Consider the following 72,089-nt stretch of genomic DNA (forward strand, 5'->3'; position numbering starts at 1 on the left):
GATCTATTTTATGCACTTTAGGTGCCTGATCTCTTTATGGAAACAAATACAACTATTGTTTTTATGAATAGAATATTTCAATGAGGTATAGGTTTGAATTTGTATCCCCTTTGTCTGCAAAAGATAAGGACTGAATCTTATGTCTAAATTTTTAAATATTTTCTGCTACTTATTTTGTTTGTTTACATCTGGGTTTCTTGTGGTGGACTGGATTTATCATATTTTACTCACCTAGTTTCTAATTAATTTATCTCTGTGATATTATAGTCAGTTATATAGTAGTCAACAAAATCCTGTATGAATGGAATAATGGTTGAAATCAGATTTAGATTTTTTTTTATTTGGTGTGAAAGATGATCTAGATTCTTAGAAACATTGCGAGACACTTTCCGCTGAGTAAGAAGGTAACAGCAACGATGATCTATTTGAAAACCTTATCTAGTTATGGGGGTTTGCATAGGGTGCTACTCCTGTATATGCTATACATGTTATGGTAGTTATAAAAAAGCAATGTAAGTAATTTGTTGGCTGCATTGGAAATTTTATGGCGGGGGCAGTCGGAACGGGTGTCTCTGGAACACACTTATTCTTATCCTCACCATCGGACGATTCGCTATCACCACTGTCTGCCACGTAATCCTCATCCGACTCCTCCTCACCCTCAACCACCTCATCCACTGGAATGGCGATATGAATGGGCGGTGGTGCGAGAGGTCGGTCGTCCTGCACATAGGTCTAGTGTACAGAAGAACCACCGCCACTGTGCCCCACCTCTGCAGACAGTTCCATTACTTACTACACCATGATCCTCCCATGCATATTGAACATCACTCGCACATGCTCCTCCCCTTGAAGTCGGAATAGTCGAAATCGAAAGAGTCCATTACCCATGGGGGCCAGTAACCTATACGCCACCCTTCCAATTTCTCTCGCCGCTGTACCTCCGAGCTTGCTCAGTATCAAACTCTTCAAATCCGACAACGTATTCACACGTTGAGTGCGAAACAATATCGGATCCTCGCACTCAAATGTGACCCCATTGTTACCGTTAAACATGCGGCAGTTGGGATACACAAGCAAAACTGTATAAGGATTATTACTGGCCATGCCTTGTATTTGTGAGAAATATGATATGAAAAGTTTGTGAAGAATGCCAAAGGTTACACATCCTTTTATAGCTGATGGGACACAACTCATTGTATCTCGTTTACAGTGTAAACGAGATGAGTATTCCATGTATCTCGTTTACACTGTAAATGAGATATGACTAAGGAGCGCAAAACAGTAAATATTTTTAAAATTATTTATTTCGGTAATTAATATAATTTTTATTTATTTAAATAAAAAATCCCTAAAATTGCTAAGTCATGACTACACTCAACATAAGCACACCGAACTGATCCATATCCCTCTTTGAAATTTTTTTTTGCTTTTGACAATTCTTTATCAAATAATGACCCTCGTCTTACTAGGCTTTTTGCCAACTCCAAATTCTACAAGTATTATTTTCATATCATCATAAGTTATTTTTAAAGCAAGTTAATTATCAAGGAGTGAAAAAATTGAAAGTACTTGAGCAAAAAAATGTTGATAAAACATGATGGACAAAGTATTGGAGTCAAACATCATCAATATTTTACTTTCACACCATGATATCTCACTGTCTGATTCTCTATTTCCATATCTTTCAGCGTGTTATACACAATAATCTAAATCAAAACCAATTTTCTTTACAAAAAATTTCGAACAAGTAGAGATAATATTTTTTGCAAGGCATATACGAACGGTTGTGAATGGTATTGGAAATGAAAGTCGAAACGAAAACAACAAATTCTTCCTTGTGAAAAAACATGTCCAATGCAATAGTTATGCTTGTGCGAAAATGACATGACTAGCGAAGGAAGAGGTGGTGAGAGGTGGTTGGAGGGGAGGGGTAGGGAAGAAAATGGAGCAGTGATGGTGTTGAAGTTGGTAATGGTCGAACGAAAAGGGAGGGTGAAAAGGATGGTGGTGGTGGGTGGGGTTGCGGCGGCAGAGAAGGTAAAGGATAGGAGAAGGGAAGGGCGGTTAAATGGTTAATGTTATGATTAGAGAAGGAATGAAAAATGAGAGAAGTATTTATAAAATTATGAAAAAATTTAATAATTAGTCATTTTTGTTGAATGAAACTTAGACTAACTATTTAGGGAGTGGTGTTTAATAATTTACTAAATATATTTTATATTACTATTTCTAATGATAAAATATATATAATCTCAATCAAAGTAAGACAATAATATATAAAAGTTACCACTTACCATTTTATATCATGAAAAGGTTATTCGACGTTTTTTTTTTTAAAATCATCTATTATTAACTTTGTGTCAGAAATAACTGTTAATTCTTTTTCTATATAGATGACCAAATTGTCTACAAAAAATTCACCAGCCATCTTATTTCGAAATTTTGTCTTAACAATTATTATTGCTGAAAAAACTCTTTCTATTATTACTGTAGACACAGGTAGAGTCAAAACAAGACGTATTAATCTATCAACCATGTGATAAGTTCTTGATTTTTTTTGTTGCAAATTGTTACACAATTCAAAAAGTGTACCAACGCCTTTCAAATGATTTGGAATATCATGTTGATAATGTTTCAACTGAAATTTCAAAATATTTAGTTCATTAAAAGGAAAGTTAAGAGGATAAAAATTCTCTGCTAACTTGCTAATTTATTCAATGTTAAATGATTTGTAATTGTCCTTAGGATCCAAAGCACAACTCAAAGTCAAAAGCTCTATTCTTTGCTCATTAAATCTACTATTCAACTCTTGTATCTGAGAGTCAATTATTGCCAAGAATTCATTTATTCGATAATGATGCTCAATTGTCACGCTTGGTTGATGAGATCGACTTCTTCCAATATGTTTAAGAAGTAACTTTGATGTAGAAACAATATGCAGTGCATTAAGAATATCTTGAGATTATTGTTGCAGAGCTTGGCAAAGATCATTAGTGATTTTCATAATCTCTTTCATCAAGTGCAAAGTGAAAAAAATTCAAATGACAATAATATTTTACTAACACCATAAGCCTCACCTCTTTGTACATAAGTTGTTCCGTCTTCAATGATATTATTGAGAACAATGTTGGTAGCAGTGAACATTTTTACCAAACTGCAAATAGAATTAAAGTGAGAGCTCCATCGAGTATCCCCAACTCTTTGTAAAGTGCTTACTTGATCGCACCTTTGCCTGTTTCTAATTCATTTTGAGCAACCAAGTTTGCATTTTCAATTGCTTGAGCTTCTTGTAATTGATCATGTCTTTTGAAAAAACACTAACAATAGTGATAATAGATTTTAATTGAATAAAAAATTCATAAATTTGAAGCACCTCTCTTGAAGCTGCCACCAGTGCTAATTGTAACCTATGAGCAAAACAATGTACATAATATGCTTGTGGAGAATCTTTAAGAAACAAAGCTTGCAAACCATTCCATTCATCCCGCATGTTGCTAGCATCATCATACGCTTGACCTCTAATATTTTCAACTTGGAGATTATAATGAGAAATGATATAAATCACTTCTTTCTTTAAAGTTATTGCACAAGTATCAGTGACATGCACAAGATCAAAAAATCTCTCTTTAACAAAATTATCTAGAGTAACAAATCTCAAAACAATGGACATTTGCTCCTTTTTAGATTTATCTCTAGTTTCATCAACAATAATACAAAATTTGGCATCTCCAATCTTTTCTCTAATTGAATTTCTCACCTTAGTAGCAAGAATATGTAGAATTTCTTTTCGGACTTCATTTGAAGTATACTTAACATTTTTTGGAGCATTTTCTAAAACATTCTTTTTCACTCTTTCATTGTAAGATCCCAAAAATTTTAACATTTTCAAAAAGTTACCTCTATTGCTTGAACTTTGGCTTTCATCATGTCCTCTGTAGGCGTAACCTTAAAATGGCAACCATCTAATGCAATCTATAGATGCTCCTAGTCGAATTCAATTATTTTCAATCTCTTCTGATGTTTGCTTATGAAGAAGTCTGTCGATATGTTGTGATTGTTTCATCAAATCATCACATGATTTTAGCGCCTTATGATGGAATGAGTTGGGACCTTTGTCAATGTGATTCAAAAGAGCACATTCTTTTTCACTGTTTGCTTTCTTCCAATTCCTGAGACCATTCTCAATTAAAGCATTTGAACCCGTGTTGATTGAAGGTTCCTTAGCAAAAAGAAAGCATGGAAAACAATATATGGCATCATCTTCTATAGAATATTCTAACCAAGATGGGAACAATTTAAACCATGAAGCTTGAAAGCGACGATGATTTTTATCACCAGAAAATAGATAGTTATCAAGAATTGATTGATTTAGCCCAACATTAATATAAGCCAGACGGATTTCATCTCTTTGATTTGGAGGAAACTTCCAAATCATTGGTCGCATTCCAAGATCTCTTTCCAAATGAAAAACATCCAGTTGACTAGGAAGAAGTCGTAGACGCTTTGAACTATTCAATGGAGAACTTGAAGTAATGAAATTTGATGACCCCTCAAATATGGGAGTAGTAATAGTAGAATCATCTTCATTTCCTTGATATTTTCTTTTAAAAAATGTATGAATGATTTTGAACTTACCCATAATTCAAATGGCCAATTAAGTTTCTATAATTAAAAATATATTTAGCAAAAAGTGTAAATTACAATCTATAATCTTTATAAAATATAAAAATTATATTTCAATTCAAAATACGATATTAAAATTCAGAACAATAATACTAGCATTGTAGTATAAATAATATAAAATAGTAATTAAATAGTTAATTAATAAAAAAACTAAATATACAAACTAACATATAATAACATAAACTTAATTAACAAATAATAGTAAATTAAGTAAATAACCAAATATATAAAAAAACATAAAAAAAAATTAGGCAAGACTAACAGAAAAATAATAAAAAAATATTAAACAAAAAATTACAATGCTAAATGTATATAATTTATTCTTCTTATCCTTTCATCCTACAACATAACATTTACTAATCTTTAAGAAATTATAATACTAAATACAATTCATTTGCTCTATTTTGTATGACTATGTGTTTTTTTTGTAACACCTTAATTACCCTAAACCTTACTTCGCAATCGTAAAGCAAAGGTTAATCGAAGGTTACGACAATTCTAAAGCTTATACGTATTTATATATAGAAAGAAATAATAATTCTAGAAGTCCGACGAAGGATTAAGCTCAAAAACAGAATTTGAAAAGTGCAAAACGTTCACACGAAGCTACACTAAACGAGGCACGAGATATATGTACAGATATCACGACATATATAGATATATCAAAGTATAATAGCCATAAGAATCTAGCCGCCGCCCGCGGAGTTTAAGCCGGCTAGATTATAAAAACATACAGAGTTTAGAAAGTAAAATAGCTTATACAAACTTCCACTCAAAGTAAGCCTCTAGGCAAAATAAATACAAAAATGAGAGAAACTAAACAAAATAATCAAAAGACTTCAAAACATAGCCAGGATCCTCCACTCTTTCACCATCAAAGCAACTCACCAAGGTGGGTTGCGACCTGCATCTGAAAAATAATAACAGAGTTTAGAATGAGAACCGGAGGTTCTCAGTATGATAACAGTGCCCAGTGATGTAAGATATAAGACTCCGGGACGCTAGAGGCAATCCTAGAACTTCATATCCATCACAAGATGTAACCTTAAACATAAGTAAATTTAAAACCTTAACTTTAAAACCACAGTGAAAAAGGGTAATCCAACTTAAGAAATTTCTAAGCTAACAATTCTCCGCTGTCCCACAGCCTTTGCCAGCCTAACCGCCATGTGATCCCGTCGCCACCGCCTTCCGAACCTCCTCAATCCCAGAAGAAAACATCATTAATAACAATGCAAGGAAAGCACAAGTATAAGCATGTATATCAAGTAATTCAATAAGTAATTAGGCATATTATACAATTAGGCAAGCAATTCAAGTCGGCAAAGCAAGCAAACAGTTAAAAGATGCACATGATGTATGCCTGTCCTATTTGGCTGTGATATCACATTGTCGGTTCAATTACCAACCCGACACATCTCTATGGAGATGTCACCTTTCGGTCTCATATTGGGAACCCCCGAGATATCGTGTCCGGATCACAGTCCAGGATATCAGTGTCTGCACACTATAGTGATTCCAAAAGGATGTGAGCAGGATACTCTTGACACTGACCTCACATCTCAATGTAAGCAGGATAAACCAACCGTCCTTACGCCGCTGCCGCGACCTCGACAAGCGGGATTAACCAACCATCCTTACCAGGTGCATAGCATCTCAAAAATCTCAACTTTAAAAGTGTTACATCAGTGATTTTCAAAAATTATTTAGTTCAGTTCTCAGTAGTTCACCACTTTCACAATTTGTATTGTCAATCGTCAATACAATGCCTCGTCATCTTACTCAACCAAATCCGTCTTCAGTACTCCAGAAACCTAAAGTTCCGTCTTCTAAATTTATGTAAAAGTCCATTTATTTAAGTCACTAATTTTTCTCTACTAAGCTTAGGACCTAATTACTAGATAATACTCTTAAACAACAATTTAAAGAATGTTTGGAAAGCAAGAGAACCTTTAAAAACGAATAAAACAATTTTTAGGAAAAACAGGGGTTGTGCGTATGCATACCCCTACCGTACGTACACACACGGGTAAAAACGAGTGGTCGCGTACGCAACACCCTGCTCGTGTACGCGAGTTGTCCAACCTGAATAGGTTGCTCACGTCGCGCGTTATAGTTCGCGTATGCAAGGGTTGATTTTTGCTGGTTCGCGTACGCATGCAGTGCTCGCGTATGCGAGATGCCCAACCCAAATGGGTTGGTCGCGTTGCGTGCACCATGTCGCGTACGCAACCCATACCAGACTTGGAAATTTTTCAAATGTTGCAGAATTCGGTTTTTGGCACCAAACTTTAAACAGTCATAACTTCCTCTACAAAAATTTATTTTCTACAAACTTTATATCAATTTAAAGCTCTCAAAGCCATCTTTAATTTAAAATAAAGTTCATTCAATTTCAAATTTTGAGGCACAAGTTATGATCCGTCAAAGTTCACAAAAAACTAGTTTTTACCAAAAATATCAAGGTTCTCAACTTTCTAAAATTCATAACCAAAACCAATTCAAAACCACACCAGCCCAATTTATACCAGATTTTACTACTTGTGCCACAATTCACCACTCATATTATAAAATTCTCAACCCCCAATTATCAATGATTTTACACTAAAATCCCTTCTCATCTAACAAACTCATCAATAATCATTCTATCTCTACATAATCATTCTATCACTACCCATCATCAACATCAATCTCATTCATTCTCAATATCAATATTCAACATTATTTAACAATATCAACAACATCATTCATCCAAAACATCAAAGTCATCAATTCATCATACATCATCAATCAACCAAATTCAACAACCAATTCAATCCAAATCTATCCTATGGGTCACTAGCCTAAATATTCAGAAATATTATATATTACATAGAAAAAAAGGAAACCATACCTTGTTCGATTCCCAATATGCCAAAATTCTAAAATTGAATACAATTCAAGTTTCCAAACACAATCAAGTCACCAATACAACTCCAAATGCTCCCAAGTATCCAAGGCAATTCCAACAAGCTCCAATATTCAAACTAACATCATATATTTTATAGAAATCAAAACCTAATACTCATAATATATCAATTTACAAGGATTCTTGAGAAATCTTACCTTATCCACTGAAATTTGGGATAGAAACCAATAATCCCTCACTAATGGTTAGTACCTAAACAACCAAAACACAAATTTCACTCAAAACAAAAATCCACAATTTCGAAATTCTTAGGGAAGAGAAAAAGAGATGAAAATTCGAAATTTTACCAACAAAGGTTAGATATAACTAACGGGCTTGGCAAGAGCTTCGCGTAGCCACTGACGGCATGCGAATCGGAGCACCGTAGCTCGAGATATGATTGATTGAATGTGGATGTGAATAGTAACTTTTCGCTCTTCTTCTCCTCACTTCAGCTGCTGGTGTGTGTGTTGTTTAATGAAGAATGAGGCTGAATGACCTTCGTTTAGGCTTATATATGTTGGGGTAGGGCCCAAATTGGATCCAGTCCAACCCGTTAGCGTTTTTACCCCCATTTGGCCTAATTTCGGGTAAAACTTTTAAAATTAATGCCCGATTTTTAATTATAATATTTTCCTAAGATTTTCTACTGTTTTTAATTATTCTCGCACAGTACTAGACAGACTTAAGCCGGTACTGCCGGTTCATTTACCGGTTCGAGTTTTTATGCGATTTTTCGCAAAAAAATTACATTTTCTAGAGTCTTGTCTCTCACACAAACATCCTTTCAAACTTTATTCTCGAACGCCTCACATTCTTTCACCGTAAAAATGATATTTTTCTATGGTTTATTCGATTTTTTACAGTCATAATTTCAAACATGCAAATTCAAATCAATTTCATAATAAGAGTCAATTACCTTTTTTCGCAATGGCTCATTCTCATCAGAATATCTCCGCCACCATCAAAAGACTATTATAATATTTTTTATTTATATGTCTCTAATATCCAAGCCTCCATAACTTTTGTATGGTACTTCACTTAGTGATGGTTATAATTTTTTTATCTTTACTTTCTTTCCTGAAATATAAATGAAATTATAAAATAATTTTTTTTAGAAAAAAATTGATGAAATAAAAATGTACCAAGACAATTTATACTTAGCTACATACCTCATTAATTCTCTTGTCCCTTCTGGCCTTCTCCGCTATAAATAATATAGTTCTCTTATTTTATTTTATTTTACTTTTCTTAATAACCTCATTTTACGGCTTTATTTTCAAGGAAAAGACTTTTTCCCTTAAGGTCAAATTAAATAACTTTATCCTTTAACATATTTCTTGCCAAAGATAAGAATTAAGATAAGAAATCTAATCTTCACATTGAAATTAATAACACCTAATTTTAATTTGAACATTAGTTAATCTAGAAAGAAGAGTGTTAGATAGTCAATAATTTTTATGATTTATAACTATTAAACAGTTATTAATGATGTTTTTAATGGTATGAAATTTCATCTGTAGAATTACTCATTTTTCTTTTATTAATTACATGCTGATCAAAATTTAATAAAATTGTTGACCTCTTAGACATTTCCAGCTAAAAATACACTCCCTTAGTTCAACTGTATTCCCATGCATATATATATATGCACGACAACCTAAAGCAATGAGAACATGGATGCCCATTCATTCTTTGCTTTTTTTCAAACCAAGTTATTGCAAAGAATTTTCGAAGAAAAACGCAAGCAAAGTGGAAATTGAAGTCAATTGTCAAAAGAGCTTATCCCTTAGTAATAAATTTGTGAAATATTGTTATTATTAATTATTTTTTGTTTTTTTGTTATATAATATATATACGGAACCAATGAAATGAGAAACCTTGGCGTGAGAAAAGATCCTAGCTCTGTTGAAATAGTACAAAGCACATTGAAGCCAAAAGACTGTTGCCAATTACCTTTGACATGCCAGCCTGGCCATGCATTCATATGTGATATGTTACTTTTTTTTTGGTGTATTATTATGACCTTCTTATCTTCCTTATTGTCCACATTCACCCTTAATTAACTTCTAGCACTGCACTAGTATATATAGGTTGTATATATAGCTGAGCTAGCACCCAAGATTTGTTTTTATTAGTAGATACAAATATATAACTCTACAGGCATGTTAATAATTGAGATGAATGTGGTTTGTTTTAGGGTTATGTTACGTGTACATCAAAATTAGTCACCAAAATCAGTTATCATTATAAAATATATGCTGGAATATAAATATACATTAAAAATAAATTAAATCACATATATATTTATATACAAATATATTGGTCGCTGATTTTAATGGCTGATTCTCTTGTTTTAACAGTGAGAGAAAAATAACTTCTATTGTTTGATTATATATATTTAACTTACATTCTTTTTTTTTTCTGAATACTAATACTAATAGTATAAAAATTTTATATAATTATTTAATTATATTTATATATTAATTAAATTAATGTGATAATAATATACAATTGATTATTTATTAGTTAGAGACGATTTTATGTGTAGAATCGGGTCTATTAGGCATAGTGAGAGTTTCGATAATGGTTATGATACATAGTGAGAATTAGGTATTATATGAATTTAAATATTCGGTTAGACAATTTAAGTCTTGGCGTACATGCTTGATCCAATGTTAAGTTACTTGATACATAGTGATAATGCTTGATACCTGTCTTAATTACATTTTTTTTTTATGTAAATCGAATTCATTTAATTTTATTTAAACTAAATACATATATATGAATTGAATAAAATTGATTTGATTTATCACTTATATAGTATATATATGTAGATTTAATTTACTATTTAGTATTTATAAATGATAAATTGAATTAACATGATTTAATTTATATGTATTTAATTTAAATTGAATTAAGTTGATTTAATTTACATAAAGATATCATTAATACAGATGTATAATTAAATGATATTTAAGATATTTACGTAATTTTAAATTTTATTTATTTTATGTATGTAAATTATTTTTAAAAATAATTAAAACTTTAAAAAAAATTAAATATTTTCAAAAATTAATATTTTGATAATTTTAATTATTAATTTTAATTAATATATTATATATATTTTTATAATTAAAATTAACGATTAAAATTATTAATATATCTACAAAACTTGAAATTCTTCCAAAATTTCGAATTTTTTTTTTTTTAAAAACTAGTATAAAATCTTATCATTTCTACCAGCCTCAATTGAATTTGCTCTTCTCAGTGACGACAACACAGAAGTTCGGTTGGGCCCACATCCAATACGAAACAGTGACTGAACGATCCTCTTCAGTGTTTATGGACCCCACACACCCCCTTTTGACGGCTCAGAAATAAAGCCATTCTATCATTCTATGCATCACGTGCCCTCTAATTTAGATCTTCCATTGCATTATATCAATCAAACAGGATATTCCATTTTATTTTATTTATATTTTAATAAAATGATATTTAATATTTATCATTCTGAATATGACATGATATGATAATATATAATATTTACGTATATGCCAAATGAATTTAATTTGATGTATTTTTTTTTATTTTTTTTAAGTACTGTGAATTATTTGTATAACTTTAATTGATTTATTAAAATAAATATTATACTTGTCCTCTATTTATATTCACAAAATTTGCAATTCTCTTGTAAAAATATTGTTGTGCATATATTAATTTAGATTTTTTCTCCAAAAAAATATACAAATATACACATGAATTAATTATACGGTAGACAAAATTATATACAAATTATTTAATTAGTTAAGTACTTACATATAAATCTTATATATTTTGTTTGTCACATTTATTATTCCATCAGTCGAAATATATTTTTGTCAATAGACTTACATAAATGTCATATTTTCTTCAACTATGACATTGTGTAGCGAGTGACATAGTTATTAGGTGATAAGGTAGATATTAAATAATATATTTAATTTAAAATTGAAATAAACAAATTAAAAAAAGATGACTGAACCTTACCCCCGAAAAAAATGGCTACCAAAGACATGCATGTTTGAATAGAAATTGAAAGAGAAAGAGAAAGAAGTTAATGGCGAGCAATCCAAAAACAAAGAAGGTAAATTCAAGGACAAAAAGAAAAAAAGCAAGTTAGATTTTGACTCTCTTGCTAATTTAGAATATATAGTTCTACTAATAGAGTTACACTTCTTATTAACAGAATAATAAATATGATTATTAACGAAATATAAAATTTATAATACACTTAAATTATTATATAATTTATATATAATTTTATCTATCGTATTATCTTTTATGTGTATATTTGTCTATTTTTTTTTTTGCCTGAGTTAGCTCTTGTTGAGAAGAAAATGGAATTTATTTTTTACTAGGACTGATTGAATTATTACATATACCTGCAGATATTTTTCTCTTTGATCGATTTATTTGTGTGAAATTCGAAAGTAACAATTTTGGTATCTAGAAGTGGGATTCCAAAATTTGAAATCATATATATATAAAAAAAAAAGAATTTATTATACTGCAGCAACTTCAGGTGTAGTCCCCACCAAGGCACCAACAATCCCCCCCATTCATTTATTTATTTATTTTTGTACTTGATATCAAAAGAGACAAAAGTTATTCTGCATGTCCCTTGGCTTGCCATAGAATTTGGGGCTTTTTGTTTTACCCAAAGCGTCTTTACAAATTATTTTTACTATATATTTAAATTGAAGTTCACATGAAAAATAATTATGGTCCTATTACGTTAATAATTCAGATGTCAAGAAATTAACTGCATGAATCTAGACGTAAAGTTGGTACCAATAGCGGGTTTTGATATGGTGAATTTGGTAAGAGTCCAGCTAGTGAGACAATGGACTACTTGTACAATGTGTATAATGGGCTATTGAGGTAAAAATGAACATCTCCACTAGAGATAATAAACATTTTCTCAAAAGTTTAAACTGATTTTGGAGTTCACCAAGGATCGAACTCTTGACTTTTCGGATCTAACGTTCTAATACCATGTCATGATACCACTCATCCCAAAAACTTCAACTGATGAAAGAGGTAACACTAATAGTTATATCTCTAATACTCCCTAAACCTCCATTGTACACATTGTATATAAATATTCTATTGGTTCCTCATTCTTTCTCATTTGGTAAACAAATGTTCTTAAAATGTGTAGTCCAATTCTTTGCCAAGAATACATGTATAATTACTTAATTAATTTATAACTATGATTATGTGTTGCTTTCTTCTTTTCAAATGGCTAGATATGTTATTGTGTATGTTATTTTAAAGGTTTTCACTTTTTTTTGTTACGTTGCTGGGCTTTAAATTAAAACAAGAATTCAGACGAACACATCTTATACCTTTACATCTTTTTTATTTCTTTTTTTTTATTTACTTTTTTAATAAGGACTTTCACATTTGAAATATATTCAACATTTTATTTGCATGTTGAATTTAAAAGATTAGAAAGGTAACTAGGATGTAAAAATTGATTATCCATAATAATAGGGGCGAATTTTATATAGGATAAGATAAGGTGAGATGGATCGAATAGTGTAAAAATTCATGTATATCTACCCCATTATCATTCATATATGTTAGAGAACTATTAAAATGTTTTTTTTTTTTTTTTTGGATCCGACTCAACATAATGTGAGAAATATAATTATTTATTTACCTATTTTTATTAGTTTAATTTTATATCATAATATTTAAATTTTTATGATCAAAATGTTTAACATTTAATCTTTGTTGATTCCAAAAAAATTATAACAAAAACAAATAAAAGAATAAAAAAGCCTATATTTTAAAGAGAAGTGATTTAATTTTTAAAATCTGTATTTTTAATAAAATTGATATAGAATTAATAGATAATTGAATCCTAAAACATACCAGCCACAATCAAAACATAAGTCAAATTCAAATTCAGCTGAACCTATTTCATCTTGACCTATTGACACCCTTATGAATATGCCACTTTTTTATAACAATATGGACCAAAAATTATATATTAGTGGATTTCATCATGATTAATATCTATCTAATATATAATTCTATTCCTGGTCCTAGATCACGCTTTCGAAACAAAAGGATGAAAGTAATTGACAAATTAAATTAAAGTATTTTAAAAATATTAATAATATATATATGCATGCGCATCATATTTCAAATAATTTATTATGTATTATTCCTACGAGTACGACAAAGTACAACAAAGAATCTATGATCATTGATCTATCCCCTCCACTCTGAGAAGACACCCATCGCAAGTTTATTTATCAAACAGAAAATGAAATCTGTGCATAGAATCAATCTGGACCGTCCATATTGTGTTTCACTTTCATCACATCTTTTCTAGGCGTTGATTTGATGCTGCTGTCTCCTTCGTGGACCCAATTAGTGCAACTTGCCCTTGGCTTTATTATTATTTTCACTTCATTCTTTATTTTATTTTATTTATTTTCTTTAATTCGTTTCATTCTGCGCCGTTGGTTTCCCACCCCCTTCTCCTACCCAATTAATTTGTAGTTTTTTTTTTGGTTTAATTTTCATTTCTTCTGATGAAAATTAAAATGATAATAAATAAATAAATAAATAAATAAATAAATAATTAATTTGAGATAAATAAGAGATACAATATGTGGTAATGAAGATATTGTAATTTATTAAACAACATTTCAGCTCATCACCTTCATTAGTGATCACCATCATCAAATCAAATTATATAGTAATGTGTATATAATTGTAGTAATTGACTAAGTTAACATTGAAATATACTCCCACATGTCCAAATTGATCACTTGAATTATACTAAAATATTCATGTTCTCATTATTATGGATTACATGCACTTTTAGTTTTTTTTTTTTAATTTATTTTTGTGCGTTGGGTGAATGGTGATAGATTCATTATATTTTATTCCATTTCACATTTTACTATAGTTGGGCTCTAGATTTGTGTGAGGGCGGCTGAGCAATTTATTTATCCAGAGAAAAAGACAAATCCCTCCGACTTTTTTATTCGCAAATTTTTAAGTTTTTAAAAATTTAAAAATATATTTAAATTTTTTATTTTTTTAAAATTTGGACATATTAATTTCTGAATCTAATTTGTCTAATTTTAAAAATTTTTTTATGTGTGCATTCATATCAACTAGATCAATACAACGGGAGTTATTAATTTTTCTGTTGAGTCTGACAAACCTAAATAAACATAAAGAATCGATATGTCCATGTTTTGAAAAAGTCAAGAACTTAAATGTATTTTTAAATTTTTGAGAATTTAAATATCTGCGAATTAAAAGATCAAAAATCTATTTATCCTTTATTTATTTATTTATTAATTCTTAATGAAAATGTTTAAAATTTGAAATTTCATTTACACTCTAGAACTTATTTAATCTCTAAAAATAATTTCAAATGTATTAGATATACTGATATTTTAATAATTTTAACCGTTAATCTCAATTATAAAAAATATATATAATATATTAATTAAAATTAATAATTAAGATTATTAAAATATTAATATTTTAAATATATTTAAAAATGTTTTACACAGTGTCTCAAAAAAAAAAAAGTCAATTCCCGCTAAAATGAGTCAACGCGTTCTTGCATTAAAATTTTTCGGTAAAAGCCACTTGCACAATTTGGAAGCTTATGTTAGGAACTTAGGATAAATACTCAATTTAGCCAACTGTATTCAATTTTATAAAAGTAGAACTAATTAAACACACATTTAGCCACTAGTTGTCTAGTGATAGAGACTCAAATGCAAATGCAAATGAAAATGTGAATAAAGGTGCATTTCTTTTTTCACGTGAATTATAAAATCAAAATGTAGTTCTCACTAAAACAACGTTTTTTAATGAATTGCACAACTCTCATCTGTCCTCATAATTACTTCTTTACTTCTTTTCGTAGTTTTATAGTAATATGAAGTAATTAACTTTAATTTAGTAAATATTAAAAATAACAATGATAAAATCATAGTTATTTAATTATTATTATTAGAAATACAACTATTTATGTATTTTTTTCAATTAATTTATACTTTTAAAAAAAGTAATTTTATGATATGATATCAAAATTTTTATATTCAAAAAATCTATAATTTAATTATTGTTAACTCCAAAACAGAAAAAAATAAAACATAAAATAAATAAAAAAAGATTTATACAAAAATTTAAACAAATCTAAATGAGACTCTTACTTAAAAAAGTATTAAAAATATAACTATACTATTTATATGTCTTTTTTTATAAGCTTAAACTTTTGAAAAAAATAGTCACCAAAAATTTTTTTTGAAAAAAATGATCTCACGACAATTTTGTATTTAATATATTGAATATTATAATTTGTTAAAAATATTAATAATATTACAATTCTTAATTAAAATGAGTAAAACACTCAAATTAAAATAGTTGTATAATAGTATTCAATAAATATATTCAACATTTTATCATTGTGTATTTAAAAGACTAAAGAATTTATTATATAGACATATAATATTAAAACTTTATTAATTAACCCTTAATTTATATATGTGTCACCTTTACTGTGTGTATTTAATATTAAAAAATAGAAATAATATATATATATATATATATGTCTATCTAATTGATTTTAATTTATAAACACTAATAAACAATGTAATATTAGAAATCCGTAGGCTTACCATATTAGCACCATATTAGCAGGCTTGGTATATCAATGCAAGTTTGACGAATTTGTTTGTTTCCGAATTCACAGCATTTTTGTAAGGTTAATATGTTTCCAAGTAAAGGTGCAATTGTTGTAGTCTGAGAAAAGTTAACCTATTAATCTCCAATTATGAAGGAGAATACAAAATAATAAATAAATAAATAAATAAAATAATGGAAAAGGACATCAACAAATGTTGCGAAGCAACGCTGGATCTCTGAAGGGTCGGTGATGTATTCACCGTATTTTTTACAACTATATCGTCCTGGCCAATTAGATTTTAATTAAAATTAAATATTTTAAAAATAATACATATAGATAAAATATTTATAAATATTTAATTTATTTAAAATTATATATTTTTTAAAATGGTCAGAATTATTTGTTTCTTACTTAATTGTATTATTATATCAAAAAGTAAAATATGAAAGTGATTAGAGACAAATGACACGTGGCATGATTGTAACGGTCAGATCAGATCCTCTTACTCCTGTGAACAAAAGCCGCGTCAAAAAATCCTACCTTTTTAGTTTTTTATTTCCTTTTATTTTTTTATTTAAAAAAAAATACTTTTTACATTTTTTATATCAATTATTCTATATGTACATAAAAATATTACAATACAAAAGTAAAAAGAATTGTATTGTATATTGGTATTTGATTTACAAGAGTATATATACACTGGAGTACGAGAGTAATACATAATAAATTACATTAGATATAATAAAAAATAATCATTAAATAGTTATTTATATAAAATATATATTATTATATATATAATATACTTTAAAAATATATAAAATAATACATATAAATAGATGATAATTAATTTTTAATATACATAATATTTGTATTTATTAGATAAGTAGTCTCAATTAATAAAGAGTAAATAGTATAATAACTTATAATATTTTTAATAGTGATTTTGCATAAAGAATAGTAAAAAATTTTGTGGAAAAAGCCAAAATGCAGACAAAAAGCATCAAATAGTTCTAACAGTGTTATTTAAAAGTATATAGGAGCATGCAATTTGTTGGGGCAAAAAGTTCTTTTTCAATTTATATTTGTACAATACACCATTATAACATCTATTTAAAAAATAAATTCTATTACATTCCATCATATTTTCTGTTTAAAAAATATAATATTTTAAGAAAATTTTGTGTATAAAAAATTTCATATATCAACTTGTTCATATTTTTGGAACTTAAACGTCTGCCACTACAAGTAATTTATGTGTTGGTTCATCAACGAAAGTTATAGATTAATGTAAAGTTCTTTTAAATTTGTAGTCATTAAATTTATACTTGGTGGTTCAATTTATTCATGAGATTGCACGTTATGATGCCACTCAATTGCTCTGAAATGTTATTAAAAGTTCAATTTAATGGTAGAGTAATATAATCTTATACACCAAAAAATCTTAAGAACCAGTGCTCTTATGATATTATAATAAAAGCATATCATTGAACTTTTAAATTTATTAAATAAATAAAAATAGCTTACAATTTAATTTTTCCACTTTTAGTATTTGTATATCGATAATAATACTTTTAAGTTAATTATTAATTTGGTTTATGTTTACGGTCTCAAGAATAAAATTAAACATTTAGTTTGTAGATTATATCCATATTTAAAAAATAAATAAAATTTCATTAAAAAATATCTTAAAAAGATAGTATAAGAAAGTTAAAATAGAAAGTGTTAACTACTATTTTCATGCATTGAAAAACTTTTAAAAGAAGTATTCAAATTTTTTATTTGTAATATTCGTAAAAAGTACTTTTAGGACACTTATTAATAAATAGACTCAAATAAATAAAGGAATTTTTTCCTAAAGGTACTTATTCAAAATTTTTTAAGATAGACAGTAATAGAATTTTCAATACAATATTTCATTTCAAATAGCTTAAGTAGAAAAATCCTAGTTAAAATGTTGTAATTAATCTTTTCAGTATCTATAAAACAGTTTACATGATAAAGTTTCTGTTATAATAAAGGCAAATGATCACTTTTAATGAAATATTATAATGTGATATATTTCACTCATAGATGAAAATTTATCTACTTAAACTCTATATATTTGTTTTATTAGTTTTCTTTCAAAAGAAAAAAGGGAAGAAAAACTCAAGTTATATAGTTGTTTAGATTTATCAACTTGGTTCATTGTTATTAATGATAATAAGCTATTTCTTATTTTATTATCCTAAACTAACTGTGTTGGAATAACTTATTTTATTAATCCAGATTATCCATATTGAGTCACTAAAAATATATCATAATGCGAAAGCGTATCTTTACCTATAAAACTCAGAAATTAATGGAAGGATTTGGATCTTGTGGTTTTTTCGATCTTTCTCAACCAAAGCCTTTTGTATTCCTAGGCAGCTGAATTGCAACTCTTTTAATGGGGAAAGAGCAACAAAGGCGGCTTTGGTATATTTGAGACCGAAACCCTAAAGGCACTATTTATATTTGAGCATGACACCTATTAAACCCTAAAGCCCAAATAAAATAGTATCTAAAGTCCAAAAAATAATATATCTAAAATCCAAAAGATAATTATCTAAAGAACAAAAGATAATATATGATTTTATTCTCATTTAATTCCAAATCAAAAGTAATTATGACTTATTCAATTTAGCATTTATAACAATAAATGAGATCACCATTATATAAGTCATTTAATTTGAAATAGCGTAATTTTGTCATTTTATTCTTTCTTGACAAAATCACATTTTATAAACTTTATGCGCGCATCTGAATGCTATTTTCCTTATTACTTTAACAATCTGGTCCGTCTCATATATTAGATATGGAATCACTGCAGCTTTATCACATTAATATCGTGACTAAACCACGACAGTCACCATCCTAATATACTTAACGACATAGATCAAATTTGGATGAGTAATATGGAAATTACATGCCAAGTAATCTCATGCATGTTTATTTCCAGCTGGTCCAACTTTAAAACTTTGTTGAGATCAAACACAAAACAAATATTGCAAAATGAACATTTCATATAACATGAAATAAACCATCAACTTAATTCTGCAGAAAAATAATTCAATTATTTGTCATAGGACATATAGCATAAAATAAACTCTCACTAAACCAAGGCATCACAAATATTGACACCCATCTGAACAGTGTGCTCATGAAAGACCTTAGGGATCAATCCCTTGGTTAATGGGTCTGCTAGCATATATTCTGTTCCTATATGTTCTATGAAAATCTATTTTTCTTGAATTTTCTCCTTGACAACTAAGAACTTGATGTCTATATGCTTCGATTTTGTCAAGTTCTTATTGTTGTTGGAGTATAATACTGCTGACTTGTTGTCACAGAATATCTTTAATGACTTTTCAATGTCATCTACTATACGAAGCTCAATGACAAAGTTTCGTAACCATATGTCATGTTTGGATGCCTCAAACCAAGCAATGTATTCTGCCTCCGTTGTTGAGGAAGCTACAAGAGTCTGTTTGTTAGACTTCCATGCAATAGCTCCTCCAGCCAAAATGAAGATACAGCCTGAAGTAGAGCGTTTACTATCTTGGCATCCCGCAAAATCAGAATCAGAGTACTCAATGATCTCCAAATTTTCCGATCTCCAATAAGTAAGCATGTAATGCTTTGTTCTCTTCAGATTACGCATTATGCGTTTAACAGCTATCCAATGATCCATGGCTGGATTGCTCAAGTATCTACTCAACACTCCTACTATAAATGATATATCAGGACGTGTGCAGACTTGAGCATACATTAAGCTCCCTAGTGCTGATGCATAAGGTTTATCATGCATTGCTGTCCTCTCAATATCATTTTTAGGACATTGCTTGAGATTGAACTTGTCTCCTTAACTACAGGTGTGTCCATTAGTCTACAACTTTCCATGCCATATCTACTTAAAATCTTTTCGATATAGTTCTTTTGTGATAATCCAAGAATACCATGAGAGCGATCTCTTAATATCTCGATTCCTAATATAAAAAAGGCATCATCAAGATCTTTCATTTTGAATTTGTTCGATAGAAATTTCTTAGTTTCATGCAACAAGCCTATATCGTTACTGGCAAGTAGAATGTCATCAACATATAAGACCAAAAAGATGAATTTACTCCCACTGAACTTGCGGTATACACACTCATCTATGATATTCACCTCAAAACCATATGAGGTAATAACATGATGAAACTTGTGATACCATTGACGGGAAGCTTGTTTGAGATCATAGATAGATTTTCTCTTTTTTTTTGTTGGATCTCCTTAATGATACTTCTTGAGATTGTTGAGCTTGGTGTATGGGTTGGGGTTGAGGAGGATTCTCAATATTTTTCCTGTACTGTAGTAGTATCGTTAGCAACAATAATATTCTCATTGTTCTTTTGTACTGTAACTGGATCTACAGTAGGATTCTCATTGTGCTCTTGTACTATAATTGTATCTTGAACAATAATAGACACAAAGACCTGATCATTGTCAGTTATAGAATCCTCATCAAAAGTAACATTCCTAATATTTCTTTCCCCCCAAACTCAACATCCTCAAGAAATCTCGTATTTTTTATTTTAAAAATAGTCCTTGATGTAGGATTGTAAAACTTGTATCCCCGTAAATGCTCAGCGTAACCAACAAAACAACAATTAATTGTCCTTAAGTCCAATTTTCTTTCATGCGGCCTATAAGGTCGTGCCTCAGCTGGACATCTCCAAATATGCAAATGCTTTATACTGGGCCTTTTTCCAGTCCAAATTTCATATGTGATTTTGTTAACTGCTTTGCTTGGCACCCTATTAAGGATGTACACTGCGGTCTTTAAGGCTTCTCCTCAGAGTGATTCATGCATGGAAGAATGACTAATCATACTTCTCATCATGTCCTTAAGAGTTCGGTTCCTTTGCTCTGCAACACCATTCATGCTAGGTTTGCCTGGCATGGTGTATTGCGGAACAATACCACACTCCTTTAGGAAAAGGAGCAAAAGGCCCGAGACGTTGCTCACCTGAACCATCATATCTTCCGTAGTATTTACCACCACGATCAGACTCGACAGCTTTAATTTGCTTTCCAAGTTGAAGTTCAACTTCAGCTTTGAAAGACTTAAAAGCATCCAACGCTTGGAACTTTTCATGAATTAGATATAGATACCCGTAACGAGAGTAATCATCTATGAACGTAATAAAGTACCGTTGTCCATTCCAAGAGATAGTAGGGAATGGACCACATATATCGGTATGAATCAGTTCTAAGACATCTTTAACTCTATCATCACCTAATTTCCTTTCGTTTGTCCTTTTCCCCTTTATGCACTCAATGCAGACTTCAAAGTCCGCCAAATTTAGGGGTCAAAGAATTTCATCAGACACGAGCCTCTGAATTCTCTGTTTAGAGATGTGACCTAGGCGTTTGTGCCATAATGATGCCAAATTCTTATTTAGTTTTCGTTTTGTACCTATTTGCAGTATTTCATTATTATAGGAATTCAGGTCAAGCCTATATAAAATATCCACCAAATGACCATAGCAAATATTATTCGAATTATAAAAGAGACTGACTTTATTGTCTCCGAACGAACAAAAATAACCTGATTTGTCCAAACGAGAAATAGAAACCAAATTCCGTCTAAATGACGGTACATAAAATGTCTCTAACAAATCCAAGTAAAATCTACTCGTGGAACATAATCTAAAGGTTCATATAACTTCGACTGCAACTATATTGCCGTCTGCCATATAGATGTATCTTTCAGCATCACTTGGCGATCGGCTCCACAGGCAACCTTGCATAGTAACACTTACATGAGTAGTAGCAGCAGAATCTACCCACCAAGTATTAACAGGTGCATAACTTAAACTAGCCTCAGAACAAACGAAAGTAAGAATTATACGCTTCTTTACACATCAAGTGGTATATTTGGTACAATCCTTCTTCATGTGTCCCACCTTCTTACAGAAGAAATAGGTTGAAACTTGATCTTGTTTCTTAGCCTTTTTCTGCTGAGAAGGCATATCCGCAGTAGTATCACGCTTTCTTTTATACTGAGAAGATGAAGCCATGTGAGCACTTTTAGTCTTATCTTGCTGGAGCCTTTCTTCTTCTTGCACACAGTGAAATATAAGCTCATTTAATGACCAAGTGTCCTTCATAGTATTATAACTCACTTTGAATTGCCCAAAGTGTACATGAAGGGAGATCAAAATGAAATGCACGAGTAAGTCTTCAGACAACTCTAACTTTAATGCTTTCAATTTTGAAGCAAGATGAGACATTACCATAATGTACTCCCTTATATTCTATTTACCTTTATATATACCTCATAGAAACAAGTTTGCTCAAAAGACTACTTGTCTCCGCCTTTTCATTCTTAGCAAAGAATTTTTCAACATCTTTGAAGAATTGTTTGGCATCTTTATCCTCAGTAATTGAGCCCCGAAACGCCTCAGGAATTGAGCGTTTCATGATCATAATGCTCATTCGATTGGATCTCTCCCACTTCTCTATTTTAACCTCATTGAGATTTTTCTGAGTGGAAGTGGGTTTTTTCTTTCGAAGAGCTATATCCAAGTCCATACAATTGATGACAATCTCCACGGTATCCTTCCAAACCTTAAAGTTTGAACCATTTAGGATATGAATACTGCTAATTTGTGCAGAAACATTGGTAGCTAAAGCCATAGTTTCTGGATTAGAACAAAAAGAACATGCAGTAAAAATTAGTTAAATAATAGAAAAAAATCCATATTGAGATATCTAGAACAACATTAATTTTCAATCTTTGGATAGAAAATTAACTGTAAATGATACTTTTATTGCAGTAATCAAATATTGTCAATCCTGTCACATATTAAGCCTTTCTTTGGACCGACTTAATACGCACATGGAAACTTAAACTTCGCAACTTATTTATTACCGCATATATTTTTTATTAATTGGCCAAACAATAACATTCCTAAACAATAACATTCCTTTGGGCCGATTATTGACCGCATAATTAATAGAAAATAAATAAAAGTGTGCAATGCTTATTATATGGCCAAACAATAAACTTTCTTTGGGCCGATTATTGTCCGCATAAATAATAAGCATTGCTTTATTCTTTATTAGTTACCCAAACATGTATTTACCATCAATATGTATATATAATTCGACCAAATATAGACCTTCCTTTGTGCTGACCAATATTCGCATGAATTATATATCACCATATTCCTTATGTTTTAAATAAATCAATTTTCATAAAAGAGGCTACTTTAGCAACATAATGTTCAATTAATTTATTTCAAAACTAAATCTTTATAAAATAGGTGGGTATAATAATTCAAATTGTTACTATTTTCCTTATGTAACAATTAAATAATAACATTATTTTTTATTATTCAAATATTATTAATGTGTATACATAACTTGGCCAAATATAAATTTTCTTTTAGATCGATTAATATTCACATAAGTTACATACACAATAATCCTTATATTCCAAGAAGGTAATCAATTTTTATATATAAAAAAAAATAGATACAGTAAAATATATATATATATATATATATATATATATATATATATATGCGCACAGTAGCATACACATAATAATCGTATGTGTATTAAAAATTGTAATCACAGCATTAGCATAAAAAAAGGAATTAACCTTTATGTTCGTGCAACAGTATCAATTATATAAGACGCACCCACAAAATATATAAGTTAAAGTTAATTGTATTATATGTGTAACAATAATAAAAAATCACAGACAACTATTTGTGATTTACAATTTTGCTTTACAACAATATTAATGTATACAGCGCATACATATACATATATCGATCCAAAAATAAAAATGGGATATTTTCAATGATTAAATTATTGATGGCTGTGATACCACTTATTGGAATAACTTATTTTATTAACTCAGATTATTCATATTAAGTCACTAAAAATATATTATAATGCGAAAGCGTACCTTTACTCATAAAAGTCAGAAATTGATGGAAGGATTTGAATCTTGTGGTTTTTTTTATCTTTCTCAACCAAAACTTTTGTATTCCTACGCGGCTGAATTACAACTCTTTTGACGGGGAAAGAGCAACAAAGGCGACTTTAGTATATTGGGGACCGAAACCTTGAAGGCACTATTTATATTTGAGCATGACACCTATTAAACCCTAAAGCCCAAATAAAATAGTATCTAAAGTCCAAAAGATAATATATCAAAAATCCAAAAGATAATTATCTAAAGAACAAAAGATAATATCTGGTTTTATTCTCATTTAATTCCAAATCAAAAGTAATTATGACTTATTCAATTTAATATTTATAACAATAAATGAAATCACCATTATATAAGTCATTTAATTTAAAATAGCGTAATTTTTAATTATAATTAATATATGTATTGCACATAAACAAATTAGAAAATTAAATAATTTCCTAACAAATTGTTTATTAATAAAGCTACACAACCAAACAATTTTACCAACTAAGTCGGATATATGCGTGTTTTTCTTATTTTTCAACAACGTGATCGTTGTCTTTAATAATTTTTTCTTTGTCTTTAAGTTTCTTTTACACGCTACTTTTCAACAACGTTATCATCATCGTCTTCAACATCGACGTCTTTTTCTTCTTCTCTAATGTCTTCTTCTACTTTTTTTTGTTGATTTTTTTCCTCTTTCTTTTTCCTTCCTATCCTCCTCCAATATCATCAATTCATCATCATCATTGTTGTCTTCTTCATCTCCTATATATGCTCAGAAAATTGGAACAAGAAAATTTTGATTCACAATACAGAAATTTTGATGCACAACACAAAAATTTGGTACACATCACAAATTCTTAAAGGCCCATATGTCTGGAACATTGGCACGCAATTAACAAAATACGCACAATACAGAAATTTTGGTGCACAACATAGAAAATTTGGTGCACAACACAGAAAATTTAGTGTGCAACACAAGAAATTTTTGAAAGATTACAGTCTAAAAAATTGACACCCAACCAACAAAATATATACAACACATACACAGCACATAAATTTTTGATGCACATGACAAAAAATTTTGAAAGGATCACAATTGACTCACCCAACCAACAAAACATATTCACAGCAAATATTTATGTGCTATGTGTAAATTTTTTATGCTATCTCGATAAATTTATGCTATGTGTAGAAATTTCTGTGATAAATAGAGGGAAAAAAAAGGAAAAATAGGCTCGAGCATTACCAGCGGATTTATCTGCCGGGAATCTTGATTAGTGCAACGCTGCATTTTTGTCACTAGCAAAACGTTATCAGCATATTTATCCGCCAGTAAATTCGGCAGTAATCTTGTCCTAAATTCGAATCACAAACCCTCCCCATTCATTTTCGAATTACTCTCTCTCTCTAATATACTCCCTCAATAAAAAGAAAAAAAAATCATAGGCCACCCCACCCCCGAGTTCTCTCTCTCTCTCTCTCAATCTCACTCCCACACACAGAGGCACAGCGCCGCCCCTCTCATCCAGTCCTTCACTCTCACCTTGATCACCGCCACCACACACTCGCCTCCGTTGCCACGCACCTCTCACCGGGTCCACCGCACGCTTGCAACTCGTCGCACCTTCTCTGCTCATCGTTCCTCACATGCTCGTCACCAACAATCTTGTTCCCTCTGCCTCGTATTTTGCTCGTCCGCCATCACTGCACCTAATGCCTGGTGAGTGCTCGCGTCTCGTCGCGCCGCGCCTCTGTCTCTCCCTCTCTTTCAGACTGTTCGATTCTGCAGTTGCAACAACAGTCAACATGTAAGGGTTTTTTTTAGTTATTCTAATATCCTATATTAATTTTTAATAGTTGATTCATTGATGTTATTTTTGTTAATTTTATTGTTGTTTGATTTATGAATCTGATTAAAATATGACAGATGTTAAACTTAAAATGTTGAAATGGATGAAATGTTATTGTTGTTAATTTTAGGGTTAAGTATGATTTTAGTCCCTAAGGTATAGGCCGAAAATTATTTTTGTCTCCAACCTTTTTTTGCATACAAAATCATCCCTAAGTTTTAACTTGGTTTTAAAATTGTCCTTACCTTAGGGACCAAAATCGTACGGAGGTGGCGGCAGAAGCAGAAGCAGAGGTGGATCGTGGACAGCTTCTTCTTCTTTCCTTGCCCCTTCTTCTTCTTCCCTTCCTCTTTGCAGGAGCAGAACTCTCTTTTTCTGTTTTTTTTTTTATTTTATAAGTTTTTTATTATGGGTAATTTGGTCTAAAATTTTAAGATTTAAGTAAAAAGGATGATTTTGTATGCAAAAAAAGGTTGAGGACGAAAAATTTTTTAGCCTATACCTTAGGGACCAAAATCGTACTTAACCCTTAATTTTATTGTTGAATTAGTTTAAGGATTGGGTTCGGTTACTATGAATATGTTGATTTTGTTGATTGTTGAATTGATTTATGAATTGGTTTTGCTGATTATGAATATGAAATGGTTTGTTGATTGTTGATTGTTGCTGCTGTAATGGTGTTGAAACCTAACTTCATAATCTGGTTTAAGGGAGAATATTTAATTTTAGAGAAAATGACAAGTAGGTTGTTGACCTTTTGGCTCACGGACATTTAAGTTTTTGAGAATTTGAAAATATATTTAAGTCTCTGACCTTCTCAAAACCTGGACACATTGATCCCTCTGTTCACTTGGGTCTGTTAAACCCAGTGAAAAAATCAAATATGGCTTCTGTTGCACTGACCTAGCCGAAATACAGATGCACATGTGGGAGAGTTTTTAAAATTGGACAAATTAAACCCAAGAATCGATATGTCCAGGTTTTGAGAAGGTCAGAAACTTAAAGGTATATTCAAATCTTTGGGGACTTAAATGCCTGCAGGCCAAAAGATCAAGGACTTATTTATCCTTTTCTCTTAATTCTAATTCAAGTGTTTTGTTCTTAATTGTTGTATTTAACAAAAATTGATTAAACTAGATTATGAAAATTGTCAAATGTGGCTTATATCTTACTCTAACATTATTTGCATCAGAAGTAACAACTAGCAAGGTTTTTTTAAATTTTTTTCAACTCTATTCAATATTCATTCATTAAGTTGAATTGAAAATTATTCTTGATTCTTGTATCTGACATTGTCTTGCCAGATAATTATGTTTAAAACAAAATTATGTTCAAAACACAGTGATGTGAGAATTATTGCCGATCTAGAATTTTACAAAATATAGGTTCGTTGCAAGCATAGCCTAGACCGGCAAGCAATCCCCACAATCAAAGTTTAATTCTTTCAAATAAAAAACAATTAAACCGAGAGTAATTAAACCTCGGGTCGTTCTCCCTAGGAATACAATTGAAGTGTTACGCTCTTGGTTGTGAGGACAAAGGGGTTTTGAAATCAAGAAATGAAAGATTAAAAGAACTAAGAAATAAAAGAGTTAAGAAATGATCAAAATTGATATAAATGCAAGTAAAAAGGAAGCTAGATCAAAACTTAGTGAAAATGCAAAGATAAGTATAAAAGATCCTTGACTTGGGAATGGACTCCAAGGAATCCTATCATCGTCATAGCCACAACTATGGCAACTATGATGAGTCAATCTCGCTTAGTTAACCCCCTAACATCGAGGAGTAGGTCAAGCAAACATAATTGACCTTAATCCATAAGTCCTAGCTAACTTACCAAATTAATTAGTAAAAAGCTAGCTTCAATAGAAACAAGAGTCAACTAACTACCCAAGAATTACCACTAAATGTCGGACATTATGACTCTAGTATCTTAAGAACTCAAATCCCAAGGCAAAGTGTGAAAATCTACTCAAAATTAGTAAGTGGCATTTTCACAAACACTTGGTGGGCATATAACCAAAATGTGAGCATTTGCAAAGGAAAATAGAAACTATAACCAAAATATTCACAATTCTAACTATAAACAAGCAATCAAGCATATATAAAGCATAAAACATGAAATTCATCAATCAAAACTTCAAGAACTCAAAATTGCAAATATTAACAAAGTGCTTGAACCAAAAGGAAATGAAAGTAAAGATGATGTAATTAAAAAGGAACTTGAGAGTACTTACAATTAAAGAAGCAAAATCCAAGATCAAACTTACTATAAAATGCTACAATCAAAACCCTAGGAGAGCATTTGCTATCTACACTACTCCTACTCCTAAGGATCATTTCTAACTAATAAAAACTAAAACTAAAACCTAATGTAAGCTCATTCCTCCATATGTGTTGATATCCCCTTCATATAGCACTTCCATTCAGCATCAAACCTTCCAAAATTGGGCAAAAAGCCCCCAAAAATTGCGGATCACGTGTTTCATTAATGAAACCACGTGCAGGGACCTGTACACACACACGTACGCACAGATGTGTGCGTAAGCACACTTTGCTGAATGTTCACCTGTGCGTACGCACAGGGGGTTGTGCGCGCGCACACATACTAATTTCTTCTTGTGCGTACACACGCTTGCTTGTGCGCACACACGCTTGCTTGTGCGCACACACGCTTGCTTGTGTGCATACACACTTGACTGTGTGTGCTTTTCCTTGTTTTCTTCATGTGTTCTCTCTTGTACATGCTTTCTTCCACTTTTACTAACCCATTCTTGCCTAAATGACCTGAAATCACTCACAAAATATATCACGACATCGAATGGCATGAAAGTGGAATTAAAATTACTAATTTAAGCACAAAAACGCATGTTTTCATATTTAGGTCCCAATTGGGGAGATAACAACAAAGTATGCTATTTTGGTGTTTAAGTGTGAGCTTATATAATGAAATCTACTCAAATCAAGTCAAAATATCTCATCAAATATGGACTCATCACACAATTCTTAACCTTTTTTTTCACATATTTATACACATCAAATGATTAACATTGTGATTGAGTATCTATTTTTTTTTGCTAAGCTTGTTGAAACTATCCTCTCCTCATTGGCCCAGTTTAATATTTGTTGCTCTCTAAACCTGTCAATGGCGTTAAGAAGACCTTCTCTCTCCTCTCACTTCTCTCAAGGTCCTTGCTGTCTACAAGTAAAAATTTTAAAGTGTAGTTATATTTGTAATTGATTCTGTTTAAAAATTATTGCTTGTTTTTATGTAATTATATGTGTGTCATATTTCTATATATATATATATATATATATATATATATATATATATATATATATATATATATATATATATATATTTTTTAATTGTGAATAATGAGATCAGAAAATGCATTGAATATTTGAACATGATGAATCTTTATTTTTGCTTACTAGAAATCTGTTACAACTCACAATATTTTTTGTTAAAGTTTGATTTATATTTCATAGTTTTTGAGATGAGTCTCTTTCTTTCTAATCTAGTTGTTGGGGATTAAAATATATTCAAAGTTAAAAGAAATGTTAAGCAATTTGTCTTAGAATTTAGATGTAAAATTCGCAAAATTAGTAAATAATTAATAAATTAATTAATTATTATTTAAAGAAATTAAAAAATAGAATTTTATAGTATAATGAGATAGAACTAATTAAAATAAGAATTTTGACACTAATTTTAAAGAATTTGATTCAAGATTGATCCGAACGGACCAACCCGAGTGAACCGGGCTCATATTAGGCCCAAGACCCAACCCAACACCCATTTAAGTGAAGAGCTTCAGCTCTTCTTCCCCAAACAAAAGGGGAATCACATTGAAGCAATGGGGAAGGGGGAGGGGGGAACACAAACCCTCACTCATAATTCAATCCTCCATAACTTTTGATCCAGAGCTCTGATCGCCGCGCTGTTTGCGACTACGCGTTTGCAGCGACGAGCTCTACAAAGTCCAGTACCTAATTTGGTAAGAAAGCTACAGTTCCAGTTTCAATTTCCTCTTCCCAATTTGAAACTTTGATGATTGGGTGTTGAGATTTTTAGTTGTTTTGATGTTCTAGGGTCAAATTAACTGGAGAAAATTAGTGGGTCTTTCTCAATTGATGCATAAAAAAGGTAAGAGCCTCAAGACCTTGTTGATTTGTGAGTTAGTAAGCTTGAATGTTGATTATAGTGATGTGTTGTGGGATTAGATTGAATATTGTAGATTTGGAGTACATTGATGATGTTGGGAGCTTGATTGTTGGACCTTGGTGGCTAAAAATTCTATTCAGAGAGGTTTTAGGACTGTGGACTCTTGAGGAACGTTGACCTTGAGGTGTCTTTGGGTTTACGAGGAATCGTCTAAGGTACGATTTAAGTTTTATTTAAGTACCATGTGGTGTGATGTGAATTCCTAGGTTAGATGCCCCTAGGGATAAGCTTGAATAGTATATTTGAATCTGTTGATATGTGTAGTGAATGTATGGATGATATTGATGTTAGTATGGAGGGAATTGATATGGTATTTATGAATTGATGTTGGTATAGATGATATTGAGATTGGATAATGATTGTGCACTGTGAGCAATATGTATATATATTGAATTCATAAATGTTAAGCTGGAGCCTGTGAAATTGGGCCAGAGGCCGAAAAAGGTAAGAAATGTAAGTGATGTTTTTATCGTGTGATGATGTGTGATATGGAATGGAATTTTGATAACGATGAACCATGAAGATGATAGTTGAGTATATGATTGTGAATTGAGTATGAACTTTGAAGTTGAGTTGATTTAATTGTGAGTTAGAAATATTAGGCTTATTAGAGTGGTGTATTAGGGTATTATGAAATGAATTGGGTATTGAAATGTGAATTGGTATGATTAGATATTGTCAAAAAAAACTTAGAGTTTTGGTATTGAGATATGAGATTGGTGGAAACAGAGGTTTGATAAACTTTGTGAAAAACTGAATTTTAGACAAAATTTGGCGAGCCATAACTCGGCTTCCAGACCCCCAAATTCTTTCAAACCTGTCTCATATAAAAATTGGATCTGTGAAGTTTACATCGCTCGAAGAACGGATGAAAAATATTTTAAAACGAGAAAGTTATGCGTGTCAGAAATTCAGCGTGCAAAACTAAAATTCTGCAGCACTTGGTATTTTTACCCACTCTCCAGAACTTGTGTACGCGACCACCTGCACGCGACGTGACCAACCCTTTTGGGTTTGGCAGCTCGCCTACGCGAGCAAGGTGCATGCGTCTACAAGCAAGGAAAAGCGCACCCACGCGTACGCGTGACTCCTGTTTTTAGCAAAGTGAATTTTGTGTTTTAGAACCAAATTTCGAACCTCTAAACCTGTATTTTCACTCTTTTAGACCTTAAACCTTAGTTGTAATGATAGAGAAGGAGGTTGAACTATGAAGGGGTGTTATCTTGGAAGTAAGAAATGCTTAAGGTAATAAATTGTGGTTGAGGAATTGCGGAATCAATGAAGATGTATGAAATGTGACTGAAATTATGATGTGATTAAAATGAGAGGTAAATGTTGAGATTGGTGCTGATTAAGTATGGCCAAAATGGCCGAGATGGCAAGGTCTGGGTGTGATCCCACCTGCGAGTTAACTGAAAACTTTATAGGCTGGCAAGATGAGGATGGAGGATTCCCTCTCTTGTCGTGATATGAATGTGTGGCAAGTTGAGGACGGAGGATTCCCTCTCTTGTCGTGATGTGAATGTGGGGAAGGTAGAAAGGCACACTCTTTCGTTTTGTTTTTCCCACATTCTTCTCTAGTTGCAAGGTGGAAAGGCACACTCCTTCGATGTGGAAAGGCACTCTCCTTCGTAATTCTCCCAGGAGAAGATGGAAAGGCACACTCCTTCGTTTGTGTTCCTCCTGGGGATACGCAACCTAGAGACCATATCCGGGTTAGCTACCGGATGTGTCGAGTTCTGGCGATTTAACAGACGCGTGAGCTCATAGCCAGTAGGACAGGCATGCATCATCTACATATGTTTGAATTGTTTGGGTTTACTTAATTGCTTTGGGTTGCCTAATTGTACATGTTTCTTGATTATTTGCTAATTGTCTTACTTGCTTTACTTGTGCATTACTTGTCTATATTGTTTGTGTTTGTATAGTAGTTGGATTACTTGAGGGATGGTTCGAATCTTGGAATATTCTGTTGGAAGGTAGTAGAAGTATGAAGTATATTGGGTTAGAATTAGAATCCCCTATGATAGTTGCCAAGTTATGGATTAGTGAGAACTTATTATGGATATGACGAGGTAAGAAGTTAAGATGCTTAGTGAATTTATATTATAGTGCATTGTATTTATTTAGAAATTTTACCGTACTGAGAACCCATGGATCGGGGGTTCTCATTCCGTATATATTCTCTATTTTTCAGATGCAGGTCCTGGTGCTCTGTAATGAGTTAGATTCGTCTGGAAGGCGGCTAAGTTTATTTGATTCTGTTTTTACTTTTAGAATCTCTCTTGTTTGTTTTGAAAAACCTTCAATATGATGTACGTAAATGTTTATTTTGCAACTTGCCTATAGAGGCGATGATGTATCTTTGAGAAAGATAGGAAATACCATTGTCAAACTAGTTTTAAATTATGTACCCTAGCCGACCCAAACTTCGCAAGTCGCGACTAGTGGCTATTTACTTATGTTTTTTTCAAAGATAAATGTTATTTTATTAATATAAAATAAAAGTGTTTCCATAAGGAAGTACAAAATAATTGGGTATTCCCATTTATCACCAACTATGACTGAAAGACCAAGAGCTTAAAGAAGAGTAAAGTAAGAGTAAAGAAAATTAGTAGCATCTATCAGGTATGGCTCACGAGTTCACGCACTAAATTGCTGGCTTCTTTCACTATCTCTGGTGCCGGGCTTATTACCTTCTTAAAAACACACTGATTCCTCGCTTTCCAAGTGCTCCAACACAGCGCCGCTATGAGGAAGGTCTTTTATCTACCATCGAATTGAGCCGCTGCCCAGGATAAGACTCGTTACCACCAATTGAAAAAATTTTCTTCTTCTCTCATCCATAGGTCAAGGGTTATTAAGCTTAGCCTCCATATTATTGAAGACAGGGGCATTGGAACAAAGCATGAGAAATTGATTCAGCCTTCAACATGCATCTTGGACAAGTGGCAGGAGTGGATGCGAACCGGCTGTGAACTTGTTGCAACACCAGAAGCTTTTCATAAAGACTTTTCCATAGAAAAATCTTAATTTTATGTGGTAATTTCAACTCCCAAATGCTATTCCAGACTCTGTTGTGTATGTTCTGGGGCCTCAATGAAGTAGGAGAATGAAAGAATCCATAAGCAATTTTGTATCCTGACCCAACTTCATATATACCAGATTTTGTCCAACACCAATTAACTTCATCCTCCTCCTCTGTTGGTTTGATTGAAAAAATTTTATTGCATATATCAACTGAAAAAACCGACTCAATCAGATTTCTATTCCAGCTTCTATCAGGATTTAGTAACGCACTAACGTAATACACTTGCAGATTTGGCGGGATTGTGAGTGCATTTTGAGGAACATTAAGGGGAACTGGTGGTGGGAGCCAGGGGTCATGGAAGAACATTAGTGCCGGAGCCTATTTTCCATAACAAGCCTTTCTCGATCACCTTGCGCCCTTCAAGAACACTTCTCCAACCCCACGACGGTACGCTTCCTATCTCTGCATGTAGGAAATCTGTATATCTGAAATATTTAGCTTTGAGCATTCTTGATATAGTAGAATTAGGGTATTTCATTAGACGCCAACATTGCTTGCCCAATAAAGCCAAATTTTGCGCCCTTAGATCCTTGATCCCCAGCCCTCCATCTTTCTTCGGTCTTGTCATTGTGTCCCATTTAATCCAAACCATTCTTCGTTCTGCACCTTTTTGACCCCACCAAAATTGCGAGAGCATGCTATGAATCTCAGTTAATAGCGTGTCCGGGAGCTTGAAACAAGAGAGTGTATAAATAGGAATCGCCTCCCCCACCGCTCTCAATAGCGTGTGCCTGCCACCTGATGACAATAGACTTCTTTTCCAACCCATAATCCTCTTCTGAACTTTATCCTTGATAGCTCCAAAGGTTGCTTTCTTTGATTTTTGAACTATAGAGGGCAGTCCCAGGTATTTGTCTTGTACTCCAATATGTTTAATATTTAGTGTCTAAGCAACTGCTAGTCTTGTGTTTGAGGTGTGTTGTGACTGAAAAAGATAGCCGACTTATTCAAATTGACTTTTTGCCCACTAAAACCCTCATAGGTCTCTAGCAATTCTAGAATGCTTTGACTTGTATTAGGTGCGCTCTTGCAAAAAAGGATTGAATCATCAGCAAACAAAAGGTGATTAACTGTTTGGCATCTCCGATTAACTTGAACTCCTTGAATTAATCTGTTTTGATCTGCCTTGTGTAGCAAGAAGGAAAGTCATTCTACACAAAAAAGAAAGAGATATGGAGATAGGGGGTCACCCTGTCGGATGCCCCTATTTGGCCTAAAGGCTATTTACTTATGTTATATATATATACACACACACACACACACATCTTGTCCTTATCTTATTCTTATTGCTTTTCGAAATGCGTTTTACCTTTCGTCTATTATCTATTTATGAGAGTATTTTTTGTTCGCGATTTTATTTTATTCCTTTTCAGGTTCCTCGTTTATACACATATATATACTTATTATTATTCCACCTTGAGTCGTATCACCATAATATCGTTGACTTATGATTCGAGTGTAAGGATCTTTATATTAGGGTGTTATATTAGACATAGTTTATAATAGAGTGTAATGTGACTATTTCATCCATATAGCAGATCCTCATTGAGTGGGATATAGGATAATTATCATTTTATTGTTGATTTGCATAAAAGTAAAAGAAAAAGTAAGATGTATTTTTACAATTTTCAAGTAATTTTTTATTATGGATTCACTTATTCTCTCTTGCAAAATCAAGTACTTTTTATTCAACTTCATGTAATTTTGCGGGATGATGTAATTTATATTGCTTATTGCTTTGTTGATGTGACCAATAATTAGTCTACTATACTTCCTTGTGATTTTTTATTGTAGATAGTTGATTATTCCATGGTAAGTGATAATTTTATCTCCTCGTGTAGAATTAGAATTATAAGGTAAATGACTCAAGTGACAAAGATACTCTCTCTTGCTAAGGATACAGGGCTGTGTATGAATCTAGAGACATCAAACTACCTTATACTAAGTTGTCGGATCTCATGTGAAAAACTTAGCCTAAATATAGTTCTAATTGGCATTGCTGTGTATGATTGTCTTTGGTTATATTTTTGAAATTCCCCTTTTTTCAAACTAGCTATAGTTGAGTTTTTGACGGTGTGGTTCAGATTTTACAACGTTGAAATGATGAGTATAATGATTAATGAGTAATTTTTTAGTATTATCAGATTTATGTTTGTATTGAAACTTATTTTTTGTTGTTATTTGAATTTGGATCGAATTGTTTAAAAAAAATTAAATTTAAATTTACCGGATATTAAATTCACCGGTGGTTATTAATTTAATTATTAATAAATAATATATTATTGTCGAATTTATCAGGAGATAAATTTACCGATAAAATCAGCGTAATTTATACTGTCAGATTTATTCCAATGCTAAATTCGATGATAAATTGATTGTCAGCTGATTTTTTTGTAATGTAATGACATCATTCAATTTTATATCCTCTTGCTTTAATGTAAGAGTGAAACATGCATCCGTATAATTAAGTAGCCTAGAGCATTACTCTTGTTGTTCTTATATTTTGAAATTCACATATTTTCTTTGAGTATTTAAGAGAAGTCGCTAATAATAATTTTTAGCATTTAAAAAAATATCGGTTAAAATTTTACTTTTAATAAAATATTTATAAGACAATTACATATACATACAAAATATTTTTGTGACAATTACAATGTTAGTGTTTTGTAGTGCATATATAGCACTAAATTATAGTAATTAAAAGTTATTTAAATATTTTTTATAGCATCAACAAATCAAATAAAATGGATGCAAAATATATGTTAAGTCTTTAAATTTAAATCATTAAACATACAAAAATAAAGTTGAATATAAACTTATCATTATTTGTAATTAGAAATATTCAAATTCATATATCGGATCAGATTTCATATCCACTTCTCAAAATCGAACTAATTTAATTCATTTTTTAATATTATTTTATTATATTATGTAAAAATTATAACACTTTTAAAAATTATTAATCAAAATCATGACGAAAAAATTATTGCAAATTAAAACAGAACTAATTCATTTATTTAAGTCAATCAAATAATTAATATAATTAATTAGTTATAGTTAATGTAGTCAAACAAAAAAAATACTAAGGGCCATCAAAATTTATTATTTTTTGCCATTACTTAGCATAATATAAACTCAATTTCTTTCGTTTAGTTTCTTTAGTTTAGTAATCCAACGACATACTTTATCCCAAATTTTTAAATATTGAGGCTAATTGATGGTCAAAAATAATAAATTCTGATGACTCTCTAGAATTTCTCGTCAAACAAACTATGAATAATTTAATTATAAAATTTTTAAAAATTATTAATCAAAATATATAAGATGAAAAATTAATACTAATTAAAACAAAATTAATTCATTTATTCTAGTCAAATAAAATAATTAATATAATTAATTAGTTATAATTAATATAATAAAATAAAAATATTAAATAATTTAATATTTATCTTAATTAATTATTTAATTAATATATTTAAATAAATCAAATCAAATAAAATAAATCAAAAACACCTTCAACAACATGCTACCTCAGCTGTTAAATATTAATTGAAAAATCTCTATTTTAATAAGATAATAGATGTTATCAATTATGTAACACATTATTGAAGATCTTTAAAACACGTGAAATTAATTAGTAAATTATAATTATAATATGCAAATTGATTTCTTGTTGAAAGACAATCTTTTTGCTATAAAAACTTTATACGTTATAATTAAAATTTCATTAATTTCTCTTTCTTTTCTATTTTTGTCCCTTCCTTTTCTTTTGTAATTGATGAAAAATTGAAAACTTTTGATAATCTCTGGTACCTAAACTTTTTTTAATTGAAAAAAAAAAGAAAATATCAGTACAGTAGTGGGTGGCAAATAAAGGCCCACACGTTGACCGGTAACCTGTTGTAGCCTGTAAAGCAATCCGCAATCCTAGTGCAATAGAATAAAACAACATAAATTCTTAATTTTTTGCCAAAATAAAATCATTGAACAATAAATATTTTACCAAAAAGTATACTAAAATGGAATCAAATGTCCAAAGTTTGATCCAAAAAATGTTATTAGCAATTCATTAATGAAAAAATTTATTATAGAAGGAAAATCGCCTTTTATATTAATCTACAATTGTGTGTTTATTTATTTGTTTATTTACTATTCTATGACAACATGATGTGAAAAAAAAGGAAGCATTAGAAGAAAAGTTAGCTATGGAATATCAAAGATAATAATAATACAATCTCTTAGCATTATTGAAATTGGGATGTATTATGACGGGTTTGGATTTAAAATATTTCATAAATATTAGAAATTAGTTATTAAATTAGATATAATAAATTTATATAGTGTTTATACATTTTTTTATAATTATCAAATTATTTTTCAATAATATAATTAAATATTTTATAAATAAAAAATTAGTTGTCATTAATTTTTGTTTTTATTCATATCCTGATGATAAATATAAATCTGATTATAAGTGTAGATTAAGTATGATTGCATTATTTATAAAATTTAATTATATTTTTTATAAAACATAATTAATCATTTAATATTCTAATATACTTATAAACAAATAATTAATTTTTAAAATTCATATAAGCTGCTTAATTTGGTTTTCAATTGAGATCTCTCCAAATTACTGCTTAATTTGATACAATGACTAACCTTTTGTTATTAGTGGATGAAATAGTTAATTTAATATATTAAAATATTATATATATAAAATTTCGACACTTGATCAATTGAACGAGTCACTTATGATTAACTATACTCCCCAAATTGATATTTTTTTTTCCCAAATAATATTATTTTACAAAAAAATATAACCAATCAATATATTTACAACCGTTCAATTCTCAGCGGTGTGGGGGATATGGCATTTTTCCAATGATAATGAAATGATAATAACTACTACACAAAGTTTATGCTAATCGCTTTCAATATGTCATTTTTAATATATTACATCTAAAAGGTAATTCCATTATACAGTAAGACATTTTTTAGATATTAATTAATATGTATACTATACCGAGAGAGCTCCTAATTCAAAGGTTTCATGTTTGTTTTCTTTAATTATCTTTTATAGCCCTAAATAATTTTTTGTTCTTTATCAATATTTGAATTTTAATATTGTCTTTATAATTTTCTTCTTCTAGTAAATCGTTGAAGAAATATTTGATTTAATTTTTTATAAAACTGTTTTTCAGATAAGTTTAGAATTGTTTAGCTTAAATCTCTATTCTTTTTTTATAAAATTTTTTAATTTGATAGATTAATAATTAATTTATTTTAAATTTGAATTTTATTTAAAAATTTATTATTAATTAGTCAGTTGTTATGTACAAGTAAAATTCAAATTCTTAATACTGATTTAAATAAATTTTTAAATTAATCATTAAACTAACCCAAATTGATTTGAGGTGTTTTAAATCTCTATTATATAAATAAGTGACTCACTCAAATAAAGACGTCTAAAACATCTTTTTTTGAAGATATTTTTTAATTTTTAAAATTTAATACATATAATTGATTAAATCGTGTTATTTTTATCAAAATTAAGCCGAACAAATTAATTTGACCAAAAAAATGTTGAATCAAATTTTAAATTAGTCTAAATTAATATTACTTTTTATAAAAATAACTACAATATCCAAAATGACTAAAATACTCTTATTATATATATTAATTTTGAGAATCTTAAATTCTAGTCTTTTTTTAAAAATCCTAAATTCTAGTCATTTTCTTCTCTGATGTCATAAGGTTAAAATTTAAAGTATATAATATTTCTATTATATATATATATATATTAGTTATTTTTTAGGGTTAAGTACTGTTTTGGTCCCAAAAATTTAGCGCCAGAATCGAACCCATTCCTCATCTGATTTTCGATTTAGAATTGTTTTTAACGTTTTTTTTTTCATATTAAAATCGTCTTTTTAATTATTAAAAAATATATTTTTTTAATATTTTTATCTAAATGCCTGTAAATAATTTATTTCACAAGCATCAAGCGACAAAATTAAGAAAACCATCAAGTTGAATTCTATAGAGTGAATCTTTCATTTTAAAAGAGATACTAAAGAGATTAATTACTATTGCATTAATAAAATCTAAAATATGTTTTTAATGTTTTATTGATAGACGAAATTATTTATGTTATTTTCTAGAGTAAAACACAAAGAATCTTTACTCTCAAAGTATTATTTAAAAAAATTTAAAATAAGGTACTATAATTTTATGAATTTTATTATCTTGTGTCTTAAACATATATATTAAAATTACAAATTAATTTTTTATTAAAAATATAAAAAAGTATTTTTTAATATATTTATTTAATATTTATTAAAAAATTTAAAATTTTATTATTAGTAATTTTATTATATGTCCCAAAAGTATATATTAAATAAATTCTAATTTTATTAAGGATTTTTTTAAAATAAACTTTTTTTAGTACATGTATGAAGATAGAAAGTGAAAGAGAAAATGGTAACAATTTAAAGAATCAAAATTAATTTAATAAATATGAACATCAAAGCTTTAAACTAGACACCAACAAATGGAAGCTTGAAACTATTTTAAAGACTAATAATAAATGTCAAAGTCATCTAAAAGAAAATAAGTTGATATTCGGATAATAATAAATTTTAAAAATAAATTATTTCTTAAGTTTTTGATTTATAGATATTTAAATTTTTAAATATTTAAAAATATATTTAAGTTTTTGATATTTTTAAAATTTAGACACATTAAATTTTGAGTTTAATTTATTCTATTTTAAAAATATTTTTACATATGTATCCGTATTGACCTAATTAATACAATTAAAAGGACATTTAATTTTAATTTCTCTAAAATTTAAATATCTACAAATTAAAAGATGAAAAATTTATTTATCTTCTTCTCAAAATTTCAATACTCTAATCTAATTGGACCATTGCCACCGCCATAGCCGGTCACGAACCCATGATATTTTTTCTCACTCTTCTCGGTTCTCTCTCACGGTCTCACCCTCATTACTCTCTCATATAAATACCAGTTCAGCTTCCTCTCATCTTACTGAAACACAGAAGTGGCAACCACTATTGCGCTTCTTCTCCGCTGCCGTACGTCGGAAAATCTTGGCCGGCGAGAAAAAAGAAAAAGAGATTCCAAGAAAAGAAAATAAAAACCAGACCCAAACAAACCGCAACATTAACCCGAAAATTCAGCTCCTCACACAAATGACAAGTGAGTAAATTAAATCAACACTATCTCTCTTCATTTTCCACTAGTGTCCCTCGGATCTCGCTTCTTTTTCTTTGTTTCTCGAGTCCCGTTCAAAGATCCGATTTTCATGCCTACAGTCATCATTAGCCATGAAAATTATGCGTTCATTATTTACTTATTTTTTAATTAAAAAAAGAAAAAAAATTGAACGCTGTTTCTTTTTTTATATAAATATTTCATTTGTGCTGTCCCCATGAAAGCGCGTTTCCAATTATAAATCTGCTTTGTTGGTTTTTCAGGTTGGAGTGCTGTTGTTGAATGGCAGAAAGAAAAAAACTAACAAGAAAAGAAAGTTTGTTATGAACAGGTGTTTGAGCAAAGCTTCTTCTTCGTCTTTTCCAACACTGATTCTTATTCTCATCCTCATTCTCTTTTTATAAAAATACCTCTTTCTTTTATTTCTTTTTGAGTTCAATCTCTTTTCTCTCTGTGACATAATCATGGGAGGATTGAAGGTTGTTACTCCCTGTTTGCAATGGTCATTACCTCATTATTCCCCTTCTTCTTCTCCTTCCTCTTGTTCTCAAACCCTAGCTTCTGCGATTTCATCCCCTTCTTATGTATATTCCTATGCTTCGTCAAAACGACGCAGTTTCAATCCTTCCCTATCGTGCCGATTCGTCCACCCTTGCACACTCTTCAAAACCACGTCGTTTCTCCACAGGTCTCGATCCTTAGATTTTCACAATCACCTCTTCTCGACCAACACCAGAACACCGATCAGAAGATCCTGTAGCGCGAGCTTAGATTCCTTCTCCGACGAGGAATTCGCTAAGAAGATCGAAGACTTGACCCTCGGGTTTCAGCTCAACGAAGACGATTCAGATTCGGACGGCACTTCTTCTCCAACCTCGTCCTCGAATTTCGTGAATGGGCAGAGCATCCCGGAGCCGCCGTGGATGGTGTCCGGCGGTGGAGAGGAGATAATCATTCCGGCGAACATAGAGCGGAAAGCGAACAGCGTGGAGCTTCCGTTCTCATTGAGGATCATCAAGAAGAAGCTCCAATGGAAGGAAGGTTTTAGGGAGGCAGGTGAATCCGCGTGCTGTTCGGTGAAGAAAGCGTTCTCTTCTATGGTGTTCATCATTCGAGAGCTCCATAGCTACACCCTCCAGATGAGAGAGACTCTCTGCTACCAAGACCTACAAGGAATCCTCGAGAGGGTACAAACGGAAATGCACGCTTCCTTCGTTTGGCTCTTCCAGCAAGTGTTCTCACACACCCCTACTCTCATGGTTTATGTCATGATCTTGCTCGCCAATTTCACCGTTCATTCCATGGGACACAACGCCGCCGTCATGGCCGCCGTGAATCCACCTACGCTGACCATGGAGATGGAAGAAGAGGAGTCTGTCAGTGATAATCAGAGCGGATTTGATTCCTCTGCGGTAAAGACATTCACCGTGTCATCATCTAACGGGAAGAAAACGACTTCCGTTGGTGGCGGAAACGGTGGCGGAGGGAAATTCCGACCAGCGGCGAACGGAACCGACGGGGAAGGCCGGTCTGACCGGTCGGACCGGCACCAGGGAACGGTTTTCCCTGACGGTTTGACGTCGTCGCAGTCTCAGGTTTACAGAACAGGGGAGAGCAATAACAATAATAATAATAATGCGGAGTCTTCGTCAGTGGAGGAGGAAGAAGAGGAGCTGTGGAGTTCGATGGTGGAGGAAGCTTCTAGAATGGAGGATGTGAATCGTGACTCGATGAAACAGTTCGTTTCGCCCGTAAAAGCCAAGATGGAGAGTGATGACTATGCTGAGTATCTGAGAACGGAGTTGGTTTACCAAACGGGCTTGTCTAAGGAACCAAACAACTCTCTTCTTCTCTCAAACTATGCTCAGTTCCTCTACCTCGTTGCACATGATTACGACAGGTGAATTTTCCTTTTTTTTTTTCTTTTTCAAAAAATTCTTCACTTTTATTTGCTAATTTTGCTTGCCATGGCATAAGTATTCTAGTTTCTAGTATTATTATTATTATTCCCGTAGTAATGTTTTGGTAAAAGTCGAAATTCACATGCATAGAGTCTCCATCATTGGTAAAAATATATTTATTAAAGTTATATATGACTACTTGAAAGTCCATAAAAATTAACTCGTCATGTGTTTCTTGCTTTGTTAAAAGAAAATGGAAAGCCAGATTTTACAAAAATATATTTGATTATTGTATGTTGTGGTAATAATATACTCTTGTAGGACTGACTAATTTATGATTTTGTTTTTATATGAATTATGTGTGTGTTACCAAAGAGGTCGTTCTAGGTAGGAGCAGCGAAAGCATATTCTAATTCATCGTCAAAAATATATTAAAACCCAAACTGAAAAAAAATTAGGGGGATAAAAAAGACAATGAGGTTTTTGATTTGTCCAAGTTTGAATCTTGATAGAAGAGTATGCGGTGTATTTACCCTGCACCACAGGTTCATGAGCAGGATCTATATATTTCGGTATCTGTCATCTTCCGCGCGTGATAGTCACGTGCATCACAAATGATCTCACACGGAACTTTGTTGACTTTGACTTTTTAATAATTTTTTGGTTTAGACTTTACTCTGTAATTTACACTAGTATTTAAATCTGTACATGGCTATAATATGCCTATAAGGAAAACTATCACAGACAGCACATAATAATAAATTGCTTAGTAACGTAATGAAAGAAATATCCTTGAAATTGAGTAGTTTGGCATTGCAATTTTCATGTGAAAAGTGGTTAAAATTGATGTTGACATTTTGGTCCTGTTCTTTGAATTATTTCACCAGAGCGGAAGAATACTTCAAGAAGGCAATAGGGGTTGAACCTCGTGACCCAGAGGCATTTAATAAGTACGCAACGTTTCTATGGAAAGTGAAGAATGATTTGTGGGCTGCAGAAGAGACTTATTTGGAAGCAATTTCAGCTGAGCCTTCAAACTCTTTCTATGCCGCTGATTATGCTCATTTCCTATGGAACACTGGTGGGGAAGACACTTGTTACCCTTTGTCATCTGATGCCTCCCAAGAACTTTAATTGGAATAAATATCTCAAGAAGAAGAAAAAAAAATAAATTGTAAAAGAATATAGAGAAAATAAGGGAAAAAAATTTTCAAAGCAAAATAAAAAAGAAAAGTTTTGTAGGCTATGTTTTGTTCTAAATTTTTTTATTGAGTTGAGGGAAATAGGAGAGGTGGGGGTTTGTTTTGTTATATAACTCTTTGTAATTATAATTGTACATAAGTCTTTTTACAATGGCTCATTTTGAGCTTATTGGGTCACATTTTGTGCAATCGAATGTGCAATTATAATTATAATTAGTTATGTGATTTTGATGGAGAAGATGGTGGCTGTGAGGTGGCGTTTTGGAGAGGCAAGAGGATGCATGGATTGTGTTGTTGAAATATTTAATTTTGGCTTGGTAAGTTGGCAATAAACGGCACTGCGTTTCATATGGAAAGATGAAGGGTGGAGTGTGAAAGGGGAAATGGGACCTTTCACCTTTGGCTCTCTCAAAATGTGTTGATAAGGTTTATGCTTCGTTGGATGTCATTGAAGCAGGATTTGCTTTTTGCACATATTTAATCACACTAATGTTTCTTATCTTTGTTTTGTTCACACTTCACATACTTAGTGTAATGATGTTTAATCACATGGCAAATTGTAATTAATCCTTCCTTGTTAATGTGATGCCGTTTTTGGATATGATTTTCTTTCTCTCAATATTAAAATGATTTTTTCGATTTTCAATACGAGGCTTGAATTTCACGTGGGTTATTTTCAATATGCCGTATGATTATTAATTATTTTTTGTACTGATCTCATATTGCTTATGTAAGCGATGTTACTGGATTCTCTCTGGACAAATTCTTAGTGGGTCTAGTCTTTGATAGTTTTCTTTATGCTCAATTTATTGAATGATGATGGAGAGGGATAAAGAAAAAGAATATGTGCTGGATGAAAGAAAGGCTAGAATTTGAGTAAGGGATTTATTGGACATAATTATTAATTACAAACATTTTTTATTTTGCATATGATATAATATTACGATTTTGCTCTGATTTCTTCCTTCTTCACTAATCAATAATGATGTTATATATGTGGTCGGGGTACCAATTCCTCCTTTTTGCACGTTTCTTTTGTTATTGCTGGATTATATTTCAATTTGATGATATATATGACAAAATATTTTCTAGTAGGTTACTTGAGGGTTAATGTGGAAATGTCAGCCATCTGAAAAGAAGTTTCCGAATAAAGAGCAAAGTAGGTCACATAATTCTTAATAGTTTAGAATTCAAATTAAAAACTATTGAAAATATTTCTATGTTCACTTAAAAAAAATCAAATGACTTTTTTTATTTTAATTTTGAGATTTTTTTCGAAAATAAAAAAAAATAATTAATTCTCAAAACAAGATTTTTGAACTTTAATTTTTAGAATACGATTTTTTTTTTTTTTTGCATTAAGGGCAAGTTCGCCACACCCCCGACGAACTCTAGGCTGAATTCAGCAGAGTATATAAACGTGGGGCCATTTTCATTTGTCGCTTTCCTTCCAAATCTCTCATCCAAATTCACTTTGTTCCTTCTTCACTTGTGATAGTCATATTCTTCTGTATGAGATTTTCTGTCTTTCGACACCCGTGAAGTTCGTTATCCACGACATCGTCAGTTTCAGGCCAGTAAATAATATGTTAGTTAAACTTACCGTTTACATGTTAGTTAAAGTTACTGTTTAGTGGTTGCATGTTAGTTAGAGTTACAGATTTACTGTTTACATGTTAGTTAGGTTTTTTATGTTATTGTTTTCAAGTACGGTTGCTGTTTGTTGTTTATAACATGTTAGTCAGTATAGGTAGTTTAAGTTGTGAATTAGAAGGTAATTAGTGGAATAATTAGTTAGGTTAGGTTAGATTAAAAAGAAACATGATTAGTAAAATTTAGGGTTCAATTAGTTATTCATTAGGGTTGTTTAGGGTGTTAGTTGACGGCCTCATGTAGTTGGGTTAAAATTAGTAAGTTTATAAACTGATTAAGAAGTAAGGTAGACAATTAGTAGGTTTAAATATGTTTTTTAAGAATTTAGTTAATGTGAAAGAAACTGAGTTTAGTATAATTTTATTTTACTAGAGTGTGGTTAGATGGAGCAGTAGTTATTGGGCTACGAGGATACGCTTTACAGATTGGATCAGGTTGAGCACATTGCTGGCAGACTTGATCGAGTGGTATACTTTTATTACTGTTGTTTATTGTATTGTAATTAATAAACAGTAAATTTGTTATTTTATGTGTTCACCATCTTTTTTTTTTTCGTGTGGTAGGCACCTCGGATCTTGCGCACCAGACGGAATTTGATAAGATAGCCGTCGGAGCATATTAGGCCATATCTCAAACGAATCGGGTTTGAGTATGTGGCGTATATGGTTGAGTTCGAGCACGACTGGCCATTGGCCTCGGCGTTGATAGAGAGGTGGAGGCCTAAGTCCCACACGTTTCATCTACCATGTGGGGAGATGACTATCACCCTGCAGGACGTGGCCCATCAGTTGGGACTCAGGATCGACGGTGATCTTGTTAGCGGATGCATAGTTGGTTAGGAGCAGCACCATCAGAGATGGTCCATTGAGGACTTCTGCCAGCAGCTACTGGGTGCTGTTCCTGGCCCAGATGACAGACAGTCATAGATCAAGTGGACTGTGAAGCTCACATGGTTCCACAACACGATATGCAGAGAGCTGGAGCAGGACGCCACTGAGGAGCACTTGTTGAGGTACACGAGAGGGTATATCATGCAGTTGATTGGGGGTATCCTATTCCCAGATGCATCTGACTTTTGGGTGCATATCTGGTGGCTCCCCCTCCTAGAGGACCTTGGCACATGTGGCGGGTTATCATGGGACTCGGCTGTGCTGGCATGGCTGTACCGCCAGATGTACCGTGCCACGAAGCATGGTCAGTGCAATTTGGGTGGTTGCGTCAGCTTGTTGCTGTCCTGGGCCTATCACCATATTCCGCTATTATGGCCCGATGGATTTGCAAGTCCTATGCGTGTGACGGACTTGATGACACAAGCCGCACCTCTTCTCCCTGTTATGCTCAACGTCATCCATGTTGTTACGAATCCTGGAGCTGACGGGGCGACCTCTCTTGACTCTCATCATTCGTGGGTTGGGCTGAATACGGGGCCCGTCATAGGATGACCAATCTTCCTCGTGACTTATGGGTCAAAATTCTGATCTATAAACATTAAAGACCGACTCCATGCGATACACAGGATGTACAAACCGCTTCCAATCTAGTCTTGCATGAGAGCAAGCTGCAAAGACGTGACGGCAAGGAAGATGAAGAGCCTGAAAATACCCACAGTCACATTTACCCTCATCAAGTAGCACTTGGTAATTCTGTTGTCTGGACCCAGGCACGGCTGCTAACTCTTCAACCGTGAAGTTAATCCTCGACAGATCAAACTGGTAAACATTCATAGTGTTGACGTGCTTCGAGTTGAATTCAATGGCCTTCATAAACGTCTGTGAGAATTCAGCACCGACTTGAAGTTGGGCAAGGGCCTCTGAACCCTTCCTGCCAAAAAGTTCACCCAAATGGAAATAACTTGACTTAACAAGAGCCGTGATTGGCAAATTACGAGAACCTTTCATGACAGCGTTAATGAACTCGAAGATATTTGTCGTCATGTGACTAAATCGACGACCTTCATCTGCATACTGCACCCACTGTAACCGAGACATTTCTTCAAGCCAATTTGTGATTGCTACATTTTCGCCCCTCAAACGGCAAAAATAATGAGCGAACTCACGCTGCGACTTCGAATACGCTGCGTTAATCATAATCTTCTTCAACTCCTTGTTTTTGAAGTAAGTAATGAAGTTTGCAACGATGTGTCTTGTACAAAAGGCTTGGAAGGCATGAGGTGGTTTCCATAAACTTCCCTTAGCATTCAGCGCACCATCAATTGATTTGTGTCTGTCTGAAATCACTAAGACGCCGGGTTGTGGTGTCACATGCTGCCGCATATACGAAAGAAAGAACGACCAAGCCTCCTTCGTCTCACCCTCAACAATGGCAAAATGTTTGCATTGTCATATTGAGCAATGGCCATTAGCAACGTCCCACCATATTTACCATATAAGTGGGTGCCATCGATGAAAATAAGTGACTTGCAATGCTTGAAAGCCTCAACACACGGTGAAAACGTCCAAAAAACCCGATGAAACATGACAGTGTCGGTTGAACCAGGCCAAAGCTGTGTCACAAGTTGTACCCAAGTACCTAAAGACACATCAACAATTAGCACAAATAAATGGTGACTTCTTGTATAGAAAATAACCACAATGAAATTAATCTTACCGAGTAAGTACATATGCATAGCGAATAACCAATGAGGAAGCTCGTTGTAGGACTCCTCCCAATCGCTATATATTTTAGCAACGACTTTCTGTTTTGCAAGTCAAACCTTTTCTATAGGACGCCTTGTAACCGAAGTTACTCTCCACACCTCCTTGCAGAAACCTGATGCTGATTGTTGGATCTGCTTTAACCATTGCGAAAATGTGTTGGGCAATCACCTTCGAATCCAACCTACGATGGTCTTGTTCCATCGATGTTTGCATGTAAGTATGAGTACCAGTGTATCTCCTAACCTCCTATTTTTCTTACTTTCGACGATATTATATGAGAATGCTCCAAGAACAACCGGGCCCAAACTGGATACATTGTACATTATACTTCAACTGGTCACTCTCCACTATTTTATACTCCGCGTCCTTTCTGATGTTGTACCTCTTAACTGCCAACATGACTTCTTCCTTGTTCTGAAATTGTTGTCCAACCTCGAACTCATTGCTTGGATCCTCTTCGGGGCCTCTCTGGGAAAACGACCAATCCAAAGTCATTGCATCGAGATTCAACCTGGAGAAGTGATCCGGCCGGTCATATGGTCGATAAATCACAGGCTATGTCAGAGCAATTTGTGTGTCACCATAGTAGTTCATCTCTTCTTCCTCGTCTCCATCATCAGAAATTTATGTTGGTTCATCATCAGCATCGTCTCCGTCATTAGGGTTAACTTCATACTGATCCATCATCGGATCCCTAATAGCAGAACCCTCATGACTTTCAACATCATCATCCATCATGTTAGCATTATGAACTTCAATATTAGACCCATCTTGACTACCTTTAGGTGGCATATTTAGATCGATCATCGTCCTTTTAATATTTCGTATAACAGCTCCACTCAACAGACTATCGTTGATGGTATCTGCAGATGATCCTCGGCCACCCAACCCAACTCAACAGACTATCGTTGACTCCGGTATCATATAGATAATTATCGGTTGGCCAGATCTAAAAACGATAGAACATTCTTCATCTTATACTATTTCACCATCATAATGAATGGATAACAATGGATTCATTGGCATTGTAGAGAAAAAAAAATGTCTAGAATGAGAACGAAGGTAGAAAATGAAATTGTGGTTTTGAGCTCCGTTCTCCATCAGACATGCTTTTATTTTAGAAACTCAACCTAGAGTTTGTTGGGAGTATGACGAATTTGTCCTTAATGCAAAGAAAAAAAATCGTATTCTAAAAATTAAAGTTTAAAAATTTTGTTTGAAAATTTAATTATTTTTTTATTTTATTTTTAAAAAAAAAATCCTTAGTTACTAATATAAAAATCTAACGGTTTAAACGTATTCTTGTCATTAGTTTCTCGTAATTAAAATCTGTTTGATAAACATTTTATTTTCTATAAATAGCTTATTAAAACTAACTTTTGAAACATAACATTTTAAATATTATAATATTTATATTTATATTTAATAAATTAAATTAAATTTATTTTTTAATAAACATAAATAACAATATTTATGTCTAGTAAAATAAATTTAAAAACGTTAAAAAATTATAATAAATATAAATATGAAAATACATTTGAATATTTATTAATATATATAAAATATTAAATTATTTAATTTGGTAAATACAAACTAACTTTATAAAATATTTTAATTTTTCAAAACTGTAAGATACAAGCACTTCTCAAAATTTTTTTTATTAAACTAACACTTAATTATTCCTCTTGCTTGTCTTTTCCAAACTTTCTATCTTATTATTGTTAGAAAATTATTTGATTTCCTAACTTATTTGTGCGCAATACATATATTAATTATAATAATAAATTATACTATTTTAAATTAAATGACTTATATAATGATGATCTCATTTATTGTTTTAAATGCTAATTGAATAAGTCATTATTACTTTTGATTTGGAATTAAATGAGAATAAAACCAGATATTATCTTTTGTTCCTTAGATAATTATCTTTTTGGATTTTAGATATATTATCTTTTGGGCTTTAGATACTATTTTATTTGGGCTTAAGGGTTTAATGGGTGCCATGCTCAAATATAAATAGACCTTCAAGGTTTCGGTCCCCAATATATCAAATCCGCTTTTGTTACTCTTTCCCCATCAAAAGATTTGCAGTTCAGCCACCTAGGAATACAGAAGGCTTTGGTTGAGGAAGATTGAAATAACCACAAGATCCAAAATCTTCCGGTCGTATGATTTATGTTTATGAATTCAGGTACGCTTCCGCATTCGAGTATGATATATATTTTTGATGATTCAATATGGATGATCTGGGTTAATAAAATTATTTATTCCAACAAGTGGTATCAGAGCCATTCATAATTTGATCATCGAAAATATTTAGTTTTATTTTCTATTAAATCAATATATGGATCGATGTATATATGTTACTCCTTACATTATGATACTGGATATATAAAAATATACACATGAATGTAGGGTTAACTACCAAAAATGCCCCCGAATTATTCAAACGCTGACAAAAATGCACTCGAATTTTATTATCGACAAAAATGCCTTCAAATAATTTAAAAACATAACAACAATACCCAACAGTAAATATATATTTTCAAAAAATACCTTAAAGATTGAATTTTGATATAATTTTTTGCAAGCATGATTATAAAAATAAGATATTATTATACATAAAAATTGGTGATTTTTCGTTAAGTATATATTTTTTTATAATTTCTTTTGTTAACAACTAATAATACTTTTAAAAAATCACAAAACAATATATACATAACAAAAAATCACCAAATTTTAAGAATAATAATATCTTATTTTTATAATAATGTTTGCAAAAAATTATATCAAAATTCAATCTCTAATGTATTTTTTGAGAAATACATATTTAATGTTAGTTTTTTTTGCAAGATTATCTTACATTAAATATGTATTTCTCAAAAAATATATTAGAGATCGAATTTTGATGTAATTTTTTGCAAGCATGATTAAAAAAATAAGATATTATTATCCTTAAAATTTGGTGATTTTTCGTTGAGTATATATTTTTTTTGTAATTTTTTTGTTAACAACTAATAATATTTTTAAAAAATCACAAAAAAATATATACTTAGAAAAAAATCACCAAATTTTAAGAATAATAATATTTAATTTTTTTAATTATATTTGTAAAAAATCACATCAAAATTCAATCTCTAAGGTATTTTTTGAAAATATATATTTACTATTGGATATTGTTGTTGTATTTTTAAATTATTTAAAAATATTTTTATCGATAATAAAATTCGAGCGTATTTTTGTCACTGTGCGTGTATGTATATATATATATATATATATATGAATCTAGTACTGTTCCGATCCACAAGGCATATTATTGTGGCCATTTGGATTGCTTTCAGAGTTAGCCGTCTATATATATATGCATCATTAATTTGTTCGATTACATACATATATATTATTGTGTGCTTGTTACGGTGAAATATAAGCATGCTTTGGTTGCTTTATTTGTATAGGTATAAATTGATACTCATAAAATTAATGATTTTTTTAAAAAAAATATTAATAGAGTATTATTCAATTATAATGTTTGATTTTAATTTTAACGGATAAAGAATTTTTGGCTCATAAATTTGTTTTACTATTATAACTATGTTTTTTTTTTTAAGGTCTGAAAAGATACTATTAAGATTTAATTCCTTATACGGTTTAAGAAATTTTTTATATTGTTACATAAAGAAACTAGTAACAATTTAGATTATTATACCCATCTATTTTATAAAGATTTGGTTTTAGAATAAATTGATTGAACATTATGCTGCCAAAGTAGCCTCTTTTGTAAAAATTAATTTATTCAAAACATAAGGAATATGACGATATATAATTCATGCGAATATTGGTCAGCCCAAAGGAAGGTCTATATTTTGCCGAATTATATACACATATTGATAGTAAATACATGTTTGGGTAACTAATTAAGAATAAAGTAATGCTTATTATTTATGCGAACAATAATCGGCCCAAAGGAAGTTTATTGTTTGGCCAAATAATAAGCATTGCACACTTTTGTTTATTTTCTATTAATTATGCGGTCAATAATCAGCTCAAAGGAAGGTTATTGTTTGGCCAATTGATAGAAAATATATGCGGTAATAAATAGGTTGCGAAGTTTAAGTTTCCATGTGCGCATTAAGTCTGTCCAAAGAAAGGCTTAATGTGTGACAAGAATTTCGACAATATTTGATTACTGCAATGAGAGTATCACTTACAGTTAATTTTCTATCCAAAGATTGAAAATTAATGTTGTTCTAGATATCTCAATATGGACTTTTCCCCATTATTTAACTAATATTTACTGCATGTTCCTTTTGTTCTGATTCAGAAACTATGGCTTCAACTACCAATGTTTCTGCACAAATTAGCAGTATTCCTATGTTGAATGGTTCAAACTTTAAAGTTTGGAAGGATACCGTGGAAATTGTCCTCGGTTGTATGGATCTAGATATAGCTCTTCAAGAGGAGAAACCCATTTTCACTCCGAAAAATCTCAATGAGGTTAAAATAGAGAAGTGGGAGAGATCCAATCGAATGAGCATTATGATCATGAAACGCTCAATTCCTGAGACGTTTCGGGGCTCAATTACTGAGGATAAAGATGCTAAACAGTTGCTGAAAGATATTGAAAAATTCTTTACTAAGAATGAAAAGGCAGAGGCAAGTAGCCTTTTGTGCAAACTTGTCTCCATGAGGTATAAAGGTAAAGGGAACATAAGGGAGTACATTATGGAAATGTCTCATCTTGTTTCAAAATTGAAAGCACTAAAGTTAGAGTTGTCTGAAGATTTACTCGTGTATTTTATTTTGATTTCCCTTCTTGCACACTTTGGAAAATTCAAAGTGAGTTATAACACTCTGAAGGACACTTGGTCCTTAAATGAGCTTATATCTCACTGTGTGCAAGAAGAAGAGAGGCTACAGCAAGATAAGACTGAAAGTGCTCATATGGCTTCATCTTCTCAGTATAAAAGAAAGCATGATACTACTGCGGATGTGCCTTCTCAGCAGAAAAAGACTAAGAAACAGGATCAAGTTTCAACCTGTTTCTTCTGTAAGAAGGTGGGACACATGAAGAAGGATTGTACCAAATATGCCACTTGGCATGTAAAGAAGGGTATAATTCTTACTTTCGTTTGTTCTGAGGCTAGTTTAAGTTATGCACCTATTGATACTTGGTGGGTAGATTCTGTTACTACTACTCATGTAAGTGTTATTATGCAGGGTTTCCTGTGGAACCGACCGCCAAGTGATGCTGAAAGATACATCTATGTGGCAAACAGCAATATAGTTGCAATCGAAGCTATAGGAACTTTCAGATTATGTTCCATGAGTGAATTTTACTTAGATTTACTAGAGACATTTTATGTACCGTCATTTAGACGAAATTTGGTTTCTGTTTCTCGTTTGGACAAATCAGGTTATTTTGTTCGTTCGGAGACAATAAAGTCAGTCTCTTATAATTCGAATAATATTTGCTCTGGTCATTTGGTGGATAATCTATATAGGCTTGACTTAAATTCCTATAATAATGAAATACTACAAACGGGTACAAAACAAAAACTAAATGAGAATTCGGCATCATTATGACACAAACGCCTAGGTTACATCTCTAAACAGAGAATTCAGAGGCTCGTGTCGGATGAAATTCTTGGACCCCTAAATTTGGCGGACTTTGAAGTCTGTATTGAGTGCATAAAGGGAAAAAGAACAAACGAAAGGAAATTAGGTGCCGAGAGAGCCAAAGATGTCCTAGAACTGATACATACCGATATATGTGGCCCATTCCCTATTGTCTCTTGGAATGGACAACGGTACTTTATTACGTTCATAGATGATTACTCTCGTTACAGGTATCTATATTTAATTCATGAAAAGTCCCAAGCCTTGGATGTTTTCAAGTCTTTCAAAACTGAAGTTGAACTTCAACTTGGAAAGAAAATTAAAGCTGTCAAATCTGATCGTGGTGGTGAATACTATGGAAGATATGATGGTTCAGGTGAGCAACGTCTCGGGCCTTTTGCTCTTTTCCTAGAGGAGTATGGTATTGTTCCGCAATACACCATGCCAGGCAAACCTAGCATGAATGGTGTTGCAGAGCGAAGGAACCGAACTCTTAAAGACATGGTGAGAAGTATGATTAGTCATTCTTCTTTGCCTAAATCACTCTGGGGAGAAGCCTTAAAGACCGCAGTGTACATCCTTAATAGGGTGCCAAGCAAAGCAGTTAACAAAATCCCATATGAAATTTGGACTGGAAAAAGGCCCAGTATAAAGCATTTGTATATTTGGGGATGTCCAGTTGAGGCGCGACCTTATAGGCCGCATGAAAGAAAATTGGACTCAAGGACAATTAGTTGCTACTTTATTGGTTACGTTAAGCGTTCACGGGGGTACAAGTTTTACAATCCTGCATCAAGGTCTATTTTGAGACGGAAAATGCGAGATTTCTTGAGGATGTTGAGCTTGGGGGGAAGGAAATATTAGGAATGTTGCTTTTGATGAGGATTCTATAACTGACAATGATCAGGACCTTGTGCCTATTATTGTTCAAGATACAGTTATAGTACAAGAGCACAATGAGAATCCTACTGTAAATCCAGCTACAGTACAAGAGAACAATTAGAATATTGTTGTTGCTCAAGATACTGCTACAGTACAGGAAAATAATGAGAATCCTCCTCAACCGCAACCCATACAGCAAGCTCAACAACCTCAAGAAGTGTCATTAAGGAGATCCAATAGAAAAAGGAGAAAATCCATATATGGCCTCAAACAAGCTTCCCATTAATGGTATCACAAGTTTAATTAAGTCATTACCTCATGGTTTTGAGGTAAATATTATAGATGAATGTGTATACCGCAAGTTCAGTGGGAGTAAATACATCCTTTTGGTCTTACATGTTGATGACATTCTACTTGCCAGTAGCAATATAGGTTTGTTGCATGAAACTAAGAAATTTCCATCGAACAAATTCGAAATGAAAGATCTTGGTGATGCCTCTTTTGTATTAGGAATCGAGATACTAAGAGACTGCTCTCAAGGTATTCTTGGATTGTCACAAAAGAACTATATCAAAAAGATTTTAAGTAGATATGTCATAGAAAGTTGTAGACTAATGGACACACCCGTAGTTAAAGGAGACAAGTTTAGTCTCAAGCAATGCCCCAAAATAATCTTAAGAAGACAACAATGCATGATAAACCTTATGTATCAACACTAGGGAATTTAATGTATGCTCAACTCTACATACATCCCGATATATTATTTATAGTGGGAGTGTTGGGTAGATACTTGAGCAATTTGGATATGGATCATTGGATAGCTGTTAAACGCGTAATGCGTTGTTTAAAGAGAACAAAGAATTACATGCTTATTTATCGGAGATCAGAAAATTTGGAGATCATTAGGTACTCTGATTCTGATTTCATGGCATATGGTTGCGAAACTTTGTCACTAAGCTTCATATAGTAGATGACATTGAAAGGCCATTAAAGATATTTTGTGACAATAAGTCAGCAGTACTATTCTCCAATAACAATAAGAGCTTGACAAAATCGAAGCATACAGACATTAAGTTCTTAGTTGTCAAGGAGAAAGTTTAAGAAAAACAAATTTTCATAAGACATATAGGAACAGAGTATATGCTAGCAGACCCATTACCAAGGGATTGACCCCTAAAGTTTTTCATGAGCACACTGCTCGGATGGGTGTCAATATTTGTGATGCCTTGGTTTAGTGGGAGTTTATGCTATATGTCCTATGACAGATATTGAGTTATTTTTCTGCAGAATTAAGTTGATGGTTTATTTCATGTTATGTGAAATGTTCATTTTGCAATATTTGTATTGTGTTTGATCTCAATAAAGTTGGACCAGCTGGAAATAGACATGCATGAGATCACTTAGCATGTAATTTCCATATTACTCATCCAAATTTGATCTATGTCGTTAAGTATATTAGGATGGTGATTGGCGTGGTTTAGTCACGGCATTTAATGTGATAAAAGTTGCGGTAGTTCCATATCTAATGTATGAGACGGACCAGATTGTTAAAGTAATGAGAGAAATAGCATTCAGATGCGCGCATAAAGTTTATAAAGATGTGATTATGTCAAGAAATAATATATGTATAGCCCAAGTGGGAGATTGTTAGAAAATTATTTGATTTCCTTACTTATTTGTGGGCAATACATATATTAATTATAATCACAAATTATGCGATTTCAAATTAAATGACTTATATAATGATGATCTCATTTATTGTTTTAAATGCTAATTGAATAAGTCATTATTACTTTTGATTTGGAATTAAATGAGAATAAAACCAGATATTATCTTTTGTTCCTTAGATAATTATCTTTTTGGATTTTAGATATATTATCTTTTGGGTTTTAGATACTATTTTATTTGGGTTTAAGGGTTTAATGGGTGCCATGCTCAAATATAAATAGACCTTCAGGGTTTCGGTCCCCAATATACCAAAGCCGTCTTTGTTACTATTTTCCCATCAAAAGAGTTGCAGTTCAGCCACCTAGGAATACAGAAGGCTTTGGTTGAGGAAGATCGAAAGAACCACAAGATCCAAAATCTTCTGGTCGTATGATTTATGTTTATGAATTCAGGTACGTTTCCGCATTCGAGTATGATATATATTTTTGATGATTCAATACGGATGATTTGGGTTAATAAAATTATTTATTCCAACAATTATTATTATTGAAATCAAATATTATAATTGCAAGTTACTGTACCTTCCTACCATAAAAAAATACATTTTAAGAATTAGTAAAACTATGTGGTCAAATATTGTACTGATTAAGTCCCAACCAAATTATATAGCATATTTTTTTTCGTGTTTTTTCTTCAACAACGTTATCGTGGTTATCGTCTCTCCTCTTATTTGATTTTGTTATAGATGAGAATATAATACAAGAAGAGTTGCAAGTATCGTTGAACTAGTTATCAAGAAGTGTGTGCAACTTTCTTGTTAAAACAGAGGATATAACTAATATATATCACTTGTATCATTACCATTTCAGGCATGCAATAATACAACTCTGCATAATTTCATTTTTCACGTACAATTTTTCTCTTCATACACAAAATTTTATCAGATTTCTTCTCTTTTTTTGTTTGAGAACAAAAATTTTAATACACAGTACAAAAATATAAATGCACAACATAAAATTTTTTAAAGAACCCTAAGTTCATAACATTAACACCGAAACCAATTTTGATGCATGCACAGAAATTAAATTTTGATGTATCGCACAAAAACTTTGAAGAATCACAAATTTAAAATATTGAATTACCCAATTAATAAAATATATTTGTGTAAAAAATTTATATATTATGTATAAAATTTTTTTATGTTATATCGATAAATTATGTGCTATATGCAAAATTTTCTGTATTATGTACTTTAACAAAAAAATTTATACTAAAAAAACGTGAAAAAAAAAAGTGTAATGCATCATGCATGGGCACATTTTTTTTTTTTTAGATTTGTGCCAATTTTATTAGTTTTTGTTACAAAAATATTGTTAAATGTATCATCACTGTCTAAGAATTCTTCAGCCACTTTATCCAGGATTGCAAAATAATATGTCTAATATTATTATTAGTAGTAGCAGCAGCAGAAATAGTGAAGCTTTTATTAAAAATTGCAAAATATTATACTCAAATAAATGATCAGTTTGAATTAATTTTTAAAAAAGATATTTAATTTTTTTATTTTTTTAATAGACAAAAATTATTTTATATTTGGATAGACTTTTTAAAAAAAAATTTTAAGTATTAAAAATGTCTTGTTTTTGTTTTTTTTTTAAAATAAAGTATTGTTAATTTTTAAAAAAATAAATAATTTGTTTTTTCAATAAAAATATTTTTTTAAAAGACATATGTAAATAAATTTTAAATTAAATAAAAATATTTTATTTTAAAAAAAATACTTTTTTAACTCAAAAAAAATCAATTCAAACCAACACAAAATATTAAATGTGAAAGATGAAGATGAACTTGACCAAGTTGAAGATGAAGACTTTGATGGGGCCACAGAACTATTAAACTTGTCTTCAAGAATGTTGTTCATCTTTTTTAAGATTCCCACACTCTTTGCCTTTCGTTGGTAGGATCAGACTTAACGAAAGAAATTTAGATCTTTTAAATTTTGAATTTTTATTTTAAAGGATAAAGTGTGATTTTTAATGATTTTTTTTTATATATTTTTTTAGTTTCATCTATAAAATAATAAATGATAAAAAATCACACTTTACTCTTTAAAGTAAAATTTAAATTTTAAAAGATTCAAATCCAAATGAAAGAGAGATTGGATTTGGTAATTAGAGGTCGAGTAGGTTGGTGAAGGCATTTTAAGAAAATTGAAAAAAAAAAGTAAAATTTTATTTCGACTCTTAATTATTTTGCTAATTTTTGTTTTGTCTCTCATTGATTAGAAAATAACATTATGGTCTTTAACGATTAATTTTGTTAAACATTCTACTCTTTTTGTTATTGTCTCCATCTAGAGCTAACAAATTTTATCTACATATCACGTTAGTTGATGACGTGTCAAAGAATCATTTTAAGAAATAAAACGTCTCTTGTCGTATTAGCAATACGCTACAATAAAATATGACAATTAAGTTCTTAAAAATTTTTTAGGAGATATTTAAACTCCTAACTAATTTAAATATATACATATAAACCCAAAATAAATAATGAAGTAGAACAAATATTCCTAAATTTCAACATGCCATTGTATTTACTGCATTGGTTGTTGGTCTTGGTTGACGAAAACCTCAGTTCCTTGCTTTCATTCTCTTTCTTTTTCTCTGCAAAGTCCTATGAGTACAGTAAAAACTACCTCATCCTGTCAATCATTTTCTTTTTAATCTCCAATACAAATTTTATTTTCCACTTTATAATATCTATCCATTAGTGTTGTGAATGTGATCTTGTTAGATTTTAAATCTTTCTCACTCATCTCATTCACAAGTTTTCTAACTTTTTCGAATCCCAAATCTTATAAAGGCCATTAATCTTCGTATTGTACATAATCAAGTTCGGCCTAATGCCTTGATTGATCATTACCTAAAAATTCTTTCAGACCAAATTAATTTTTCGTATTTGCATTGTCCATTAATTAAAGTAATAAAAATAATACCATTTGAGACCAACCTTTCTTGAACATACTATCAAAAAAGAAGCAAAAAACTATAGCTACTATCAATCAATGCCAACAATTAGTACAGTAGCACGTATAATTTGTTAAAATTTAGAGGTCATTATAGATTTATATTTAAATTAGTTAAAAATTTAAGTGTCTTTTAAAATTTTTTTAGGATGTTTAATTATCTTATTTTATTATAGTATATTGTTAACATAGTAGGAGGTATTTTATCTTTTGAAATAATTTTTTAATATATTATTAGTTAAACGTGACATGTAGGTAAAATTCGTTAATTTTAGACAAAAATAATAATAAAATAAGTAAAATATCTAATGAGTTAATTGTTAAGAATTATAATATTATTTTTTAATCGATGAGACACAGAAAGAGAGTTAACGAAATAATTAAAAGTCAGAATGAGATATTAGATAGAAGTGATATAAGTAATATCAAGAGGGACATTATTCTCATCCACAACATAAACCACAATCCATATAATCACATTCACATATATCATTATATATCACAAACCATTTAATACTTGTCATATCACAATAATAAACACAAGGACCCAATTTCATGGCCACTTTAAGTGTCTTATAACAATAATCAAAGTCTTCTAAAAAAATAAGCAAAACGTTTAGCAAAAATTTCAAATGCATCTATATTATTTTAATTAGTTAAAGGTAAAATATATTAGGACAAGTATAAGATAAGATAAAATAAAATTATTTTGAGAAAAGAATAAGATAAGAATGTGATAAGAGATAATCAAAATTAAATAAGACAATAAATAAATAAATAATTAAAAATAAATTAATAATGCAATAATAAAATTAGAATGTAAAAATATTATTAAATATGTTGAATTCTATTTTATTTTGGAGAGAAATTGGAGGAACAAAAAAAAATAATATGTCCTTCTAAATAATTTGAGTTTTTCTTAGGTTCTTGGTTAATAATGTTTCAACACCTAGATCTGCTTCCAAACATATTCGTCAAAGCATATGGCATTCATTGAATTAGGAATGGGTTTTGTACTGTTTAAGATAAAGTATTTAAGTGAAGCCAAGCAGAAAATGACGCCATTTTCACGTGAAATTATTATGAAGAGTTGGTATAATTGGTTATTAGATTTGAGGCTATTATCTCTCCATATCCATAAACCCATACCTCTTTAAGTGAACTCAGTGCTTCTCACTATTACATCTACATTCTCCTATTAACTTCTTGGATTAATTTCTACTTACAAGTGGTTTAACTCATCCATTAAACGCATTGTTTATGTTACGTGTCTTTTTAACAGAATTTTAAATCAATTCAAATCAATTAACGCACAAATATATAACTTTCATTTTTTAAAAGATTTCGTTTCTTTTTTCGAGTTTTTTGCCAAATTTGTTGGATCTCCTTCGTGCGTTCTCTCTTTGCTTCGTTTTTTTCGATTTTTATGGTTTCTGAAATCAAGCTTTCAAATCGTTTTAAAGATAATAGAACTTCAGAAATACATCCAAACGATTACAGAAATACACTTAAACGATTACAGAAATACATCCAAACGGTTACAGAAATACATCCAAACAGTTACAGAAAGAATTACAGAAATACACCTAAAACAGAAGAAGACAGTATATTTCTTCTTGAAATCTTTTAATGTTTTGCTGGTTAAGGATGAGGTACAAAGCAGAGACAATCTAGAAAAGAAAATCTAGAAGAACAGTAAAACAGTATCTTAAATAATGTGTCTTCTTTTTTTCTGGTGATTTTTTATGGAAATTTGTATCTTTTTTCTTGATTTCTTCTACTCTTCGCGAGGAGTTGGAACGTTTCTGCAGAATCGTAGTAGTTTGTTTCGAATGTCCCTTGAATCTTGATGGTTTGCGTTTTGATTGAGGAAGAAGAAAAAGAATGAAAGTGTTGTGAAAGGGGCGCGTGTTTTTTCTTGGATTTGGAACAACTTGTATAGCTTGTAAGCCAAAAAGGCTTATATTTGTAGCAGACCTCTAATTTCTTTTTTATGTTTTTTTTTTTGTTTAATTATTGTAGTGAGTTATAATACATTGACAGAAATTATCACAACAAAATCCTAGTTATTACGGTGAAAATGACTAAGCTAAGGCATTCTAATAAAGATTTTTTTTTTAAGTATTGATTTTTCAAGACTTAAAAATTAATATTTTTTGAGAGCCGACATTTTGATGACTCCATTCTATAATACTTCACTCGATCTTTTACCAACCATAATATTTTATTGGTTAAGACTTATTATAGGTAATTTTTTTTGTTTGGCCAACTCTCAACGAGTATTAATATATATAATAATATATAATGAACTACAAAATCTTACGATGAAAAATCATTACCATAAAAATGAACTATTATAATAATATATAGATCAAATGAAGAGTTCAAAATTTTGTAAAACACTGCTTTTTTTTTTTTTTTAAATATTGATCTCCTCGATATATTAGAATTCCTTTTCACGCATCGACTTCTTAAAATTCATAACATAGATGTATGTTAAGCAAGTATAAAGTCGATAGTGTCCTTTGGATTCAAAGTTTCTTAGGTAGCGTTTATTTTGAGGTACTGAGATAGAGACTAAAAGACTGAGACTTAGTATTATGTTTGTTGATTCAGAGACTGGTATTAAAATTTTTGTCTCTGTCTAGTATTTTTAAAAAGTAGAGACACAGGAGACTAAAATTTTTAGAGAGAGACTGAAACTTTAATGACATTTTATACCTAAAATACATTCATTTTAATTAATTAATTTCAATTTTATTCTTTGTACAAATTAAATTAGAATTTCATTCTTGTTTCAAGTTCTGTCCGTCACTTTGCACCAAACAGAATATTAAAATTTATTTCAATCTCTGTCTCTTAATCTCTATCTCTCAATCTTAGTCTTTCTGTCTCTGTCTCTGTCTCTGTCTCTCCACCATACACTACCTTATGGTAAGATAGTATGTAGATAATAGGTTATTGCTCTTTTTGGTTTATTTTGTAGGGGTACACATTTAATGGCTTATTTTCAAGTAATATCATGAATAATGTCACCTACTTTTGTAATTATTTAGCCTAATTTGTCCGAAAAATAATGTTAGTGCATTTTGCTTTTAATTCCTTTTTGTTGGTTGCTTTTACTTGTTTTAATAGAAAATTATTGGGATCCAAAAGTTAAAAAAGAACGACACAAAATATTAAAATTATACACCGAAAGTGTAAAATAATTTTACTTAAACATTAATTCAACTGTATATTGTTAATTTTTTATACGGCCAAAAAAAAATTAAAATTTTTAAATTCACTGTTTAATAAGTTAATTAAATATATAAATTTAATTCGATGATTCTGTAAAATTAAAGTATATCAAATTTTCTCACAATCCCTCAGACAATCAACCACGCGGTTTTCTGGTTATTATGACATCTAGGACATGTATCCAAACAGTCAACCTGCGCTTATTATTTTTTATGTGTGAGAGAGGGAAGTGTATAACAAGAAGCTGTGAGCATATGTATGTTTTACATTGGTATGGGATGTACAAATCTGATGCACCGATTTGTTTGTTTTATTTTTTTTTTAAACAAACAATCACAAATCGGACGGTTCGATTTGTGATTTCGAAAATAAAAAAATTTTTAATGTTGAAATCGGACCGTCCGATTTTTATTTTAAAAAATAAAAAAAAAAATAAAAAATACAAAACGGACCATCCGATTTGTAGTTTATTTTTTTTTCCAAACAAATCGGACCCTCCGATTTGTAGTTTATTTTTTTCTTCAAACAAATCGGACCGTCCGATTTGAATAAAACACCATATAAAAAAAAACACCTAATCTTTCAATAATAATGTATTACACATATATTTAATCAATATAAAAAAAAATTAGCCCCAGAAGTGAGTATAAAGAGAATAATCTAAAAAATCTGTAAAAATATTTTTTGGAATATAAAAAAAATAATGCTACACGTAATCTCCTTCCTAAAGTATTTTCTTCTTTTTCCCTTCAAGATATATTGTTCCTCTTGTTATTTATTTATTTATTTGTACTAAGTTCTCTTGTTAATTTTATTTATTTATTTATTTATTTGGTCATTAAATAAATAATTTTATTTATTTAATGTGAGATCAGAACAGCAAACACTTGAAAGGGACAATGGGCCATGAGTTTAGAACAGGCCCAACAAAACAGATCATTATGTAAACATATATTCTTTTAAAACAGATCTTGGGGCGGATGTGGGTTGGGCTTTGGGTGTCCTAAGGTGGGTTTAAGTTTAGTTCTGGCCCCATCCGTAACTAGCAGGCCATGACAAAAAAATTGATCATTATGTAAGCTGGTAGAGATACTTTCATATGAGTTTAAGTGTCCAAAAATATTGTTTAAGCACTATTGAAGTTATTTTTTGTTATGATCAGATAGATTAGACAACTTTCAATCCTAGATATCACATAACACATTCACATACTCCTCACACACTTACCACACATTGTAGCAACAGTTAGAAAATTTTTTCGATCGGTTACAATCAGTGAGATTTGAACCCGAGACCTCTAGATGGAGAGAAGAAGATTATATTATTTGAATTATAACTTATTGTCAGTACTATTGAAGTTGACCATAGTCACTTAGTCAATGACCAAAATAAAAAAAAAAAAACAAGTTGACCATAGTTCATGACAAAAAAAAATGTTCATAGTGATTCTCTTGAATTAGGCATAGTTCATGACAAAAAAGAAATTGAGTTTTATTTTTTATTTAATTAACAGTTAGTTAGTTAACAAAATATGGAGAATGATGAGTAAAAGTTAATTGTTTTAGTTGTTATTGTAGGGAGAGAAAGATTAAATTTTTAAAAAAATTTGATCGTTGTAAAAGTTGAATGTTGGTTGAAAAAAATTTATTTCTAATCTTTTTCTCATTTTATTTATGTGTATTATAGTATTTTTTATTTTAAAAAACAAATTTATTAAATATTATTGGTGTAACTTGCATTTATTATTTAAAGCCATTTTATTTTGTTGTACCAAATATATGTAACTATTATGGATTTTAAAAAATCATCTTTAAAAGGCTAATAAAGATAAACAACCTTTAAATGATTAAAGCAATTTCTAAGGAATTTAGGCTATTGATATGGCCATCGGGTAATGCTTGTTCAATTGTACTATATATTTCAAAGATACATTACTAACTTGTTTTAAGGTAGAGTTTTATTGAGTAGTATGTTTAATATATTTGTTGACACTCTTTTGATTGAAAGTAAATATCTTTAATAATATATTAAAAAATTTAAAATGTTCATTCCTATATCTTTAAAAGGGTATTTTAAGGACTTTTTTTTTTTTTTTTTGAGATCATTCCTACAAATTTCTGTGTATAGTCTCACCCAAGAAAAAGAAATCCTTGTAGCTAATCGTCTAGACTTAGTTCAGGGTATTTATTAGTTTTTAATTATCATTTAATTGTAGGCCAATTTATGTAGAATGTATTGAATTTAGGGATGAGTAGGCAATATTTATTTTTGCTCTTTGTTATCCACATCTGAATTCTAGTCTATATCCAAATACAAGAGTAGATCTTTAGTTTTATTGCTATATCCTTCAATCGGTCATGAATGAGATAAACAAGTTTTTATACGTGTTTGGTTATTATTGTTGAATAATGGTGTAAATATTTTTGTCTAATATTTCTAAAAATAAAAAAAAAATCATTTTTAGATGTAGAAAATATTAGCTAAAATAGTTGCTAAATATTATTTTATGTTTAAAACTTGTATATAAAATTATTAATTAAGAAATTGAAGTACTTATTGCGACACTATGACACATGCGAGTACAAATGAATTAAAGAAAATAATGTAGAAAACAATTTTCGTGGCCAATGAGTTATAACTCAAATGGCATATTCTCCACATACTCACCTAAAAGGTCGCGGGTTCGAGTCTTTCTATTTTCGATAAAAAAAAAATATTCTTATGTGGCAGTGTTTTTCTCCTGCTTTATTAGTGGAAAGGAAGTAGAATAGTCCATGGACTTTAATGTTTTATTTTTCTTTGGACAAGGTGGTGGACTTTAATTTTTTAGTTGTGTGTTAGATAATAGTAATGGGACAAAAAAAATAAAAATATTATTTGTTCATGTTACAAGAGTCTAGGTCTACATTAAATTAATACCAAAAAGTAGCCGTTAAAGACTTTTCTCTCCATACATTTGCTGAAAAACCACCCACCCAGGCCATATGACCATTACAGGGAGGCCGGAGACTGCTCCAGGCAACTACCATGCCACTGATCAAGAACAAGAACCTCCAAGATGCAGTACGAAAAAAGTAAAAAAAGGGCGAAGAAGGCTTTTCTGAAACATCCTCTCTGATGCCTAGAGTTGAAGAGTGGATGTAGGAAGAGACAGGCAACGCCGCCATCTCTTATGCAAACATGGTAAGGGGCGGCAGCAGAGAAAGGGCAATGGAACCTCAAAAATCGGAAGAAGACTGTATGAGCGAAGACAAAGAAATTCCAGAATCTAAAAATAAGGAAACAAATGGACTACAAGAAAATTAACAAAAATCAGACATAGTGGTGGAAGATCTTGGAGAAGGTCTATACAACATAGACATTAATGAAAGAGACAAAAAAGACATATAAAAACTATGGTGGAACTCCCTGATAGTGAAGCTAATAGGAAGAAAAGTTGGTTATGTGGTCATGAAAAGAATACTTGAGGCAATGTGGGGAAGAGTTGGAGGTATTGATGTCATAGACCTTGGCAACAATTTTTATCTCGTTAAAACCACACTGAAGATGATCTTAATCATGCCCTCTTAGACGGTCCTTGGAAGGTATATGACTACTACCTTGCTATCCGCCTACGGGAACCTAACTTTAAACCCTTTGTCACCACCACAGACAAGATCACTGCTTGGATCAGACTGCCCGGATTACCTATTGAACTATACAACAAAAAAATTATGAGAAAGATAGGCGATCTAATTGGAAGGATCTGCAAAATAGATTATAACAACCCAACTGTGCAGGGATAAATTTGCTAGACTATGCGTCGAGGTGGACTTGACAAAATCGCTTCTAGGAAGATATAAAGTGAACGGTACTCTATATAAAGTCGAATATGAGAAAATTCATCAGATCTGTTTTACCTGCGACAAGGTTAATCATGAGTAGAAACACTACGCCATTTAGAGAGAAATGAGGGAGAACAATACTATGGAACAACCACAAGAACCTACTCATGGAGACAAGGAAAAAGGACAACCCCAATATGGAAGTGAATTGAAAAATACATATGTACTCCTAAGCATGGAGGGGAGTTTGGGCATGAGAAACTTGAGTACTACTATGAATGATACTTTTTTACTAAAGATTATTTGGAACATTCGTGAAAATCCTAACTCGCTATGGACAGAAGTCATCATCAACAAATATTGCACCAATAACAGAAACTTTAATCAGCCTATAGTTAGGAACACTGACTCACCTCTCTAGAAGGAGCTGGTGAAACTCTGGCCAACCTTTAAATATTTCACTATCTACTAAATTGGAGATGGGTTGTCAACTAATTTCTAAAAAAATTCTTGGGTAGAAGTGATGCGTGAGCATCTTGTATCTTTTTTTCCCTTTAATTTCTAGTTGTTTTTAGATATAAATGATTAAATTTTATATTATTTTAGTGCAAAAATCCTCTTTGGATGCTACTTTGAGTTGTTTTAGTATTTTTATGATTTTAGGTAAAATTCGGAGTAATTTGGCAAAGTTTTGAGCAAAAACAGAAAAGTTAACAGCTTGGCGTTTAGCGCCAGCAACACGCCACAACCAGAATGGCTCTACCCCCTTATGAGCGCTAAACGCCCAACTAGCATTTAGCACCAGCAAGCTTGATCCGAATTGAAGGCCCACTCTTGGAGCATCTCTAATTGAACTTAGCTTAGTTATCTTTTATTTTATATTTGTAATTTTTATTTAAAAATAATATCTTTTAGTTTTAGAATTGAATATTTTATTTTATTTTCAAATCAAATTAGGTTAGACATAAAAGGAAAAAAGATTATCCCTTTAGGGGATTCAAACCCTTTTAGTTTTTGAGATACTTTTCATAACCCTAGTTTTTTTTTTTTTTTTACGTCATGAGCCACTAAACCTCTTTGGTTAAGGTGAGGAGCTCTGTTTATTCCTATTGATTGAAATTATTACTTTTCTATTTTAATTGATGTACTGATTCAGTTTCAAGGATTATTTTTGTACTTAATTTTATGAATCTGGGTGGAACGAAAGTATGACCCTTATTCTATATGCGTTCTTGTGACCTTTGGAAGAGGTCTCTCACCTGAACATAGGTTGAAAGTAAATTCCTCCTAATTAAATTGGTAATTACATGAACTAATTGGGATATGTGACATATAATCCTGTTAGCTTTGGATAATTAGGATTTTTGTGGCCATAAACTAGTTTTGAACTTAACCCTCTAATCGAAATTAAGTGACCATGATGATAGCGGTTAATAAAGGTTAGAGGAGACTAAATTACTAAGACATTAGGGTTTAGTCATTTACAGTTTCCCATGAAATGAATCATACATTGTTAAAATAGTTAGTAAGAAATTTTAATGCGGAAGAGTAAACATCTTCGATACCTTAACTATTTTCTCTCACTGTTTTTACACTAAACTCATTATTTGCTTTTTTTTTTAACTTTTGTTTATTGTTTTATGCGATTTCAACCACTAAACCAACTTCTTCTATTCGCCTAACTAAGCCAATTAGTCGACCATTGTTATTTAGTTCCTTAGTCCTTGTGGGATCGACTCTCACTCACTTGAAGTATTACTTGGACGACCCGATACACTTGCCGGTGCAGTTGTGGACATTCTTAAATTCTGCACCAAGAAAGAGAGGAGATCCTGCTAAACAAAGCTATTGTTAATATTATTGACACAGAGCACAATATGAGAATGGACAGACGGTATAGGAGATTGGGATAAAGATCAACCCAATAGTTGCTTACATGAGACAACTGTTTGAAAGATCCCGACCCAACCAGCCCCTGCAAAAGACCTAAAAGAAGACAAATTAGGGTAGAAGCACACAACAGATGGGAACTTTTTAGTAGGAGTAACTTACAAAGCCTTAGCAACATGGTCAGAACCCAAGGTAAATCTCTGGATATAGATTTGGAGATGGAAGGGACCGCAAAAAGCTAAATTCTTCATGTGGCAGGACCTCCATGAAAGAAAGCTCGAACTCTTGGCAGTGAAAATACTTGCCAACTTTGCGAGCAACATGCTGAGGATATCATTAATGCCTTAAGAAATTACCCAAAAGTCTCTTCAATTTGGACAAACTTGCTGTGGCCCAACGCACCTCAAATCGGTACCAACTTTAAATAATGGGTAAAAGACAATCTGACCCATTAGTTTGGGATTAATCAGGACAGAAATTGACAAGATATTTTTATCATCACTTGCTGGAAATTATGGAGCTAGCACAATAGAAAAATTCATGATGAAAATTATTGGAGACCATCCCAAGCTCACAATGAAATCTGGAAAAAAGTTGATGAAGTAAAAAATGCATTCTTAAGGAGGAGAATCTTACCTTTCAACGCTAGAAGAAGAGAAGAGGCACACATTGGACCCCACCGGAATGGTTGAAATTGAACACCAATGGATCAAGAAATGGCGCAACTAGGATGGCGGAATGTGGCGGTCTCTTAAGGAACTACATTGGCAAGTGGATTGGAGGCTTTTCTCATTCAATTGGATGTGTCTCATCATATAGGGTTGAACTTTGGGGCATGCTTAGTGGGTTCAACCTTGCTTGGACTATGGGCTTCAAAAAGCTTGTAGTGAAATGTGACTAGCAGACCATCATTTCTTCAATCATCAACAACAAAAAAGATTTTAGTAAACATCCAAATGCTTTGGTTAGGAAAATTTCTTTTTGGAAAAAGAAAATTTGGAACATTTATTTTGTAAATATATATATATAGAGAAGGCAATAGATGTACCGATTGTCTAACACGAAAAAGTTTAGACCATGATCTAGAATTTTATTTTTGGGATGTACCTCCTAATGAGATCACTAGACCTTTGAAAATTAACAAGAGGTTTTATTGTCCCATTTAATTTGCTGTTAGATTTTTCTTATTTTGGGCGATTTAACCCCGTTATAATAATACCAAAAAGAAAGAGTCTAGGTCTAACTAAGTTAGGTTAATCTATTAGTTAACTTACTAATTTGTTTAAGTAAGTGATGGAGTTCAAATCTCGCCTGCTTAGATAGAGCTCTAATTTGTGATGGATTAGTCTTTGACCTACTAAATTAAAAAATACAATAAAAAACTAAAAAAAAAATGAATCCAAATCTGATTGACTTTTTTAAAATTTGTTCGTAGATGATAAAAAAGTGATTTAAATTTGTTCGTCTAATTGTCAGCTTATTAGTGCAAATTTTTAAGTGGGTCATGAATGAGATAAAAAAATTTTATACGTGTTTGGTTATTGTTATGTTGTTGAATAATAATGTAAATATTTTTGTCTAATATTTTTAAAAATAAAAATAAATTATTTTTGGATGTAGAAAATATAATAGTTGCTAAATAAACAAAGTTGACATCAATGCCATATAAATATAATAACATGATTTTAAAATCTGTAAATTTTTTTTAATACACGTATAGAATGTCCTATCAAGTTTATATATATGTGCTTCTGTCTAAAGTGACGTTATTTGAGCATGCTTCTGTATGAAGTGACATTATTTGAACATTGAAATTGAAAAAATATAGTACATTAATATTTCATTTGTCAAAATTGATTTTAAACATAGTGGATTGTTATATTAAAATTTAATTAATTTGTGTTTCAAAAATACATATTAAAATTATAAAATAAATTTTTTATTAAAAATATAAAAAAAATCAAAATTTTAGTGTATTTATTTTTTATTTATTAAATAAAAATATTTAAAACCTTTTCTAATATAATCTTATTAATTGACCGGGAAACATATTAACTAAACTTTTATAATTATACGACTATTTTATAATTGTTATATATATACACACACGTGTATGCATTATTTTTCTTTGCTTGCATGGAATTTATCTTAAAATGTTTAAGATGACAAGTGCATGGAGATGTTTTAAAATGAATATTCATTTCTAATAAATTAAATAAAAATCTTAATATTTTTTGGCAAAAGAAAAATAATAATAAATAATATAAATTTTTTAGAAAGCTACTAGTAATATAATCTTAACTTTAATGTATTAAAATTAAATTATATTGTTTCTAAACACACGTCTAAGAGTGAGTTATATATTATTAACAACTATTTATACATTATTCTATATATATATATATATGCGCCAAGGACATTCTACTATACAGATTGAAGTTGTATAGAGAAAGAATTAAATTCTTTTTATAGTTATTTTTTATTATTTTTTTAATGTTCAAAAGGTGGGTCGTAGTATTTTTAATCTCTCTTTCATTACATAAAAGAAAAGATCTGTAAACTTACATCTTTACCATATAATTTACCGTGGGCTAAACAACAAGAACAGTGACTATCTTTGATCACACCATGGGTTGATGTTTGGTCAAAGGAAAAGTCAATAGAAAACAAGAAATTAGATATAGGTTAAATTATTATATATACATAAATGAAATTAATATGGGTTTAATTACATACACCATTGATTCCTCCCCACCATTGAAGATATACATTATGTCCATAAGGGAATTGGAGGAGTTACAAAACATGGCCATTAATTTCTGACCATTTGATAGAGTGCAAAATCAATGGCTCCAATTCCATTTGCTTACAATAAGATTCTTTTCCATTGGTGTTAAATATCATCTCTTCTCTCAATTCCTTTGTTTTTCCACTCTCCTCATGAACTCATCAACAACACCATCATGAATGGTAATAGTAGTAGTAATAGTGTTCCATTTCTTCATCATGAGTATGGTGGTAATTCTATGTGTCGGTTAGGGCTTCCTTTAACAGCCATAGATAGGTTCTTATGTAGCCAACAACAAAGTCAAGTCCTTCACAATGATGATAGTGTTTTTGATGAAGATTTTCAAACTAGGTTTTCTAATTGTTATTATGGTGGTGGTGGTTCAAATAACTCTTATTATAAGCTTGTGTGGCCTAATTGCACTACTCATCAAGAAGCAAGCATTGTTGTTCATGATAATAATCAACAAGAGGGTTTCAATAATTGGCTACAACAAATTCCCACATTGTGTCACAATCAAGAAGATGTTCATCAAGCTTTAGGGAAAACTAATAATGTCAAAGTTGTGGGAAGAAACCCTAAAAAAGCTTCTTCTTCTTCTGTATCCTTCATCAAAGGACAATGGACTCCTGAAGAAGACAGGTTTAGTAAACAAAACATTTTTCTTTTTCTTGCTTCTTCTTTTAATTTTTCCCTTTTTTTATCTATATATTTATGTAATTGTATTTCTTATCATGTTAAAATATACAATTTTTTTCCATTATTCTTCCCTTTCTTCTATTTTGCATAGCATGTATCCAATTTTAGTTTCAATATTATATGTAACTTTTCTTCCTTTCTATTTTCCACATTATTATTTTGATCTATACATGTCTTATTTTGAAATATATATAACTTTTCTTTTTTATTTTATTTTGTATAATTTATCTAGATGTAACCAATTTTATGTTATTTTCATGATCCTTATTATTTTGATTTATGAATAAATAA

General features: G+C 30.9%; 3 protein-coding genes and 2 long non-coding RNA genes across 8 annotated transcripts; 1 reads left to right on the forward strand and 4 right to left on the reverse strand.

Moving 5' to 3' along the window:
* Window positions 1–5,316: 5,316 nt before the first annotated feature.
* On the reverse strand, window positions 5,317–8,119 carry LOC112723758 (uncharacterized). 3 transcript variants are annotated; one of them, XR_011868089.1, is made up of 4 exons: window positions 7,942–8,119; window positions 7,792–7,846; window positions 7,580–7,712; window positions 5,317–5,886 (listed from the first exon to the last, which is right to left on the reverse strand). It is a non-coding gene; the product is annotated as an uncharacterized lncRNA (long non-coding RNA). The 3 variants fall into 3 exon arrangements; XR_011868088.1 differs by having other exon boundaries at window positions 5,317–5,596; window positions 5,761–7,712; XR_003163155.2 differs by having other exon boundaries at window positions 5,317–7,712.
* A 25,684-nt stretch (window positions 8,120–33,803) lies between these two features.
* LOC112720870 (uncharacterized mitochondrial protein AtMg00310-like) lies at window positions 33,804–34,280 on the reverse strand. The gene has a single exon (XM_025771958.1). The coding sequence runs from the start codon at window positions 34,278–34,280 to the stop codon at window positions 33,804–33,806; it is 477 nt and encodes a 158-aa protein (XP_025627743.1).
* Window positions 34,281–40,405: 6,125 nt separating this feature from the next.
* On the forward strand, window positions 40,406–44,454 carry LOC112720019 (uncharacterized). Its single transcript, XM_025770813.3, has 3 exons — window positions 40,406–40,735; window positions 41,014–42,650; window positions 43,539–44,454. Exons 2-3 carry the CDS (start codon window positions 41,215–41,217, stop codon window positions 43,783–43,785), a joined length of 1,683 nt encoding a protein of 560 aa, XP_025626598.1. The 5' UTR covers window positions 40,406–40,735; window positions 41,014–41,214; the 3' UTR covers window positions 43,786–44,454.
* Window positions 44,455–46,972: 2,518 nt separating this feature from the next.
* On the reverse strand, window positions 46,973–48,364 carry LOC112720871 (uncharacterized). The gene is made up of 3 exons (XM_025771959.1): window positions 48,220–48,364; window positions 47,818–48,035; window positions 46,973–47,770 (listed from the first exon to the last, which is right to left on the reverse strand). The coding sequence occupies exons 1-3, from the start codon at window positions 48,362–48,364 to the stop codon at window positions 46,973–46,975; spliced, it is 1,161 nt and encodes a 386-aa protein (XP_025627744.1).
* A 19,487-nt stretch (window positions 48,365–67,851) lies between these two features.
* Window positions 67,852–69,100, reverse strand: LOC112720020 (uncharacterized). 2 transcript variants are annotated; one of them, XR_011867199.1, is made up of 4 exons: window positions 68,948–69,100; window positions 68,474–68,729; window positions 68,358–68,407; window positions 67,852–68,253 (listed from the first exon to the last, which is right to left on the reverse strand). It is a non-coding gene; the product is annotated as an uncharacterized lncRNA (long non-coding RNA). The 2 variants fall into 2 exon arrangements; XR_003161991.3 differs by having other exon boundaries at window positions 68,474–68,831; window positions 68,948–69,095.
* Window positions 69,101–72,089: the final 2,989 nt, after the last annotated feature.

The sequence above is a fragment of the Arachis hypogaea genome, chromosome 11 (genome assembly GCF_003086295.3).
Source record: "Arachis hypogaea cultivar Tifrunner chromosome 11, arahy.Tifrunner.gnm2.J5K5, whole genome shotgun sequence".
NCBI lineage: Eukaryota > Viridiplantae > Streptophyta > Magnoliopsida > Fabales > Fabaceae > Arachis > Arachis hypogaea.

Coding starts and splice junctions, on each gene's coding strand:
- LOC112720870 (XM_025771958.1), bottom strand. CDS start 34,280: ATGGGTTGGAAAAGAAGTCTATTGTCATCAGGTGGCAGGCACACGCTA.
- LOC112720019 (XM_025770813.3), top strand. CDS start 41,215: ATGGGAGGATTGAAGGTTGTTACTCCCTGTTTGCAATGGTCATTACCT. Junction 42,651..43,538: donor GTTGCACATGATTACGACAG/GTGAATTTTCCT, acceptor TTATTTCACCAG/AGCGGAAGAATACTTCAAGA.
- LOC112720871 (XM_025771959.1), bottom strand. CDS start 48,364: ATGGAACAAGACCATCGTAGGTTGGATTCGAAGGTGATTGCCCAACAC. Junction 48,036..48,219: donor CAAGGCGTCCTATAGAAAAG/GTTTGACTTGCA, acceptor ATGTGTCTTTAG/GTACTTGGGTACAACTTGTG. Junction 47,771..47,817: donor ACATTTTGCCATTGTTGAGG/GTGAGACGAAGG, acceptor TATATGCGGCAG/CATGTGACACCACAACCCGG.